We start from the raw sequence: 72089 nt of genomic DNA on the forward strand, positions 1-72089 counted from the left end.
TACAATGACATGATCTTCGTGGAAGCCATTTCTATTTTATGTCTCACTACTTACCTTAACTGATTAGTTAATTATAATTGGGTTACCAAATAGTACTTACACAATGATCCCTTAATTATATATATAGACAAATGAAATTCAACATTTTCCCCCCCATTAATTAGTGCCTAACATGTTTCCAACTTGTATTCCCTAACTACAGCGAGAGGCATACATGTTGTGTTGTATAAAATATTTATATATTGTTGATTTGGAGGAAATGAAATCAATTATATCAATTACATGATAAAATATATAGAGTAAATCATACTGTGTCAGCATATTAATGAATTATATATAGTTAGCTCATACTGTCGATGACTCATCATGCGTTATAATTGTAATAATTAACAACTTTTAACTGTAAAAGAGTGTTTGATTTGATGAAAAAACAATGAAAATTATTTGTAACTTGGTGCAGTAACTTTTAATTAGACACTCAACGTTGTACCTCAAAACATACGAATTTTTTAAGCTTATCTGTGACTCACCTGATTAGTGCTAACAAAACTGTACGTAAAACAAAGAAATTTACATGTATGCAGCTCCCTTTTCTTCTCAAATTCTAATTTTCAGAAGAGAGAATAACTACATATAAAGCAATGAATTAATAATGCTAAGTAATCAAATTTATAATGGAGTGTTACAGGATGTATAGTCGATGATACTGGGACAGGACAAGGTTAGTCTCATTTACCAGACCGGTATTGCCAGGAAATCAAAGGAGCTACTGTTAATTTCGTATTTGCTAATATAGCGGGAATGATGCAATCAAATCTTGAAAGAACGTACAAAGTACAACAATGATCTCATAACAGAGGTGCACACACAGTGGAGATCAGGCTCAAAGAACAAACAATGAATTGGGAGAAATATATCTGATAGATTGGGCATGTAATTTTACAAAGTCATCCTTCTATTTTTGTTTTTCTGGTTTTTCCTTTATTTATATTCTTTTTTGGCTTTCTTTTCTACTTTTAAGAAAAAAAAAAAACACTGGGATTCTACTCAGAAACTGAGAAACTCTGTAACCGATTATGGTTAATGAAAAAGGAGTGCCAGACCCTCTTACTGGTAAAGACAAGTGTAATTGGGTGGATTCATTTCATATAATTGGTAAGAACCGTTTGTGCATGCTTTGTAGGTGAAGTAGTGTACCAGTTGCCGCAATTGCCAACACATATATCAAAAAGTTTATTAATTATCAAATTTTGAAAAAATTACTCCATTTAAGAAATCATAATTCATATACTAATTTGAAAATTTTTTGAAGTAGTGTACCAGTTGCTGCAAGTGCCACTGATACACTACTTTCATTGAATAGCTATAGCTATAGCAACTGGTAAATACACTACTGGTAAATAACTACTTCACCACCACCAACAGTATCATGAAATTTGACGGCCATACCGGCAACCTTTTTCGCTTCCTCAATTTGACTTTTTTCTTTTGCTGCTTCAGCAACGACACCAAATTCACTGCCGTTAACGGCTAAGCTGAGAAGAATCAAAGACATAGAAGGACATCTTGATGGAAGCCATTTTTCTGCTAGCCATCTCGTCACAAAATGGTGGAAACATAAAAAAGCACAACGTGCAGTAACTGATGGGAAGGTATTTTATAATTTGGTTATAAAACAGCGCACATTGATCCCTCCTTGTATAGACAAATGGAAATCAACGTTTTTCCCCACTAGTAAGCGCCTAACATGCATGTTTCCAACTAATTGCATTATCCTCCTATACGGCGAGAGGCACATGTAATTGTATTCTTTAACTACTGCGAGAGGCGCATGTTGCATAAAATATTTATATATTGTTCATTTGGAGGAAAAATAAAATCAATTATATTACATATGATGAGATATATATATAGATATATAGTGAATCATTGAGTGTCAACCTAGCTATTCAATGAAATATATATAGTACACCCATACTGTTTACTTAATATATATCATCCACATCTTGTGTCATAATTGTAATAGAAAAACATTTAGATGTAGAATCATAAGTACATCTTGTATCATAAGTGTAATATCATCCACATCTTGGATCAAATTATTGCTTATTGTTTGAAATTTAAAATTCATATTTTAATTATTAATTACTATTAAAGTGACATTTGGAGCAATGTAGAACTAATCATATAAGCTCATCATAGCAACAAGTACTAAATCATTGCAGTGAATCCATTAAAGTAAACATTAACACTCTGATCGGAATGCCAATTCTCCAACTAAAACGCAAAATAGAATTAACGTCGTCTCTAATTTTCTAATCGGAGCACAATCAAAAATGATTTGGAGGGAAAATTTCGCCTCAAAATTTTCTCGTGAAAAATGATGATATTCGACGAGAATTTATTCTGTCAAAAGTGGTGCTCATTCTTTTTCCTTTCGCTTCTTACCGTCTGAGTATTCTTCTTCGACCAGTTTCCAATAACAACAAAGGAGGAAAAGGGGCAATATCCTACGAGCTTGGCCAGTGCGAGACACTTCTAAAGTTCAGCTTCCCGTCAACTCCGAGCTTCTTCTCAAGGTAATTAATCTCTCTAATTCATTTGTGTGTGAAGTATTTGGAGTCATTGGCCTGTTAGTCCAAGTTAATTATAGACAAAGTAGACATACTAACAGAAAACTGCGTAGGAAGCAATTGGGACTCGAAATGTGACCCATTTCACTCAAGTTCTTCAACCCCTCAGTGCCCAAAACGTTGAAGGTTTGAGATCCGGTACAACCGGAAGGACGCTGACAGGTCCTCCCCTATCTTGCTTCTGCAATTCTTATTATAGTCATTTCTTGTCCGTTTTGTGTCCGATTTGACCCGTTTTCAAGTCGTACCGGTCCATTCTCTATATGTAGAATATCAGTATACACTCCATTACTCGAAAATATATACCATTTTCACATATATAGTTATATTAATCCAACACATTAGATATTAAAAAGTTCAATTAAAATATAGTCTTACAGGGTCTTATAGTATGAAAATACGCAGATGTAATCTAATATGAGATACATGGATACTAAATTTTAATTATTTACAATTATCATTATGTATACAATTTTGTAACAGAGAATTGAATTATAGATGACTCTTCAGACATGACATCGATCATAACTAAACTGTATGTGAATAATAACAAAACAATCTAAAATTAAATACAAAATAGATGTCAATCAATTTTCTGTAGTTGCATCGTCAGTTGGCCAAACGATAGTCTCGATCAGACGCTCACGCATGAGCTCCAAATTCTCATCTGATATTTTCTGGTACATCCTCCCATGGTCACATTTCTGAAACCCAAAAAAAAAAAGTAAGTTAAGTACTGATCTACATCTTTAGCATCACAAAAACAGAAAAATAAAAAACTATATAAATTTATTAACCTTGATCCATTGGCCATATAAGTGAAGGCGTGTTACCATAATTCTCTCTGCAAGGTCCTGCCTTTCCTGTTTTTTTTTTTCAATATTAAAAGTAAAGAAATTAATGTGAAGATATATAATAGACTGAGGCCATGGTACTATGCATAGCACAAATTGGTCTGTATTATTGATTAATATCTTCGATTTCATAATTCAAATAGTCAATATGAACCGTTCAACATGATCTCTATATGAAAATGAACTTGCAAACTAATTTTTACATTTTTTAGAATTTTCTACCTATCTAAAAACATGTAAATTTTGATCGACAAGTAAATTTTCATATTGAGATCCATGTTGAACGGTTCAGATTAATTGTTTGAACTTTAATATTTAATATATTAATTCATAGTATGAACCAATATACGCTATGTATAGTACCATAGCATCACTCAAAATAAAGATATAGATCAAAGAATCACCTTGGCAAGAGTACGTAGAAAGAGTGTACCATCACTTGACTGATTAGTGCCAACAAAACTGAACAACAACAACAACAAAAAAGACATCTTGTTATTTACATGTAAACTTCTAATTTTCAGAAGGGAGAATAATTATGTTTAAAGCAATGAATTAATAATACAAAGTAATCACTGATTATGAACTATATGTGCTTACTTGTAAAGCCAAGTGTAATTGGGCGGATTCATTTCGTATAATTGGTAAAGAACCGTTCGTACCGCTTTGTAGGTGAAGTAGTGTACCAGTTGCTGCAATTTCCAACAAATTTTTTGATTAATTCCTATCTCATATATCAAAAGTTTATAACATAAATTCATAACTAATTAATTTGTTATATGGTATTGTCACCCATACGCCACAGAGTGAGGCTATGGTAAGATATCCGTACTATAAATTTTTATTTTTATTTTTAAAGTTTAAACAGTGGATCCGATTTGTTAAATATAAAGTCCATATGAAAATGTATCTGAAGAGCAAATTTTACTTTTTCATTTTTTTTTTCTTAATAGGTAGATAATCATTGTTTTTGGATGGTTCATAATTTTTAAATCGTGTGATTTTATATCTATCTAATAAAATAGTAAAAAATCTAACAAAAATGTAAAATTTAGTCGACAAAGACATTTTCATATGAATATCAAGTTGAACGATTCAGATTGACTATTTGGACTTTAAAAATAGAGATATTATTGACATTAATTGATACCTTATCGACGTCTTCAAATGCATCTTCATATTGGCCGGCTAATTCATTGACCACCACAAGGCATGAACTCCTCCTCCCCCTTCGCTTCCTTAGACAACGAAACGAACGATGGAGATCTTGTTGTGTGTCAACAAACGAGCTACCCATGAAAAGCGTTCTACTCAATGACCATCTTTTGTTTACACCCGAAATGTTAAGTGCCCCCGATCCGATCACCATCGACCGAGCATACGCCATCAAATTCTCTCTCTCTATTTCCCTCTGTAGATGTTCTGGTTTGTAGAGAAGAGAAGAGGAGAGAAAGAACCGGAAGCAGAGTGTCTTTTGGCTTTGAATTGCTCTTGGTCTAATTTCCTCTAGTAGTTGACAACTCGAGATATTCTGTGGCACTAATGCTGTGACCTACCTTTTGTGTTACTCATCACATCATATTTCGTTATAATCTAATCCCAAGAATACGTGGTATGTTTCTCATTAAAGAAAAGATTAAAAAAAAAAAAAAAAGAGAGGGAAGGAACCGGCTCATTACAAATTAATCGCCAAGTTTTTGTTCAGTTTTTCAGCATAATGCACATCTGCTTCCCTTCTCTTCTCTTTGCTCACCTCCAAACTTTACAATTTTTTAGCAAGTAATTGGTTCATGTTTGATCCGGACACGTCTCAAATCATCTTCGCTCCCTTCCCTTCACTCGAATTCGTATCACCTAAGGTACCAGAATATATATTTATGTTTAGATGTGAACCGTTCGATCATAATCTGCACGAATATTAAAGGAACATGTACTTTCTCAGACGGTCCGGATATAAACGTAAATATTTTATAATCTCAGAGGATATGGACTCTCCTTCCCTCCACGGACCTCCTTCTAGAACACACCCTGAGGAGTTAATTTTATATGACATTGAAGAAGGCCACACAGGCCACCACATAGTTCAGTGCCGCAGCGAACTTGTGCTCTTCTGGACCCGTCTACGACCAGCAATCTTTAATTTCTTTTTTTGTGGGCTTAGTGTTTTGTAAAAGAATTGCTTCCTTTCTTTGAGTCTTTCAGAAAAAAAAAAAAAAAAAAAAACAGGAACCAAGAAATTTTGTGGCCCAAAATGAAATGTTGGTTCAAACTTCAAAGGATGAATTATTTTTCTTTTGTTTTTTCCTGTGTTTGTTATTCTATTATTTATTCTTAATTTTGATAGCAACTCATCCACTAGGTGAGATGTACTTGATGAGGTGGCAGATTAAAGGCCCTTTGTGACAAGTGCCAAGTCATCAGACAGTGAGTGTGATAGTGAGTGTTGAGCAATCGGTTTAGCAAAGTCTTTTTCTTTATTTTTCAATGTATGTAGTATTTTACTTGTAGGAACGAAAATTTTAGTAATACCAAGTACGATTGAAAAAAAAAAAAAAACCAAGGATGTAAGAATTTTAGTAATACACATACAATCAATGTAAGAATTTTAGTAATACTAAGTACGATTGAATTGCAAGTTTATATATATATATGTAAAAAAAAAAAAAAAAAAAAAGTACGCATATATATTTGCAGCAGTAGTATTCACATTGATTGAACCATTGTTCATACTTGCAGGAATGTTCACACTAGCAAGACGACGCCGGAAGCTGTGAAGTCACTGAATAGAAAAATAAAATGGAGCAGAAAATTTAACATAGAATATAATTGTATAATTATTTTAAACACAGACATATTTTTATTATTTCTTTAATAAACATGATAAAATAGATATCTATATATATATATATATTTTAAAATTGAACTAGAGATAGATAATTGCTCTCTCTTAGAGCTCATGTGGCTCAGCCAACTATCTTATGTCCACTTGTCATGAAATTAACTTAGTATACTTTCCTACACAAAAGTTACAGGGTTGTCGGCCACATAAGATTACAGTTTTCTGCATATAAAAAATTACAGTCTGCTATCCAAAAGTTACAGTCTTCTACGTACAAAACTAACCTATAGTTACATAGTTTTCGTTAAATAATTAATATCCATAGGAATAAATCAAAAGATATAAAGAAAAGAAAAGAAAAAAGTTGGGAAAACCTGAAAAGATATCTTAGCCCTTAATTAAAGCGATCTAGCTTGAAATAAGGGGTTGACTAAAAGTGTTTAACAATTAACATGGACTGAGTTTTATTTAGTCGTTTTATTTGATACTATGTGTTATGACTCATGAGTTATGACCCCTTCAATTAATGAATTTACATTTTATCTATGCGTCTTAATTTCAATTATGTCAAAATAATCTTTAATATTCTTTTGATGAAAATGACTAAATTTAGAGTTTATATATATTACAAGAGAGTTATGTACTGAGAGCAGCATGCGTTCACAAAAAACAATGAGAGAATCAGTTCAGTTTTCCTGGTTAGTTCGCTACACTCTTACACTGTGTAACCAACTTTATAGCGAGCTCCTGTGCATCCAACCCAATAGAACTCTTCCATTCATCTATAATTAAATATAAATTAGGGGTGTCAATTGTACTTTATTATTCATTTATCCTATTCGTATTGTATCCGTTTAGTTTATCAGATACGGTGGTAAAGTTTATTTTCAATAACTTAACGAGTGAGAATACAGGTAAAGAAGATTTTGTACTGTTACTCTATACATTATATAGATATATATTTGTAAAGAGATGAAAATATGGATCGAATTGGATATTTATTTAAAAAAATATTATATTATCCATATTGTTTTCTTCGAATACAGATTGAATATGGATATTATATTATCCATAATGAAAAATTTTCAGTAGATATTTATCTGTTTATTCAACCTATATTATATTTGATAAGACGGTTACAAATAATATTTTCTTTTTGTGAGCTTATCGGGTACGGATACGAAAATATTTTCACAGATTCACCATAAGCCCCCACTGTGATACAGGGGAATTGCCGCAATAAATCAGAGTCATTTATTAAGAGTTGAACATTTATGGAGATCTGGGACCAGAACAAGCTGTCCGCTTTATGTAATAGTCTTATTTTTTTAATTTGTGTTCAACCGACGATTGTGGTATTATTGCGCCGAGATTGGAAATATAATATTTTTTTAGGATAGCGTGCTTGACCTGACTATCATTTAATTTTTGTATTTTTATATTTTCTGTGACAATTACTGTGTAGCACTCTGTGTGGTTTAAATAGTGTCAAAGAAATTTCTGAAAATATCGTTCATGAATTGAGTTTTAATGTCTCTCGTTTATAACATATTATTAACATATTTATGTTTTTTTTTATTTCTCATTTATGCTGCACAGAGGACTTGTATTTCTCTCTTCTTCTTTAAAAAAATATATATTTGTTTGATGGGAATAAAGTATAATGAAACTCGTAAATCATTATTTTGTATTTTTCAAATAAAAACTTTCATGTGAATATATTGCTATTTTACATGTTTAAGTATTTCGAAAAATATATTTATTTAAGTTTAAAATTTACTGAATGTAAGATCTTTTTTATTAAAAATTGTGTTATTTTAAAAATCCTTTTTTTTAGTATTTTTTTTTCTCGTTTTGTAGCTATATCCGGAAAACAACACTAATTGTTGATAAAGATTGGTTTATACTTTATTATCGATTGTATTTTTGTTTGTCAAAAGAAAATAGTTAATAGTATCCGATACATATTGTTGAACATTTGTGGAACCAAAGTAATGTTAGTTTGTAATAATCTAGAAGTCAATAATACGATAATTTATCATAAAGCTTTGTTCATGAATTGGATGATTAATATCATTTTGTTGCCTTGAGTATTATTGAATTTATGGATCATTTCGAGTTCATGACTGAAATTGTGAAACTCCATAATATAGATGATATATACTCTTAATCTTAAAAGGTCACTAACCAAGGTAATTAGCAGGAACACTAATTACCGCTATAAGGTTAATATGTGGATTAAAAGATGGTTAAGTTTTACAAACCATTTGACACGAGATGTCATTTTAATCACATAGATACATGTTCTAGGAACATGGTATTTGACAGACCTCGAATGAGACATTAAATAGAATTGTGTTCGTGTCATTAATGTTTCTCATTCAGTGTCACGTTCTAAAGTATGAGGTATTTATCGTTCCCACTAAGAAATATATATGTGTGAGTGTTATCTAACACTGTCCGTAAAAAGCAGTCATAACGGTAGCATTTCGATATATATAGCTTAGCTGAGGAAGTGATAGTCTGCCAAGAATACTACTTGTCCCTCGTATCTCTATACGAGTTATAGCATCACTGGGCCCCTTGATAGAGTAAGATTATCAGCGCGCGGTATAATTACAAGAGTAATTATATTTGATAATCTGCTCAAGATCAAGAAAAGATTCAGTTAGCAAGGATGACACACATCTACCTTGAAACTGATCTGATAGCTATGAGACAGAAGAACAGACACAAGTAAATTGTTTACTGGATCGTGATATTGTACAGTACAGCATCATCTGTGTAATTGGATGGTCATGATGTGTTGCCAGACGCCACCCATGATTATAGAAGTTAAAACAGTTTTAACTCTATTTACCAACATAACACAGATCCTATTGGGTCACACCATATAGGAGTTAATCGGAGAATCTTATTTTGATTGATTATAAATTGGTTATGATCAATGATAAGATGATTATAATTAATTATACGTGTTATAATTAAATTATAAATGTTATGTAAAAATAACAAGCAAAAACATTGGTTAATTTATAAACGTGTATGACACGTTGTATAAAAGTTAACCGGATAATTTATAAATGTGCAGGACACATTGTATAAATTATCGAAACAACAACCGCAAGAAAAATATATATAATTATTCAGAATAATTATACGAATATTATTTGTGTTCGGGCCGAGGGCATTCGAGTCTTTTCAGATTCGTCCTTATCCGCATGACATGTCATCGATCCTATCCAGATGACACGTCATCGATACCGAAACAAATAACCGAAAGAAAAATATATATATAATTGTTCAGAATAATTATACGAATATTATTTGTGTTCGGGCCGAGGGCATTCGGGTCTTTTCAGATTCGAGCTTATCCGCATGACACGTCATTGATCCTATCCAGATGACATGTCATCAATCCTATCCACAAGGGCAAAATGGTCATTTCACACCTATGCCACCTTGCATGTGTAGAAGCATGGAGAAGGATGTGGAAGGGTGTGGAAGGGGTATTTTGGTCATTTCACATATAAAAGGATGAGGTGTCAATGGCATATCTTGTAAATAGGCCGAACTTGGAGGGCATTTTGGTCTTTTGCAACCGAATCTAAACACTATAAATAGGGGTGGAGGGGTAGAGAGAGAAAGATATATTCACATATATACATATGCACATTCACATGTATCTTTTCGTGCAGAAACGAATCGGTATTTTCTCTCTTTCCCGGTTTCTCTCTCAAATAGTGTTTCGGTTGAGAAAAGAAAGTTATACGTAGTTGACGTATAATCTTGTGGGTTGTTGTGGAGAATATTTACGGGATTGATGAATAGTGTTTTACCGAATTTCGCGGTATGTCAGTTTTGCATATTGATGAAACTGAGCAACCGAAAATTCGTGATTACGGGTTTTCGTCTTATTCCCGTGAATAGTGTTTTTGCATAATTCCGCGGTTTACGGTATTTCTGGCAGAAGAAATAAACCGCTCTCCGGTTAGTCCTGGTGGATTACCGATAGAGGTATCACACGTGTGATACTCCGAGTCGACTCCTTCCCTGGTGAGGCTCTACTCGCTCGGTCTGCATTCCAACTGTGATTTGGAAACAAGGTATAAATATGTTATATTAATCTATTTAATTTGTAAGTAGATTAAAGTTTTAGAAATCAATCATGGAGTAGATCTGTAAAAAGGATTAAACGGGTCCTTGCAATGAAAGACTTCAGAAGGAACTCTGCTTTGGTCTTTCCGGCATATCCCTTTTAATTCACGGCTTGAGTTAGAAGTAAAAATTTTTGTTTTACGTTCTTTCCGCAGCTTAAGCCTAAAAGGGTTTTGGTTACCGCAAAACCCCAAAAGTGGTATCCGAAAACCCAGCAAGTAAAAGTGTCTTATTTTTTTCCTCCCTTTATGAATTTTTTTTTTTTTTTAACAGCATTACACATTTTGTAATTTATAACATTTTTCTTGAATTATAGCTTAAAGATGGTCACCATTAGCCCTTGTCATCCATCTTTTTTTATGTTTCTTGTTGCGTCCTTTTTTTTTTCCTTATTTTCTAGAATTTAAGTTATTTATTTGCATTTTTGAATTTCATTTTAATTCTCCTGACTCTTTCGTTCGTTCTCGTTCATATTGCTCAGTACTACAACTAGTGGTAGAATCTTAGGTTCATAGTAAAAATATCATGTTGTTTTTAAGGAGCAAGATCCTATAAGTAGAGAAAAAAATATAATTATATATATTAATCTTCATCGAATCAATAATTTTGTTGGATTGAGGTGTGATATATGGAACCTCCCTCCTAAGGAATTCGTATCCTCTGCATTAACTCAAAAAAGAATCTTTTGAGTTAATGTATCTGGAACGTCCGATTCACTTTAAGATCCATGCAAATTACAATCACACAAATATTAAAGAGCTCTTGAATTATAGATTGTAGTCGGATTAATTCTGTTTAAAATATTAACAAAGAAACATATATATCAAAGAAACATTTCTATATTAACAAGGAATGTTAACAAATCACTTTATCGCAAAAAGGCTAACAAGATCCACTTCATTGATTTTTGAAGTAATTAAGAGAAGAGATTAAATGATGAATTGAAAATTATATTATTCAGTTCTGATTGGTTTTTTGTTACAAAAAAGTGCTTTTGTACATATTATTCAAACGGTCTCCTACTTAGTCTCTATTGTTGTCGGACGGTAATATTGTCTAAATTAAAAAAAAAAAAAAAAGAATGAGTAATTCCCTCTAATTTCCTTAATCTAAGCAATGAATAAACCCTAATGGGTCTGAGGCTAATGACCCCTAATGTTCATTATTCTCAACACACTCCAAGTCAAAAGTCACACAAAAATAAAGAAAAATAAATTAATTCCGCACTTTATTTTTGTAGTATATATAACAACACGACAGAGGAAAATGAGCGTAAAAAAGGAGTCAAAAAAGAGAAAAAAAAATACTTATTATAGATTTTCAATATTTTTTTTAGTTAATATAAAAGAGAAAGTAATCATAATAGGAGAAAAAAGTTGGGCTCCCTCTAAAACCAAGATATTTTCCTTCTTCTTTTTTTCTTTCTGCCTAACATTTCTTCTATAAAAAAAAAAAAAAAAAAAATTATTAACTCGCTACACAAAGAAAAACACCATAGGTTTTTAAGTGTGATACTTAGAACTCACACTCTACTAACCTCTTAATAACCATACACATTTTTTAATGAAAGAACCTCCAACATTTTTTAATTCCTAACCCACATGATAAAATATCATTTCAGACTAGAGAATACGTGGTGCATATTTATGACAGTGCAATCTTGTCTAGTCTAAAATTATTGATATGACTTTCTGATATAATTAAATAATGTTCATTGATTGCATATCATGTGCTGCTAAATTTGAATTCAGATCTTGGAACTTTGTAATTAATTATGTTGTTGTGTTTATCAAGTCAATAATAAGCTTGGCTAATTTCATTGCAAATATATGTTGAATCCGTATACTTTATTTTTCTTTATTTTTTCTTAATAATTTTTTTTTCTGTTGTGTAGGAGACAAGTACATATAATAGTAATAAACAAGTTTTTATTGATATGACTTTCTTGACATAATTTTGCTTTTGTGTAGGAGACAAGTACACATATATAATAGTAAATAATAGTTTGTGTAAGTTTTTTCATTGAATGTTTCATTAAATCAAACATAAGTATCAAATTTCAAATAGTCAAACCAAATTAATAAATTCAAAACTTATCAATATATGAAGACATAATAATAAAGTAAATGAGTAATATGTGCACATATTGCTTTGCTTAGTTACCCAAGTAAAATATGATCGGAGGCGGTCTGATGGACATCAAACCAATTTTGTTGTGATGTATAATTGGAGTTGTTCGATTCACTTCAAAATTTGTACAGACAATTTGAATTAAAATGAAAATTCAACCTGATATATAATCATACTTGTTCAATTACTTTAAGATCCTGTGAATCTAAATAAACTGCACAAGTTTTGAAACGTATCGAACGGCTCCAATCGGACATGAGATCGATTTTCACATCGATGTTCATGCCCCCTTTCTCAAGTAAAGCACCCTACAAAATTTAAAATATAAAGAAACAATTCCAAGGTTATATGTGTAAAAAAACCTATTGGATCTCATTGCCAGATGGTGCTTCCTAGCTAGAGAAAAAAAAGGGTTAGGTGAAATGGTCTTTTTTAAATTAAACAAAAAAGAAGAAGATGTAGGCCCGTCGGCAATGGGAAACTATTAAGAGTCTTTAATAAGAGCACAAGTGCTCATTACCTTGTTAATTACTTTTGATTAGATCCTGTAAATGCATCACTGACAGGTGGGCCATAGGTCGGTCAATGGCAAATTGGGGGGCACTTAGATGGAGACGCGCATCTAAATTTTTTATTAAAAAAAATACATAACATGACAACCTTTTCTTTTAACGATTCCCAAAATGGTATAAAGATGAGTTATTATATATATGCATGAGGTGTGTGGCTTGACTTGATGGCAAGAGATGAATAAACAAAAAAATAATATTAAAATTTTTAAAGGATGGAATCAGGAATCCTACACGGCTCCCCCACTTGTTTTGTACTTTCTTTAATTTAATATATATATATATATATATATGTATTTTGGGATTATTTGAATTTAGTCAATTGTCAATTATTTAAGCATCATTATTTTGGTAATAGGCTCCCACCAAGCCACTTGGACATTGTAAACATTTTATGAAATATTAAATTTAAATAGCCTATTTTATTAATTTGAACGGTGCATAATTATTAATTAACAAGCGACCAAGAAAGTTAGTAAATATTAACTTTTCAAGGGTGCCATTGAAGTTGGAGAGGGATGTAGATATTAATAGCTCATTTTTTTACATTGTTTGGATCATATTGTCTTTACTTACAAAAGAAGTTAATAAGACATTTATTTTGAATCATTTATTTTGTTCTTTTCCTTGTGCAGCTAGATGTCTATGTCAGTTCTTTTCTGAGGCAGACTCTCCTTAATGGGTTTATAGGTGGAGCACTGTATTTAGACGGGGACGAATTTAAGTTTTTTCTGAGATAAGAAAATAATGAATCGAATTTAAATAGCTAATAAGATTATAACTCATTAATTAATTGGTAACTAGATAAAACATAATACTCAACTTATAATTTTCAATGTTTTAAATTTTAATTCTAATTACCAATTACGATCAATATTTAAGTAATTTATTCTAAAGGAGGGTGCTATACTAAGAGCATCTTTTGTGATTTTAAGAACTAAGAGAATTTTTTTCTTTAAATACTGATTTTATCCTTTCACTTTTTTCTCTCACTCATTTAATGAAATAACTCCAAAGAAAAATGAAACAAATATGTACCCTCCTCCCTCTCTCGGCTTAGATTTGCGGCAATTTTTGCATTATTTAATTTTACACAAAGATATGCATATTTTTAACTTTATATGACTATCTGTCAAAATATTGTTTGATATTTATCACTATGGGCTAATTTTAAAGAAGAATAAATGCTTTACTTTGTTTTACTTCTTTCATGTCGGAGAAATTGGATCTATTCTTTCAATGATGTATGCTTAGATTTCGTCAAAATCAACCATGAATATCTATACAAATAAAGAAAATGAACAACAACAACACAAATAAATAGAGTAAGAGTGTAAGACTTAATCAAGCATAAGTGTGCATGTGCATTATAGATGCATACAAACAAAGAGAGAAAATAAGAAAAAGAAAAAAGAAAAAATGCAATCAGAGTAGGGTTTCATGCATCTCATATATGATAGATGTACATCTGATTCTTAAGTAGATCTATTTAATTAGCCTTGAATCCTACAATACCCTTTTTCAAGAAATGACATGAAAAGAGAAAACTGACATGAAGAATGTGCAAAGTTACAAATCAATCCTTGCAAATATGTGTATTCATTTATCAAAAGTCTAAATCCTTGATTATATTGTTTTCATATTACTCCTTATAATGTTTATGTCGAATATATGTGTATTAATGTAAAAATGGAAAGAAATTGAATTCATAAAAAATAAAACTGTACTACAAATCAGATGCTTGTATGCTTATGCATATTCATTTTATCTATTAGACTCATTATTTTAATTTTACAGCATGATTAATAACATCTTAGTATAGTTAAGAATGCAATCAGATGCAAAAGAAAGAAAGAGGAGAAAATTATAGAGTGCTTAAAGGATATGGTTTCTATTCATTTCGATGTATGAAATATCAAAGCACTCATTTCAAGTTTTTTTTTCAAATAAAATCCTTAAAACACCGAGCATATATTAAACAATAAGATCTGTCAAATACCTTTAAGATATAGACGTGAAGTAAAACATTTGTTTTACTTCGTGAAGTACCGTAGCCCAACTCTCTCTCTCTATATATATGTGTGTGTGTGTGTGTGTTGGTTACTCTACTTCCATAAGCATATGAGGGCATATGCTTATAAGTCATTTTTACATTTTTAATGTCCAAATGATTGTTCTGAAGCACTCAACATGTTCTCCATACTAGAATGTACTTAGAGATCAAATTTTATATTTTTTAAAATTTTTTTTGCTATTTTTTCAGAAATTTTCAAAACAGTCATCCTGTTTTGAAAATTTAAAAAAAAAAATGTAAATTTTGGTCTCCAAACACATAATAATACGAAGAACATGTTGTGAAGTTTGGATTGACTATTTGAAATTTGGTCTATAAGCACATTAATACGATTTAGTTCCACGGGACCTCATATTTCTAGTTTCAAAGTTCAAATAGTCAATCTGAACTTTTCAACATGTTCTTCATATTGAAATGTGCTTGGAGACCAAATTATACATTTTTTTTGAAATTTTTTACTTTTTTTTTTAGAATTTTTCAAAATTAAGTAAATGTAAAATTTATGAATTTTGGAAAATCAGTGTTTTTTGAAATTTTTTTATTTAATGAAAAACACTCATTTTGAAAATTTCTCAACAAAATAGTAAAAAATTTTTTCAAAAAAATGTAAAATATGATCTCTAAATACATTTCAATATGAAGAACATGTTGAGAAGTTAAGATTGACTATTTGAACTTTCAAAGTAGAGATGTGAACACAAATTAAAACACCAACTTTAATTTGCAAAGTATGGCAGCCTATCTCTGTATCTATATCTACATATATTTATAGGAGGAGGGATCCACTTACAACATTTGTAAGTTACAATATCTTATATAAATTTAGTTTTATGATTTTCAAAGTCCAAACAGTCGATCCAAATCGTTCAACATTATCTCTATATTAAAATATGCTTGGAGATCAAATTTTACATTTTTTTTTTAATTTTACTATTTATTAAGTATTTTACAAAATTGTTGTTTTTAGACAATTTTGAATCACTGAAAAACAACAATTTATATACATAATAAATGTAAAAAAAATTTAAAAAAATGTAAAATTTGATCTCAAAGCATATTTTAATATAGAGGTAATGTTGGATCACTGAAAAACAACAATTTTGTATACTTAATAAATAGTAAAAGAATACAAAATTATAAAATTTGATCTCCAAGCATATTTTAATATAAAGGTAATGTTGAATGATTTGAATTGACTATTTGAACTTTAAAAATCGTAAAACTAAATTGTTGTAAATTATTGTAACTTAATCTCTCCTATATATACACACCCACGAGGGATGAGGTTATTTAAAATTAAACCAGTTGAAAATTTCGATCATATTGGAATTTACGAAACATTTTAAGAAAGAACAGATAGTTTTGAATTCTTATAATTTTATTATAAATTAGAATGAATGATTCCGATTTAACCTCAACCTCATATGGGAAGCACTCGCCGGGGTTGTAGGAGACAACGGGCCCATGACATTTTTCCAAGAACATGGTGCATGTACATATCATGAACCGACATTAAGTCAAACAATAAGACAAATTTTCTCAGCTACTTTGCAAAAAATATAATTAAAGCATAATTGCATGTTACTCAGGGAATTTTCCTTTAATTGAAAAATATTTTTTATAAAGTATCTCCAACTATTACACTATTTATAATTTAATTTGATGTTATATAATATAAAATAAAGGGGCCATGATTTCGTATAGGATCAATCTTCTATAATTTTAATAAAATGCTCCAATCAATTAGTCCTATATATAAATCTAACTTTGCTGTTGGCATTAGATGACACAATAGATAACAAATGACTAATTCTATCTTAAACAAATATTAACTTTGAATTGGTAAAAATAAAAATTGAAAATATTATTATCAAAAGTCCAGCAATGGTATTTTACTATGTATCCAAAAATTCATTATTATTTTCTTGGTCCTCTTCGTAGACCCCACACATAATATATTAGGATGCAAAATGTTAATTTCAACTTCCCTTATTAATATTTCTTGTGCACATTTTTCTATTCAACCCTCCTATTCTAAAAAATTAAATCACAAATTTGGTTTTTCTTTTATATATCTTTCCAATGGCTTACCTTTAATTGTGCCTACAATTATTTAATAATTTGATTATTAAATTATACATAAGATCCATCCATAAAAAAAAATTTCATTGACATTAATTTGTAGTAGTTCAACCTTTAATTTTGAAGTTGTATCTATCTCTATTTTTAGGTAATTTATTTTATTGTTTAAGTTAAGGTTAGCTGAGATCACTAAGTCTTCTTTAATAATATCCAACAAACTAAGTTATTTCTCTAAATTAATAATTTAATATATTCTTTCCGTTTTATAAATAATATAGGTGACAATATATCTCTTAATTAATAAAAAAAATATGTACTAGTTATAACAAACATTGCCTATTCTATCTATTTGGTTCGGTCTAACAGGTTTTAAACCGAATCAAGCAATAAATATTATGCTGGTTTGGTTCAAACAAGAGCGTGATTTAAAAATTTTGATCAGTTCGGTCTAATCAGTTTTACAAATTTCTAAACTAAGCTAAAACAAATCGAACTATAAAACCAATATTAAAAAATGAACCGAACCAATCCATTTAACCAAAAAGATCAAACCGTAAGAGTTTAGTTTAAAACCGATTAAATCGAACCCAATGAATACCTCTGCTTAACATTACTTAGAAAATAAACTTATCTCATACACCATGATAACAATGAGAACGGAGTAGGTCTGATATCCGTTGGACCTACTTTTGGGTCGAATGAGCTCCATAACCGTCCGATTCACCTTAAGATATGTGTACACAAAAATCAAAACAAATACACACGAAAGTTAAAGCTAATCGGATGGTGATTGAACTCATCGAAAAAAGTAGATCTGATGGGAATCAGACCTACTCTTAGGTCGATAGCAATATGCACCTCATCATGAAAACTAATGGGAAATTGTCCCACTTCTCTAAATTTTCAAATAAAATACCGCTCCTCTTAAATAATTAACAAAATACCCTTGTGGAGTCCCCATTTCTCCCTTCTTCTCCCTCTCTCCCCCTCCCTCTTATTTACTCTCATAAAATTTTAGCACTTCCTCTCTTATTAGACTTTAATGAGCGCATATTAAGCAACAAATATTTTGTAGACATACAACAAATTTTCAATTAGATAATTAATATATATTATCAAATATATGTTTGTCAATTACACAACAACCAATACCAATCAAGATGAAATATATAAATTGCAAATTATAAATTTAACAGTTTCTGTAACCTTCTGTCCAATATTGTATAAGCTTTCAAAATTTCTGCAATAAAACAAATATATAAAAAGTAATAAAATAAAGTGAACAACTTTAAATTAGAAAAAAATAACCAAGTAGCAGTTAATAAACTTTAAACTCAAACAATTTGATATTAGATTAAGGATAGTGTTAAACATACTTTAATTTTGAACAGAAGATGATATCTCAAGTTGTGACACCTACATATCATATAATTTTGGTTAGAAAATATAATTAATATTTGATATACATACAATGGCAAATTATATGTTACCTCTAGTTTTGCAAAGCTGTGGACATCTTTTTTTATAATGGCTAAGCTCGTTACAATGCAAGCATTTACGCTTTACACCAGTATTTTCTCTCACATCCATTAAATTTCGTATGCGAGTTGACTTGCGATGACCTTTTTCTTATTCCTAAGTGAAGGAGGGAGCACAGTTGGTCCTTTGATGCTCGACCAAAATCTCTTATTTGGTACATGATGAAGCTGGACCGAGTATGCATTTTGGTACATTTCAATAAAATACCAATCATGACAAAGTGTATGAAAATTTGTTTTGTGTCATTGATCTACACAACAAGCCAACATATGACTACAAGGAAAGCGGGTAAGTCGAAATGCTTGACATACACATTCTGATGACCTTCCATTTATTTTCACATGATATTTTGAGATTCCAGTATTAACCTCATACACCGTGATAACAATGAAACTTAACTCATACACCGTGATAACAATGAGAATGGAGTAGGTTCGATGTCCGTCGGACCTACTTTTGGGTCCAATGAGCTCCATAACCGTTTGATTCGTCTTAAGATATGTGCACACAAAAATCAAAACAAATACGCACGAAACTTAAAGCTAATCGGACGGTGATTGAACTCATAAAAAAAAAGTAGATCCAATGCCCATCAAACTTACTCTCAACTTGATAACAATACGCACCTCATCACGAAAACTAATCTTACATGGGCGAATACATGAAAACCATCCGAGGTGCAGTTACTCAATAAACGCAACTTGTAAGGACTAAATTCCAAAATCAATTTTATTTTAATCAGTAAAAAAATGTGTATTCCGGTTCAGGGCTTGAGTGCTTGACCTTTCTCTAAACATCCATCCGACGCAAGGTGTCTAAAATCACATTCTCAGTTTCTCAGCTCACCACTCTCAGAAAGAGTTTCTCATTTCCCATTTCGCCCCTGGAAATTCTAATAATTTCAACCCAATCCCACCATGGTGTCGCCGGCCCAGGCGCCGGGAACCGACCTCGAACCGGTGATCAAGGAAATGACACGTGGCTACGATCTAACGGTCCAACTTCACTGTATACTCCTTGCCTCAAAATCAGAAACTAGATCTATGACATTAGATCTAGTAGAGAAGATATTACGAGCATTCAAGGCTTCTATAGATGCTCTCAAGCCTCAAAATCAAAATAGGAGCACTAATGTTGGTAGAGTTGATCAAGTTAAGGAAAATCCACAACCAAAACCTAGTAAAAATGTCGCTGTTTCTCCTTCTGACAACAATGGCGAAGATGGCGGCGGAGAGAATAGTAGAAAGTAAGCTTCTTGTTGTATTTTTGCTCATTGGGTTAACTTTTTTGTGAAATTTATTGTCAGCTCCCTTTTCATTCTATCAATTTGAAAAAAAAAGTGTTCTTTTATTGTAATTTTGCTAATTGGGTCAACTTTCTTTTTGTGAAATTTATTGTCAGCTCCCTTTTTTATCTTTTGAAGTTGAACTGAAATTAGTATGGTTGAAACAAAATTAGTTTATTGTAAACTTGCTAGTCTCTACCAAGCATTTCAAAAAAAAAAAAAAGAAAAAGAAAAAGAAAATAGTTCAAAGTAAGTTTCTTGTATTGTATTTACTACTTGGGTTAATTTTTTGTTTTGTTGAAATTCATTGTAAGCACCCTTTTTGATCCTTTCAAGTTAAAAAAAAAAGTATGGTTGAAGAAAAAAAATAGTATGGTTGATAAAAAAAATATTATGGTTGAAAAAAATTAGTGTGGCTGAAAAAAAATTAGTATGGCTGAAAAAAGAATAGCATGGTTGAAAGAAAAAATTAGTAAGTTATTTGTATTGTATTTACTAATTGGGTTAATTATTTATTTATTTTTTGCGAAATTTGTTGTAAGGTCCTTTTTGATCCTCAATTCGTCTGAGTTGATTGGTGAAGGCAAGTTTCACTTGGACCCCTCTAGAAATTATCTTTATAAAAGTATGGTTAAAAGAAGAAACAAAAGTTATTTTGCAAATTTACTTGCATGGTGTACATAGGAGTGCCAAATGTGCAACATAGATGATTTTTTTTTTTTTTTTCATATATTGCTTTCTGTATGTGTAAAATAAATGCCTCAATTGGACTGAGTTGATTGGTGAAGGCAATTATCACTTGGGCCGCTCTAGTGAGATTTATTGTGACGGGTGTATGGTTAAAAAAGAGAAAAAAAATGAGTTTTGCAAATTTTACATGCAAGGTTTGCATAGGAGTGCATTTATTTTTCAATATATTGTTTGCTGTATGTGTAAAATTAAGTCTCTCTGTTTCACATCAAATGTTGCTTATTTTACAAACAGAAGCAGCAATATTATATATTTTTTGTATTATTTTGGTGGTGGAGAAGACGATATTTCTAAAAGTTATTAACTTGTTGTAGTTGTATTTATTCTTTGGAAAGGAGGAAAGGAAAGGATGATTCATGGAAAACAGTGACATCAACCCCTCATCATGACGGCTATCAGTGGCGAAAATATGGCGAAAAGAAAATTCGAGGAACTGTATTTCCCAGGTTCAATTTTTGTACTATTATTCAATAATTTCTACAATTGATTATCTCTTTATTCAATTTTTCAATTTTACTATATAAAACAATCACTCAGTTGTGCCATCTTGCAACACACACAAAAGGGGGAAAAATTAGAAAAACACTCAGTTCTGGTACTGGTACCAGAACTACTTACAAAAGTCTAGGACAGTGCATTTATTATAATCTAGATTTTTTTGGTTTCTGTATAGTCTGTATGAAAATGCGAGTTTAATAGAACTACTTGCTAGTCATGATAATCCTCATATCTTGGTATTATTTCACATTTATACAACCCTTTTATACTACTGGTGCATTTATTAGAAGCCATTGAACTTATTTGACCAATACTATTCCATTAGCAAAGACTGTAAAACTTCACATTTATACAACCCTTTTACTAATTTTTCATGCTTATTGTACAAAATCTGAACCGTGTAGCATGATTCTTAAAGCAATCCATTTTATATTAATACTGCCGCATGCATCTAAATAAGCACCGAAAAATACTTTTTGGCCCGTTTTGACATCAATTGAAAAAGTTGTGATAACTCTTAGAGTATACAGACCCATTGCAAACTACATTTTACTAACTTTTCATGCTTATTGAACAAAATCTGAACTGTTCAGCACGCCTTTAAAGCAAACCATTTTGACATCAACTGAAAAGTTGAGATAACTACCTTTTACTAACTTTTCATGCGTATTTTACAATGTTACATCCTTGATTAGGTGTTATTACCGGTGCACTTATTTGCATGATCAGAACTGTCAGGCAACAAAGCAAGTGCAACAACTGAACAGCGAGGACCCGCCTATGTTTGATGTGACTTACAACAGGAAGCACACGTGTTACAATGTCTCCAGTTTGAATAAAAATGGAGAGGGTGGTGCTCCTCCGAGCAAGGACGGATTTACTACTTGTATTAATTTCGGTGCTGTTGACATGGACGATGACGATGATGAGGTCACTATTGTTTCTTCCTCCAGTACCAACTCCAGAGGTCTCTCTCTCTCTCTCTTTCTTGCCCCCTGTTTTTGGGTAAAGATTTTAACAGAGTAGTTTTGACTTCATGCAATGCATGGACCGTAGAATCAAAACAGCCTTGAATATGGTTCGTGTGCTGCATGAAACAAATCCGCTCTGTTAAAAATATTTACCCCTATTTTTTTATTGAAAGGAGTTGCCCCCTTATTTTTGGGTAAAATTTTGAACAGAACAGTATTGACTTCATGCAGTGCACGCACTATAGAATCAAAACAGCACTGAATATGGTTCGTGTGCTGCTTTAAGCCAAAATGCTCTGTTAAAATATTTACCCCTATTTTTTTATTGGAAGGAGTCTCTATCATTGCACCTCTCTCTTGCCCCCAATTTTTGGGTAAAGATTTTAACAGAGCAGGTTTGACTTCGTGCAGTGCACGGACTACAGAATCAGAACAGCACTGAATATGGTTCATGCGCTGTATGAAGCCAAAACTGCTCTGTTAAAATATTTACCTCTATTTTTTATTGAAATCAGTCTCTCTTTTATGAAAAATTTGGTAGAAGCTACCAAGCACTCTCTCTCTCTCTCTCTATCTATTATGTTGCTGTTGCTTACTATTTTAGTGTATTTATAGAGATGGATCCGGCTGTGTTGAGGCAACTGAATCAAGATGCAACAAAGAGGCAAAGAATAAACCCAACTGTAGGGACCACTCAACAGCTGGTCCGGCCCAATATACCACCTGTAGGGCCCAGTCCCAGCCCATCGGGAGTTACTACAATGAGATCAGCATCACCACCCGTACAGCCTGTCCCTACTGTCAGAGAAGATACCAGTGAGTCTAATCCTCTAGACAAGTTCATTTCAAAATATAAAAAAGGAAGAATGAGACTTTGGTACTATGTATGCACAGATTGGTCCATACTATGGATCAATATCTTTGTTTTCAAAGTCCAAACAGTCGATCTAAACCGTTAAAAATGATCTCCATATGAAAATGTACTTGCAGACTAAATTTTATGTTTATTTTTTTACTATTTTTTAGATAGGTAGAAAATCACTCTATCATAGTGATTTTCTACCTATCTAAAAAAAGTAAAAAAGTTCTAAAAGTTGTAAAAAATTGATCTACAAGTAAAATTTCATGTTGAACGGTTCAGATCAATTGTTCAGACTTTAAAATGAAAATAGAGTAATTTTGCTGAAGAAAATTTAATGACTATTTAGTATAAGCAATAACTTGGCTGTTTCGATATATGTAGACATGGAATCGGCATTACTGAGGCATCTAAATCAAGAGGCAACTGAGATGCTTAGAAGAACCAGTTCAGTAATGGCGCCAACTCCACTGTCAGTAGCAGGACCCACGCCTCTGTCAGCTGTGGGGCCCACTGCATATTCATCAGCAACCCCAACATCTGTGGGGCCAAGCTCGTCAGTGAGAGCCACTGTCAGGTCGCAAATGCCACCTGTCCTCTCCTTCACTGCTAACAGACAGGATATGGGTAAGTTAAATTTTTTATTTTGATGATCATTAGATTGTTTGTTACAAGTTGGATAAAACAAAATAAAAATGAAAATAAAAGAAAAAGAAAAATAATTTTTTGTTTTGTTTATTACAGCCTTGGATCCATCTCTGATGAGGCACATGTCTCAAGAAGCTATTAAGAGAACGAGAACTGGGTCAAATTTCGGGGTAATTCCACCAGCGGTTGTGGGGCCTGCGCCTAGACCTCATCATAGCACATCTTTCCCTCCATTTCTATTCTCTAACCCTAGATTTGATAGGAGCATGTCTCAAAATGGAAGTAGCATAGAGAGCTTGTTTACTCTGCCGTCTGAGAATCCGAATGGGAGTAGAGTAAAGAGGAGTTTGTCAGATAATAGAATTCAAATGGAGAGTTCATCTCGTGGGTCCCTAACTCAGAGGTTACCTAATTCAAATGAAATGGAGGGCGTGTATACTCTGTCATCAATGGATATGTTACCCGTTACAAACATGTCAAAACCTAATTCTAGTAGGTCGGATAAACCCCCCCCAACTGATATAAATTTGGCAAACCCTAATTCTCCAAACCCTAATTCTTCAAACCCTTACAGTAGATTTAGGAGTTTGTTGCGGAGTCGATCTCAAATGGAGGGTGCATTGAATATGTCACCAATGGATAAGAGACTATTTCTCGAGACCGCTTTGGCAAATGCTCCTAATGCAAATGCTTCTAATGCAAATGCAAATGCTCCTAATGCAAATGCAAATGCTTCTAATGCAAAGGCCAATGAAATTGATAATAATAAAAATGAAGCAATTCCGAGTGTTTCATCAATGGAGAAATTGACTGATGTATGCACGGTAAATCCTGATACTAATGAAAATGTGGAAAATAGGACCTTATTGGAAAATCCGAGTCAAAAAGAGAACCCTAATTCAAATGAAAATGAAATGGAGGCGGTTCTTAGTTTGTCATCAAATAGATCATCTGATAAGAACCCTAATTCAAATGAAAATGAAATGGAGGCGGTTCTTAGTTTGTCATCAAATAGGTCATCAGATAAGAACCCTAATTCAATCGGTATGGAATTAAGCTTGTCATCAGTTGAAAGGTCCCACACTACAAAGGGAGTAGTAAATAAGAGTTTGCCTCAAAGTCGTGGCGAAATGGAGGGAGTCTTGAGTCTATCTTCAATGGAGAGATCAGCAGATGCTTCTAACGCAACAAAACCTGATTTGCGTGGTGAAATGGCGAGCATTTTGACTCTCGCATCAGTTGAGGATTCAACCCCTAGGAACTCAGAAAACCCTAACACAATTAGAGGAGAAAAAAGTTTAGCAACAGAGAAGAACTCGATCGAAAATCACGGCCAAATGGAGGGTGTTTCAAATCAGGGTCAAAGGGAGAGGTCGTCTGAGTCAAACTTGAGAGAATCAAACCCGAGTCAAATGCAATACAGAAGTGTGTCATCAATAAAGAGGTTGCCTAATGCAAATTCTCTGAGACACCGTCAAATCCTTTTGGTACATGTTTCCTCTTATAGTTTTCTAATTGTTTTTATTTTTTGATAATAGTGGGAATAACTCACCAATTTCTTATTAGAAAATAAGAAAATGTTTTGGTACCAAAACTCTGGTACCAGTTACACAATAGTAAAATAACACAAGTCATAATTGTTAGGATGCCCTTGTCATTTTCACTTCAGTTAGTGTGTTATCTGTTTTTATTTCTTTGTTTTTTTTAACTGAAAGGGGTGTAATTCCATCCTTTTTTTCGTTTGTTATTTTGTTTTAGTACCATTGTTATCAACTCTTAATAAACAGGCTTATTTTTTTTTACAAAATTACCTTCATACCTTCTAGGTTACATCTGCAATTCTTAACTATCTAATGGCAGGAACTCAATCTTCCTCCAAGATCTCCTATGCTTCCTACTGAGCAACCACCGCCGCCCCTTTCACCACCACCACCACCCCTTTCACCACCGCCACCACCACCGCCACCACCTCTTTCACCACCCCCACCCCCACCACTACCCCCTTCAATGCCAGAAACGAGATCAAATGAAGAAATTGCACAATTGGAAGCCACTGTGGCCGAGTTAAGAAGCAAACTCGAGCATTCTAAAGTAGAGGCGGTGTCAACCAAAGAAAAGGTGACAACTTTAGAAGCTCAAATGTTAGCAATAAAAAGCGCCACTGAAGCATGGCAAAAAATAATGGCCGAGGAGGCGAGTAAGCGGGTGGCAGAGGCCGTAAGTCGGTTTACCTCCACATTAACTGCGGGCCCCAGTGAAGCTTCTAGAAGGACCGAGATTCTTTTTCCTGGTGCCGAGGATGATGATGATGATGATTGTAGGGTTGTTGAGGCACCCTCTTTGCTTAGTCAACTAGAGAAGAAAAAATAGTGGGGCCCATCTGTCAGTGATTTTGCCGAATTTTCTTCATTCTAACTACTAAGTACTGGTACGGCATTACACTGGTATGGTGGAACAGGACAGGAGGTTGGTAATGCTGTAAATATTTAGTTTTATATGCTAATTAGGTGATTCCTAGGTTACTGCTTAAGATTCTTGTATAATTTTTTTTTTCTTAAATTTATTTCTTCATGTTGTAATGATAAACAATTCACCTTTAGGCACCTCATTTTGCTACACTACTAACTTCAATAATAAAATTTAGAGAAATTTTATATTTGCTCATTATAATAACTTAATCATTTAGATATTTTCCCATCAAAATTTTAAAATGAGTTATTTATCCATCTAAACTCATTTTATTAATATCCCTTTTTTTTATTATTTTGTCAATTTAAAATACATATTAATAACAAATAAAAATGCATTTTTGTCCTTATACTGTATTGATACTTTGATTTATTAATATTATTTAGGAGAGAGTTGGAACTCCATGACTAAAATCTTAAAAAATTATAAGATTAAGAATATTTAATTAACTTTATTGATACTTTTTTTTGAAGGTCATGAATCAGTGTTTTAAATAGCGCGCTATAGCGGCGCTATAGCGTTTTCCGACCAAAAAAGCTATGGCGCTATGCCCAAATAGCGCCGCTATAGCGCGCTATTCCACGCTATAGCGCCGCTATTTGAGCATAGCGCGATTTTTTTAACCCGTACGCTATTTCGCGATAAACGCTATTTAAACCATTGGTCATGATAGTATACGGGCTGATGTTAATTTATATAATCCAGCAAATTAAGGGCACCGAATAATAAAAAGAAATAATGATGTAACCGGGTAAGCATTAAAATTGGTATTTTTATAAACTACAATGATAACTGATTCGTTGAATTCATGTATGTATTATGTTATTTCAAATAATTTGATTAAAAAGTTTGAAATATATGTCGTATTTGAATGAGGGTGGGTTCAACTCACAAGAAATAACAAATATATAATTGATTAAAAATTAGTGAGACAAAAAAAAAAGAGTATCAAAGCTTGGTATCAGTTATCACATGTTCAACAATTTTTTTAAATTTTTTTTGCGGAGATTTAATCATGGAACCAATTTTTTTTTTGGTTAATTATTTGACAGAATTGGTACAGGGTATAAAACACGAGCATCATATTCATATTTTACAATGAAACATCACGTGTCATCGATATTTTTGTATTATTTTCATATTTTAAATGACCATATTTTTTGGTAGAAAACTCTGATTTGAGCGTTTGAATACAATTTAGAAAACTTGCAAAGAGATGGAGGGCAACGTGATCAAATTTGCACCAAAAAATACGTTGTTTAAGACCTTAAAACTTTAGTTGAGGTTTCTGATTTTACAATTTGTTATTAATTTATCAGGAAATTTTATTTTACAATAATCAACATTCTAAAATTGAGTATCAATATTTACAAAAAAATATAAAGTCAAGAAAAAAATTAACTATGGATGCTTCAATCATATTTTTAATTTTGTTTGAAAAGTTAAAAAATGAAAATCCGGAATTGCCGGCGGTAGAGATATATAATCTGATATTTTGAAAATCTGATGTTATGTTTGAATTTTTGAATTTTTTTAATGTTATGGATACAAATTTCGCCTTTTTTTTGCGGGCAGTAATTGCGTGTCTTTGTTAACGCCTTCCGCAGTGTGTTGCTCGAGATATCTCCATTGGATCATTTGCCCAAAAAAAAAAAAAAATTGTTTAGTGCATGTTGCTGTTAAGCAATTGTACTTAAAAAATAATCACGATTCCAAGCACTCAACAATTCGTAAATATGCTTTCACAAAGTTTTTAGTTTGTCTTATATAAAGTTTATGCACAATCATCCATTAAAAGAATATTGAACTCCTTAAAACAATTATAGATAAATTTGATAAATAATTTCTTAAAACAATTATATGTAAATCTGATAAATAATTCAGAACAATTGGAGAGATTATCAAATGATGAGTTCCAACAACATTTTAAGGAAATATATGCACATCTTAATGATCATATATCATTAACTAAGAATTAAGACATTGTAGTTGATACATTTTAATACCAAATTATATCCAAAAGAAAAACAACCCACAAAATATTTAACACTAAAAAAAATTACTCCCTTGTACATATAAATGGAAGTTTGAAGTTAGTGTTTTTAATATGAACTGACATAGCATTAAAAGTACTAAATAAATCAATTATATCTAGAAAATCTGGTAATTTTTTTTTTAATTTCTTATTAACTACATTCTCAACATTTTGTAACTTTTAGTAAGTTCCACATAAAAGTAATTAAAGAGAAATAGGAAATGAGACTCAGAAAATCATCACGGACTCATTTAATTAGTAAGGAACTCTGCTAGCTGTTAGGTGATATTTAGTATCTACCATGATCTCTGTAATTAGAGAAAATCTAGCAACATGTATTTTAGGAAGTTAGCCAACGGCTAGTAAGAAATCAGGCTATATAAGCCCATGTATAGCGCACATGTAAATCAGAAAATAAATATACAATCTTCACAAATTCTCTCATCTATTTACATAAAAATATCATGGTATCAGAGCAAAACTGAAAGCCTCAGAAATTCAAAAATTGTCAACCAAAACAAGGTTGCAATAGTAGCGTGACACCAGTAATGGCGGAAGTCTTCAGCGGGCACCATTCTCACACTGGAGAGATGCAACAAACGCCGAGACTCACGAACACGCTGCTCAACAGCTCGAATTATCCATCATGGGCCAGATCCGTATATCTCACCCTCCACAGCAAAGGTAAACTGAGCCATGTCACTGGTAACACTGAAAAATTAACAGAAACAAAAACCAGCACAGAGACAACAGATCCAAATGCTAGTTTATCGGCTCCAAAAATCAGTACTGATCAAACAAGCCTCGAATGGCAACAAAATGACACCACTGTCATGACATGGCTACTAAACTCAATGGAACCCCAAATAGCAAGATTATTCATGTATATGGACTCAGCCAAAGAAATTTGGGATGAAACGAAAGAGATGTACGGTCAAGACCATAATTTCTCATACATTTTCCACTTGAAACAAGAAATTGCTCAATTAACACAAGGAACCAAAACAGTAACCGAGTATTTCGGTGATTTAAAAGCCAAGTGGAACGAATTAGCACTCTATACTCAAACAATTGACCTGAAAGCCTTAGAACTAGACCAAATCTTTCAATTTCTCTCTGGTCTTGACCCAAGCTATGAACCGGCTAGAGCCCAAATTCTGCTATCAAAGGAACTGCCAACCCTTAGGAGTGTAGTAGCCATGATACAGCGAGAAGAATCTCGTAGAGTATGTATGAACCCTCAAACCACCTATGGATCGGAAAGTCAAGCCTTCTCAGTACACAACCGGAACCTTAACCCAAGCAGGAGACGCGGGCAGCAACCACAGCAACCAAATGCGATAACTGTAAAAAGGAGTCACGACCAAGATAGTTGCTGGTTCCTCTACCCTCACCTTCGGCCAAAGAGAAAAGGGGAAAAAGGGGGCGGAGGAAGAGGAAAAGAAAGAGGTAGATCGAGAGAAGGTGAAAGAGGAGAAAGAAAGGGTTTGTCGGCTGTGACTTTTGGATCCGGGTCCGACTCTCCTCTCATCCTAGCACCAGGATCCGAACCAGAATCAGATCCGAACCACGGAGCAGCCCAGACCGGCCTTCTGAGTCAAGCCCAACTCAATCAGCTGCTAGCCCAAATCAACTCTGCCTTGGGACAGAAAGGTAAATACACAGGTATTATGTCTAATTATTATTTAAATTCATATAAAAATAAAAATTGGATTATAGACTCCGGTGCAACAGATCATATGACTGGAAATTTGGATACATTAGAAATTAAAATTAAGCCAGAAAATTAAGTCCTGTTACACTAGCAAATGGTTCCAAAGTACTTATTGATCAAATAGGAACAACTACCATATTATCAAATAAAATTTCCAATGTGTTATATTTACCAACTTTTGCATCTAACTTAATATCCGTAAGTAAGAAAACAAATGAATTAAACTGTAATGTGATTTTCTCACCTGAAAATGTGATTTTTCAGGACAGAATAACGAAGAAGATGATTGGTGAAGGAAAATTAGAAAATGGGCTTTATATTTTAGATATGTCAAATAAAGCAATGCTTGCTAATAAATTAGAGCAAAATAAATTGTGGCATTGGAGAGTTGGACATGCTTCTGATAATGTTTTAAATAAATTAGTTTCTGTGAGAAATTTAAATAATAGCAATTGTGATATTTGTCGTTTTTCAAAGCAAACTAGATTACCATTTTCTTTATCAAGTAGTAAAACTACTAGAATTTTTGAGCTTGTGCACTCTGATATTTGGGGGCCTGCGCCTATAGATTCATATAATAATTTTAGAAATTATGTTACTTTTATTGATGATTTTTCACGCAGTACTTGGATTTATCTTCTCAAAACAAAAAATGAAGTATTTTTCAAGTTTCAAGAATTTACAAATTTTGTTGAAAATTAATATAATACCAGAATCAAAACACTTAGGTCCGATAATGGTACTGAATATGTTAATAAAATATTTTCTGATTTCTTAAAACAAAAGGGAATTTTGCATCAAACTACATGCATCAAACAAGTAAGGAAAGAAGAAATCATGATAAAACCGAAGAAGAAAGTAGATCTGTGAAGAACATCAAATCTTCATTTCTCAGCTCTCTTTCTTGATCCACACTTCAGGAAGCAAGGTAGTTGGAATCTCCAGAATCTGCTAAATGAATTGGTTAGTGGCAGAGAGTGGCCTTTTATAGCCTTCCCAAACGACCCTTGCACTTTGGGCCTTCATTGGGCCTCGCGTTGGTTGACGATGCCATCAGGGTTTGTTTGATGTGCCTCGCGTTGGTTGACGATGCGACCTGTCTGATGCGCCTCGCGACTTTGGTAACGTCAGGGTGTGATGTGATTCGCGTTGGCAATGATGCGGGTCGCGTGCAGAGTCTCAGAATGTTAGTAACTTCCCTGATTTCGTCAGTTTTATGCAAAATAAGAATGAAAGCGCAGCAGTACCACATTCTATAGATATTCAATGTAATAGACACTATTTGATGGTTTAAAATGCAGATTTTGGTACTTGAATTGGTCAGAACAATAGATCAAATATGGTGATATCAATACCAGTACAGTGGTTCTGGCCAAACCGTATGCGATTTCGATTGGAGTAGAAATCAGACTTTGTATGGTTTACCCAGGCATGTGCGGATGATGACAGAGCTGCATGTTATTGAGTAACTTTAGAACTGAAATGTATTAGCAGTGGCATGCGGTTGGTGATAGACCGTGTGCAATTGTTATGATTACCAGAATCTAGATTAAACAAGTTTGAATGATAGAATGTCTTATTCCTTAGAAGCCCATCTTCTAAATACTAAATCTACTACTACTCTGTTGTAATACAACATTACAACCGAGCAACCAATAATCAATCAACCAAAACACAATCAACTAACCTCAAGGAACTGATAACCTAGGGCATGTTCGGTGAGGTAGGAATAGTCAAGGAATTATAGAGGAATTGTGGAATTGAGAATTAATCACTCTTCCTCTCTATTCCAAATGTGTTTGGCACTTTCAACAATTAGAATAGTAACACTTCTTTTTATTAAAATATAATAATTATAAGAAATGACTCTTATAACCTTTATTAAATTTTGGTACTGCGCCATAGATTAAATAAATACTGTGCCATAGATCAATATTTAATTTAACTGCGCCATAGATCAATAAATTTCTCAAAATAAAAATACAATGTCGTCATCATTTAAAGGTAATATTAGCATTAAACATTAAACAATGATAAATTTAATCCAAATAAGCATTCAACAGTAAACTAAAATAGTATGATAAAAAATAGCAATAAAAAATAAATTTACAAAAAGCGATTACAAATTTAATTTCTATGGCTTCTTCGATTTTGCATATCTTCCCACAATGCATTTTTTATAGTTGTTCGAAGCACATATCTAAAATGATTACTTAATGACTTTTTCAATCCATAACAAAAATTCAACAAATTAAGTAAAAATAGTATCAGCTATTCTTCAAGAATATGTACATGGTTGGTACAGTACAGTACCAGTTCCTCTAAACTATATGTTCATTCAGTATTTGCTGATTGTAATAAATAAATATCCATTTGATTGAACTGTAAAAGAGCATCTTACTAATTGCTCAGAAATACTGAGAAAGAGAATATTTGATCATCTTTCTTCATTGAACTTATATTAAACAAGCTAGAGAGCATGACACAGATAATGCTATTATACATCTTTCTTATCAATACATTAGTTAATTTAATTGTAAGAGTCACGACAGGTACGACTCAGTGTGCCGGTAAGAATTCTAGACTATCGGTCACCAAATTTGTGCCCAAATGCTTTATCGTTTTGCATTTCTCTAATCAGGTCACCAATTTGTGCCCGAACAATTAATGCCAGAAAAAATAATTCGTGCATGTTACCTTTTGATTTTTTTGTTTTTGAGCAAAACAAAAGGTAAACTCGCAAAACAAATTTGAACGAACACTTTAATAGTTAAAATAACAAATTTCTTGATAAGGAAAAAATATTTTCGAAACGAGAGGACAAAGATGAAGAAGAAAAGAGATTCATTGTAATTTTCTCAAGATGATGGATCTCATCTGACAGATAAGATCAAATACATTACTCTCCTAACCTTTAATCTGCTATTTTTGTGAAGAATTGCCGGAGAAGAGGTTGAAAAGAGATGTAGAATGAACTTATTTCTTCCTATGTAACTGTGCAAGGAAGAGGTTGAAAAGAGATGTAGAATGAACTTATTTCCACCCTATCAAGCTTTTTGGCTCCATTGCCGGGGATGGTGTAAAATTTTTTCTCATGAATTTTTACATTGTAATTAAGGTTTTTAAGTTACCAAACTAAATCTAGGTCTTTTAGTTATTTTCTTAATCTCTTTTCTTTAATCTCTCCTTAATATATCTTATTTCTTCTTGTAGGTGCATATACTGGCTTGATACACGAGATCCAGTCTAGCTCTCAATTCAAACAAGAAGTTAACTCCTCATCTCTCAACTTCAGCCAAGAGGAAGTACGTAAGGAAGTAAGACTCCTCCAAGGAAATTCTGCCCAAGCCTTTCGAGATGTCTTCCCATGGTGAATATCCACCGAACCCGCCACTACAACATAACAACCGAGTTCCACCCAACCGAGTAGAAGTCAATGAAGAAGAGACTAGGCCTATCAAGAATTATTTCATGCCAACCGGGGAGCACAACAGAAGCAGTATCAGGATACTCACCGCCAATGCTCAAACCGAACTCAAGACTTCATACATACATGAAGTGCAAAGGAACCGATTCGAAGGTCGGTCGGGAGACAACACCCAGATCCACATCTCAGACTTCCTCACCATCAGTGATTCCATCCGACAATAAGGAGTAGAGTAAGACCATATGCGTCTCTGCCTATTTCCCTTCTCACTTGGGCCAAGACCGAAAGCGGCTAGACTCTCTAGATCCCGAGTCAATCACAACCTGGGATGAGCTTGCCACCACCTTCCTTGCCAAGTGTTTTCCACCAAAGATGACCGCTAACTATTGATCGAGAATCACTAGTTTTCAACAACAAGATGGAGAATCTCTGAATGATGCATGGGAGCGCCACAAGGACCTCTTACGAGAGTGTCCCCACCATGGACTTAGTAAATTGCTAGCTTTACAATCCTTCTATGACAGTCTCTTCTCTCTTCTGAAGCAAATACTAGACTTGTTCGCTGGAGGAGCTTTCATTAGTCAAAGTCAAGGATGCCAATCGAATCATAAATGACTTGTGTCAAAGTCAAAACTACCCAACTTCGGTTTGTTCTCCAAAAAGGGCCGCCACTTCGGGCAAGCACAATGTCAATGACTTCACCCTCCTCACTGCTAAGGTGGACGCATTAACCAGAGTTGTATCCAAGTTAACAACCCAAAAGGAAATAGTGGCAAATGTTGTGGCATGCGGGGATTGTGAAGAGCCTCATAATCCTGAAAACCCTTGTCCTCTCATGACCGAGACCAAGGCAAAACAAATTGCTATAGTAGGAAATCCTCAATCTAACAACTACAATTCTAACAATTATAATGCAGGAATGAGGAACAATCAAAACTCTACCTTCAACAATCAAAGAGGTATGTGCCAACTGAACTATCAAAACAGACTGGCACAACCACAACCACCCCGCAAGCCCTACTTGGAGTGGAGGATGGAAAAATTCATCAGATCTCAAAAGAAGGCAAGCGATGACATGGCTGTAAGCATTGCTACACTAACTGACAGAACAAAGATTGTCGAAAATCAAGTTGCTCGCTTAGCAAACGATTTTGCCAATTTCTCAAGAGGGAAATCTAACCTACTGGGTTAGCCGGAGGAAAATCTAACCATCGAAAAGAATGCGGATATGAAGGACCTCCAATTGGTGAAGGAGGAGCCTTCTTGCCACCACCCAACCACTAGAAATAGATGCAGCATGGTCGAGTTTTATACCATAAACAAGCGCTGCTTGAGAGCAACACTTACTTTACCTTTTACTTTTTGCTTTTAACATTTTTTTAATTTGTTTATCATAATTAAGTCTAAGTCATGGTTATAACTTGCACACTTAAGAGGGATAACCTTATCACTTAAAGCTTAACAGAGTTACAACTAATGAGCACAATAAGTACTTAACCAAGATCATTCTGTGGAAAAACTAGACAAATACAAGTATCTGAAAACTTCTTCGCCCATTCGTGCGTTTCGAAGCTAAACAACATGCAACTGAGAAAAGCCCCAAATCTATCTTCCTACCATGAAAACAACGGTCTCATTAGCACATGGTTCAAGTTAGAACCGCACACGGAAGGTGCTCCAGCAGAAACAACTATGGTTAGGTGTTTGGAGCACTCCAGTAGTATCTCTCTACGGCAAGATAATAGAGTATTTACAACCCTCATACAACTCTACAATTGAAGGTGGTTGGAGCACTCTAGTAGTGTCTCCAGATAGCAAGACAATAGAGCATTTATAACCCAAATACAACACTCCAATTGATGGTGTTCGGAGCACTCTAGTAGTAATAGTGTCCCAATGTGGCAAGATAATAGAGCATTTACAACCCAAATACAACACTCCTATTGATGATGTTTGGAGCACGCTAGTAGTGTTTCTATATGGCAAGATAATAGGGCATCTACAACCCTAATACAACACTCCAATTGAAGGTGTTTCGAGCATTCTAGTAGTGCCTCCAGATTGCAAGATAATAGGGCATTTACAACCCTAATACAACACTCCAATTGAAGGTGTTTGGAGCACTCCAGTAGTGTCTCTATATGACAAGATAATAGAGTATTTCAACCCAAATACAACAAAATAATTGAACGTGTTTGGTGCACTCTAGTAGTGTCTTTAGATTGCAAGATAATACGGCATTTTCAACTCTAATACAACACTCCAATTGAAGGTGTTTGGAGCACTCCAGTAATGTCTCTATATGGCAAGATAATAGGGTATTTACAACCCTAATAAAACACTCCAATTGAAGGTGTGTGGATCACTCCAATAGTGTCTCTATATGGGAAGATAATTGGGTGTTTACAACCCTGATACAATACTCCAATTGATTGTGTATAGAGCACTCTAGTAGTGTCTCCAGATGGCAAGATAATAGGGCATTTACAATGTTAATACAACACTCCAATTGAAGGTGTTCGGAACACTCTAGTAGTGTCACTATGTGGCAAGATAATATGGCACTTACAACCCAAATACAACACTCCAATTGAAGGTACATGGAGAACTCTAGTAGTGTCCCTATAAGGCAGGATAATAGGGCAATTACAATCCCAATACAACACTCCTATTGAAGAAGTTTGGAGCACACTAGTAGTGTCTCTATATGGCAAGATAATAGAGCATTTGCAACCTTAATACAACACTCCAATTGAAGGTGTTTGGAGCATTCTAAAGTATCTCAATATTGCAACATAATAGGGCAATTGCAACCCTAATACAATACTCCAATTGATGGTGTTCAGAGCACTATATTCGTGTCTCTATATGGGAAGATAGTTAGGTGTTTACAACTCCAATACAACACACCAATTGAAGGTGTGTGGAGCACCCTAGTAGTGTCCTCATTTTGCAAGATAATAGGGAATTTTCAACCCTAATACAAAACTCCAATTGAAGGTGTTCAGAGCACTCTAGTAGTGTCTTTATATGACAAGATAATAGGTTATTGACAACCCTAATACAACACTCAAATTGGTGGTGTTCATGGCACAATGATACTGACTCTAGTAGTGCATTTACAATGTTAATACAACACTCCAATTGAAGGTGTTCGGAGCACTCTAGGAGTGTCTCTATATGACAAGATAATAGGGCATCTACAACCCTAATACAACACTCCAATTGAAGGTGTTTGGAGCACTCCAGTAATGTCTCTATATGGCAAGATAATAGGGTACTTACAACCCTAATACAACACTCCAATTGTAGGTGTGTGGATCACTCCAATAGTGTCTCTATATGGGAAGATAATTGGGCGTTTACAACCCTGATACAATACTCCAATTGATTGTGTCTGGAGCACTCTAGTAGTGTCTCCAGATGGGAAGATAATAGGGCGTCTACAACGTTAATACAACACTCCAATTGATGGTGGTTGGAGCACTCTAGTAGTGTCACTATTTGGCAAGATAATAAGGCATTTACAACCCAAATACAACACTCCAATTGAAGGTACTTGGAGCACTCTAGTAGTGTCCCTATAAGGCAGGATAATAGAGCAATTACAATCCCAATACAACACTCCTATTGAAGAAGTTTGGAGCACACTAGTAGTGTCTCTATATGACAAGATAATAGACATTTGCAACCTTAATACAACACTCCAATTGAAGGTGTTTGGAGCATTCTAGAAGTATCTCAATATTGCAACATAATAGGGCAATTGCAACCCTAATACAACACTCCAATTGATGGTGTTCAGAGCACTATATTCGTGTCTCTATATGGGAAGATAGTTAGGCATTTTCAACCCCAATACAAAACTCCAATTGAAGGTGTTCGGAGCACTCCGGTAGTGTCTTTATATGACAAGATAATAAGGTATTGACAACCCTAATACAACACTCCAATTGATGGTGTTCGTGGCACAATGATAGTGACTCTATATAGGAAGATAATAGGGCATTTACAACCCTAATACAACACTCCAATTGAAGGTGTCTGGAGGACTCTAGCAGTGTCTCTAGATGGCAAGATAATAGGGCATTTACAACGTTAATACAACACTCCAATTGAAGGTGTTCGGAGCACTCTAATAGTGTAACTATGTGGCAACATAATAAGGCATTTACAACCCAAATAGAACACTCAAATTGAAGGTACTTGGAGCAATCTAGTAGTGTCCCTATACAGCAGGACAATAGGGCAAGAACAACTCCAATACAACACTCCTATTGAAGAAGTTTGGAGCACACCTGTAGTGTCTCTATATGGCAAGATAATAGGGCATTTACAAAGTTAATACAACTCTCAAATTGAACGTGTTTGGAGCACTCTAGTAGTGTCCTAATGTGGCAAGATAATAGAGCATTTACAACCCAAATACAACACTCCTATTGATGATGTTTGGAGCACTCCAGTAGTGTCTCTATATGGCAAGATAATAGGGCATCTACAACCCTAATACAACAGTCCAATTGAAGGTGTTTGGAGCACTCCAGTAATGCCTCTATATGGCAAGATAATAGGGCATTTACAACCATAATACAACACTCCAATTGAAGGTGTTTGGAGCACTCTAGTGGTTTCTCTATATGCCAAGATAATACGGCATTTTCAACTCTAATACAACACTCCAATTGAAGGTATTTGGAGCACTCTAGTAATGTCTCTATATGGCAAGATAATAGGGTATTTACAACCCTAATACAACACTCCAATTGAAGGTCTGTGGATCACTCCAATAGTGTCCCTATATGGGAAGATAATTGGGCGTTTACAACCCTGATATACTCCAATTGATGGTGTCTAGAGCACTCTAGTAGTGTTTCCAGATGGGAAGATAATAGGGCATTTACAACGTTAATACAACACTCCAATTGAAGGTGGTTGGATCACTCTAGTAGTGTCACTATGTGGCAAGATAATAAGACATTTACAACCCAAATACAACACTCTAATTGAAGGTGAGCACTCTAGTAGTGTCCCTATAAGGCAGGATAATAGGGCAATTACAATCCCAATACAACATTCCTATTGAAGAAGTTTGGAGCAATCTAGTAGTGTCTCTATATGGCAAGATAATAGGGCATTTGCAACATTAATACAACACTCCAATTGAAGGTGTTTGGAGCATTCTAGAAGTATCTCAATATTCCAACATAATAGGGCAATTGCAACCCTAATAGAACACTCCAATTGATGGTGTTTAGAGCACTATATTCGTGTCTCTATATGGGAAGATAGTTAGGTGTTTACAACTCCAATACAACACACCAACTGAAGGTGTGTGGGGCACCCTAGTAGTGTCCTCATTTTGCAAGATAATATGACATTTTCAACCCTAATACAAAACTCCAATTGAAGGTGTTCAGAGCACTCCAGTAGTGTCTTTATATGACAAGAAAATAGGGTATTGACAACCCTAATAGAACACTCAAATTGGTGGTGTTCATGGCACAATGATAGTGACTCTATATAGGAAGATAATAGGGCATTTACAACCATAATACATCAATCCAATTGAAGGTGTCTGGAGCACTCTAGTAGTGTCTCCAGATGGCAAGATAATAGGGCATTTACAATGTTAATACAACACTCCAATTGAAGGTGTTCGGAGCACTCTAGTAGTGTCACTATGTGGCAAGATAATATGACACTTACAACCCAAATACAACACTCCAATTGAAGGTACATGGAGAACTCTAGTAGTGTCCCTATAAGGCAGGATAATAGGGCAATTACAATCCCAATACAACACTCCTATTGGAGAAGTTTAGAGCACACTAGTAGTGTCTCTATATGGCAAGATAATAGGGCATTTGCAACCTTAATACAACACTCAAATTGAAGGTGTTTGGAGCATTCTAGAAGTATCTCAATATTGCAACATAATAGGGCAATTGCAACCCTAATACAACACTCCAATTGATGGTGTTCAGAGCACTATATTCGTGTCTCTATATGGGAAGATAGTTAAGTGTTTACAACTTGAAGGTGTGTCGAGCACCCTAGTAGTGTCCTCATTTTGCAAGATAATAGGGAATTTTCAACCCTAATACAAAACTCCAATTGAAGGTGTTCAGAGCACTCTAGTAGTGTCTTGATATGACAAGATAATAGGGTATTGACAACCCTAATACAACACTCAAATTGGTGGTGTTCATGGCACAATGATACTGACTCTATATAGGAAGATAATAGGGTATTTACAACCCTAATACAACACTCCAATTGAAGGTGTCTGGAGCACTCTAGTATTGTCTCCAGATGGCAAGATAATAGGGCATTGACAACGTTAATACAACACTCCAATTGAAGGTGTTCGGAGCACTCTAGTAGTGTCCCTATACAGCAGGACAATAGGGCAATAACAACCCCAATACAACACTCCTATTGAAGAAGTTTGGAGCACACTAGTAGTGTCTCTATATGGCAAGATAATAGGGCATTTACAAAGTTAATACAACTCTCAAATTGAACGTGTTTGGAGCATTCTAGAAGTATCTCCATATTGCAACATAATAGGGTAATTGCAACCATAATACAACACTCCAATTGATGTTGTTCAGAGCACTATATTCGTGTCTCTATATGGGAAGATAGTTAGGTGTTTACAACTCCAATAGAACACACCAATTGAAGGTGTGTGGAGCACCCTAGTAGTATCCTCATTTTGCAAGATAATAGGGCATTTTCAACCCTAATACAAAACTCCAATTGAAGGTGTTCGGAGCACTCCAGTAGTGTCTTTATATGACAAGATAATAGGGTATTGACAACCCTAATACAACACTCAAATTGATGGTGTTCATGGCACAATGATAGTGACTCTATATAGGAAGATAATAGGACATTTACAATCCTAATACAATAATCCAATTGAAGGTGTCTGGAGCACTCTAGTAGTGTCTCTAGATGGCAAGATAATAGGGCATTTACAATGTTAATACAACACTCCAATTGAAGGTGTTCAGCGCACTCTAGTAGTGTCACTATTTGGCAAGATAATAGGACAGTTACAACCCAAATACAACACTCCAATTGAAGGTACTTGGAGCACTCTAGTAGTGTCCCTATACAGCAGGACAATAGGGCAATAACAACCCCAATACAACACTCCTATTGAAGAAGTTTGGAGCACACCAGTAGTGTCTCTATATGGCAAGATAATAGGGAATTTACAAAGTTAATACAACTCTCAAATTGAACGTGTTTGGATCACTATAGTAGTGTCCCAATGTGGCAAGATAATAGAGCATTTACAACCCAAAGACAACACTCCTATTGATGATGTTTGGAGCACTCTAGTAGTGCCTTTATATGGCAAGATAATAGGGCATTTACAACCCTAATACGACACTCCAATTGAAGGTGTTTGGAGCACTTTAGAAGTGCCTTCAGATTGGAAAATAATAGGGAATTTACAACCCAAATACAACTCTCCAAATGATGGTGTGTGGATCTCTCCAATAGTGTTTCTATATGGGAAGATAATTGAGCGTTTACAACTCTAATACATCACTCAAACTGGTTGTGTTTGGAGCACTCTAGTAGTATATTATATTGAAAGATAATAGGCCATTTCTAACCCTAATACAACACTCCAATTGATAGTGTTTGGAGCACTAGAATAGTGTCTCTATATGGGAAGATAATTTTGCATTTACAACTCTAATACAACATTCCAATTGAAGGTGTGTCGAGCACTCTAGTAGTGTTTTCAGATTGCAAGATAATATAGCATTTTCAACCCTAATACAAAACTCCAATTGATGGTGTTTGGAGCACTCTAGTAGTGTCTTTATATGGCAAGATAATAGAGCATTTACAACCCTAATACAACACTCAAATTGATAGTGTTCGGGGCACAACAGTAGTGACTCTATATGGGAAGATAATTCGGCGTTTACAACCCTGATACAATACTCCAATTGATGGTGAGCTCTCTAGTAGTGTCTCCAGATAGGAAGATAATAGGGCATTTGAAATGTTAATACAACACTCCAATTTAAGGTGGTTGGAGCACTCTAGTAGTGTCACTATGTGGCAAGATAATAAGACATTTACAACCCAAATACAACACTCCAATTGAAGGCACATGGAGCACTCTAGTAGTCTCCCTATACAGCAGGATAATAGGGCATTTACAACGTTAATACAACACTCCAATTGAAGGTGCTTGGAGCACTCTAGTAGTGTCCCTATAAGGCAAGATAATAGGGCATTTACAACCCCAACACAACACTCCTATTGAAGGTGTGTGGAGCACTCCAGTAGTGTATCTATATGGCATGATAATGGGGCATTTACAACTCTAATACAACACTCTAATTGAAGGTGTGTCGAGCACTCTAGTAGTGCAACACTCCAATTGAAGGTGTGTCGAGCACTCTAGTAGTGCAACACTCCAATTGAAGGTGTGTCGAGCACTCTAGTAGTGTCTTCAGATTACAAGATAATATGACATTTTCAACCCTAATGCAACACTCCAATTGAAGGTGTTTGGAGCACTCCAGTAGTGTCTTTATATGGCAGGATAATTGGGCATTTACCACCCTAACACAACACTCCAATTTATGGTGTTCGGAGCACAATAGTAGTTACTCTATATGGGAAGATAATAAGACATTTACAACCTTAATACAATACTTCAATGGACGGTGTCTGGAGCACTCTAGTAGTCCCTATGTGGCAAGATAATAGTGCATTTACAACCCAAATACATCACTCCAATTGATGGCATTTGGAGCACTCTAGTAGTGTCCCTATATAGCAGGATAATAGGGGGATGTACAACACCAATACAACACTCCTACTGAAGATGTTTGGAGCACTTTATTGGTGTCTCTACATAGCAATATAATAGGGCATTTACAACCCTAATACAACACTCTTATTTAAGATGTTTGTAGCACTCTAGAAGTGCCTGCAGATTGGAAAATAATAGGGCATTTACAACCCTAATACAAACACTCTAATTCAAGGTGTGTGGATCACTCCAATAGTGTCTCTATTTGGCAAGAAAATGGGGGCATTTACAACCCTAAAAGAACAAACCATTTGAAAGTGTTGGTTGCACTCTAGTAGTGTCCCCAGATTGCAAGATAATAGGGTATTTCTAACCCTAATAGAACACTCCAATTGATGGTGTTCGGAACACTATAATAGTGTATATTGGAAGATAATTGGACGTTTACAACTCTAATACAACACTCCAATTGAAGGTGTGCCGGGGACTCTAGTAGTGTCTTCAGATTGCAAAATAATAGGCTTTTTCAAACCTAATACGAAACTCGAATTGATGGTGTTGGGAGAACTCCAGTAGTGTCTTTATATGGCAAGATAATAGGGCGTTTACAACCCTAATACAACTCTCAAATTGATGGTGTTCGGGGCACAATGGTAGCACTCTAGTAGTGTCCCTATAAGGCAAGATAATAAGGCATTTACCCCAACACAACACTCCTATTGAAGGTGTGTGGAGCACTCCAGTAGTGTCTCTATATGGCATGATAATGGGGCATTTACAACCCTAATACAACACTCCAATTGCTGGTGTTTGGAGCATTCTAGTAGTGTCTCCAGATTGCTACATTTGCAACCCCAACTCAACACTCCAAATGCTGGTGTTCGGAGCACTATAATAGTGTCTATATTGCATGATAATGGGGCATTTACAACTCTAATACAACACTCCAATTCAAGGTGTGTCGAGCACTCTAGTACTGTCTTTAGATTGCAAGATAATAGGGCATTGTCAACCCTAATGCAACACTCCAATTGAAGGTGTTTGGAGCACTCTAGTAGTGTCTTTATATGGCAGGATAATTGGGCATTTACAACCCAAATACATCACTCCAATTGATGGTATTTGGAGCACTCTAGTAGTGTCCCTATATAGCAGGATAATAGGGCATGTACAACCCCAATACAACACTCCTACTGAAGATGTTTGGAGCACTCCAGTAGTGTCTCTACATAGCAATATAATAGGGCATTTATAACCCTAATACAACACTCCTATTGAAGATGTTTGGAGCACTCTAAAAGAGCCTGCATATTGGAAAATAATAGGGCATTTACGACCATAATACAACACTCCAATTCAAGGTGAGTGGATCAATCCAATAGTGTCTTTATATGGCAAGAAAATAGGACATTTATAACCCTAATAGAACACACCAATTGAAATTGTTGGGTGTACTCTAGTTGTGTCTCCAGAATGCAAGATAATTTGCAACTCAAATACAACTCTCCAAATGAAGGTATGTGGAGCACTCCAGTAGTGTCCCTATAAGGCAGGATAATAGGGCATTTACAACCCAAATACAACAGTCCTATTGAAGATGTTTGGAGTACTCCAATAGTGTATCTATATGGAAATATAATAAGGCATTTACAACACTAATACAACACTTCAATTGAAGGTGTTTGGAGCACTCTAGAAGTGCCTATAGATTGGAAAATAATAGGGCATTTACAACTCAAATACAACTCTCCAAATGAAGGCGTGTGGAGCACTCCAATAGTGTCTCTATATGGGAAGATAATTGGGCGTTTACAACTCAATACAACACTCCAATTGAAGGTGTTTGGAGCACTCTAGTAGTGTCTCTATATTGAAAGATAATAGGGCATTTGCAACCCTAATACAACACTCCAATTGATGGTGCTCGGAACACTATAATAGTGTCTCTATATGGGAAGATAATTGGGCGTTTACAACTCTAATACAGGACCGCAATTGAAGGTGTGTGGATCACTCTAGTAGTATCTTCAGATTGCAAGATAATAGGGCATTTTCAGCCATAATACAACACTCCAATTGAAGGTGTTTGGAGGACTCCAGTAGTGTCTTTATATGGCATGATAATTGGGCATTTACAACCCTAACATAACACTTCAATTAATGGTGTTTGGAGCACAATAGTAGTGACTCTATATGGAAAGATAATAAGTCGATTACAACCCTAATACAACATTTCAATTGATGGTGTCTGGAACACTCTAGTAGTGTCCCTATGTGGTAAGATAATAGGGCATTTACAACCCAAAATACATCACTCCAATTGAAAGAATTTGGAGCACTCTTGTAGTGTCCTTATATAGCAGGATAATAGGGCATGTACAACCCCAATACAACACTACTATTGAAGATGTGTGGAGCACTCCAGTAGTGTTTCTATATGGCACGATAATAGGGCACTTACAATCCTAATACAACACTCCTACTGAAGATGTTTGGAGCACCCTAGTAGTGTCTCTAGATTGGAAAAAAGTAGGGCATTTACGACCCTAATACAACACTCCCATTCAAGGATTGTGGATCACTCCAATAGGGTCTCGATATAGCAATAAAATAGGATATTTACAACCTTAATAGAACACTCCAATTAAAAATGTTGGGTGCACTCTAGTAGTGTCTCCATAATGGAAAATAATATGGCATTTGCAACGATAATAGAACACTCAAATTGATGGTGTCTCTATATGGGAAGATAATAGGGTATTTACAACCCCAATACAACAGTCCAATTGAAGGTGTTTGTAGCACTCTAGTAGTGTGTTCAGATTGGCAGATAATGGGGTATTTTCAACCCTAATACAACGCTCCAATTGAAGGTGTTTGGAGCACAACAGTAGTGTCTTTATATGGCAAGCTAATAGGGTATTTACAATCCTAATACCATAGTCCAATTGACGGTGTTGGGGGAACATTAGTAGTGACTCAATATGGAAAGATAATAGGGTGTTTACAACCCCAATACAAAACTCCAAATGAAGGTGTCTGGAGCACTCTAGTACTGTCTCCATATGGCAAGACAATACATTTACAAAGTTAATACAATTCTCAAATTGAACGTGTTTGGAGCACTCTAGTAGTGCCCCAATGTGGCAATATAATAGGGTATTTACAACCCAAATACATCACCCCTGTTGAAAATATTTGGAGCACTCTAGTAGTGTCTATATATGGCAAGATAATAGGGCTTTTACAACCCTAATACAACTCTCCAATTGAAGGTGTTTAGAGCACTCTAGAAGTACCTACAGATTGGAAAATAATAGGGCATTTATAACCCAAATAAAACTCTCCAAATGAAGGCGTGTGGAGCACTCCAGTAGTGTCTCTATATGGAAAGATAATTGGGCATTTACAACTCTAATATAGCACTCCAATTGAAGGTGTTTCGAGCACCCTAGTAGTGAAAGATAATAGGGAATTTGCAACCCTATTACAACACTCCAATTGATGGTGTTCCGAACACTATAATAGTGTTTCTATATGGGAGGATAGTTGGGCATTTACAACTCTAATACAGCACCGCAATTGAAGGTGTGTGGAGCACTCTAGTAGTATCTTCAGATTGCAACATAATAGGGCATTTTCAGCCATAATACAACACTCGAATTGAAGGTGTTTGGAGCACTCCAGTAGTGTCTTTATATGGCAGCATAATATGGCATTTGCAACGATAATAGAACACTCCAATTGATGGCATTTGGATCACAATAGTAGTGACTCTATATGGGATGATAATAGGGCATTTAGAACCCCAATACAACAGTCCTGTTGAAGGTGTTTGGATCACACTAGTAGTGTTTTCAGATTGGCAAAGAATAGGGTATTTTCAACCCTATTACAACGCTCCAATTGAAGGTGTTTGGAGTACAATAGTAGTGTCTTTATATTGCAAGATAATAGGGCATTTACAATACAACTCTCAAATTGAACGTGTTTTGAGCACTCTAGTGGTGTCCCAATGTGGCAATATAATAGGGCATTTACAACCCAAATACAACACCCCTGTTGAAGATGTTTGGAGGACACCAGTAGTGTCTCTATATTGCAAGATAATATGGCATTTACAACTCTAATACAACACTCCAATTGAAGGTGTTTATTGCACTCTAGAAGTGCCTGCAGATTGGAAAATAATAGAGCATTTACAACCCAAATACAACTCTCCAGATGAAGGCGTGTGGAACTCTCCAGTAGTGTCTCTATATGGGAAGATAATTGGGCGTTTACAACTCTAATACAGCACTCCAATTGAAGGTGTTTCGAGCACCCTAGTAGTGTCTCTATATTGAAAGATAATAGGGATTTGGAATTCTATTACAACACTCCAATTGATGGTGTTCAGAATACTATAATAGTGTCTCTATATAGGAGGATAATTGGGCGTTTACAACTCTAATACAGCACCGCAATTGAAGGTGAGTGGAGCACTCTAGTAGTATCTTCAGATTGCTAGATAATAGGGCATTTTCAACCATAATATAACACTCCAATTGAAGGTGTTTGGAGCACTCCAGTATAATTGGACATTTACAACCTTAACACAACACTTCAATTAATGGTGTTCGGAGCAGAATAGTAGTGACTCTATATGGGAAGATAATAAGGCGTTTACAACCCTAATACAACACTTCAATTGACGTTGTCTGGAGCACTCTAGTAGTGTCCCTATGTGGCAAGATAATAGGGCATTTACAACCCAAAATACATCACTCCAATTGAAGGAATTTGGAGCATTCTTCTAGTGTCCCTATATAGCAGGATAATAAGGCATGTACAACCCCAATACAACACTACTATTGAAGATGTTTGGAGCACTCCTGTAGTGTCTCTATATGGCACGATCATAGGGCATTTACAATCCTAATACAACACTCATATTGAAGATGTTTGGAACACTTTAGTAGTGTCTCTAGATTGGGAAAAAAAATAGGGCATTTACGACCCTAATACAACACTCCAATTCAAGGAATGTGGATCACTCCAATAGTGTCTTGATATAGCAATAAAATAGGGTATTTACAACCCTAATAGAACACTCCAATTGAAAGTGTTGGGTGCACTCTAGTAGTGTCTCCATAATGCAAGATAATAAGGCATTTGCAATGATAATAGAACACTCCAATTGATGGTGTTCGGAGCACAATAGTAGTGTCTCTCTATGGGAAGATAATAAGGTATTTAAACCCTAATACAACTGTCCAATTGATGGTGTTTGGAGCATTGTAGTAGTATTTTCAGATTGCTAGATAATAGAGTATTTTCAACTCTAATACAACGCTCCAATTGAAGGTGTTCGGAGCACTCCAGTAGTGTCTTTATATGGCAAGATAATAGGGCATTTACAACCCAAATACAACACTCCAATTGATGGTGTTTGGGGCACAATAGTAGTGACTCAATATGGGAAGATAATAGGGTGTTTACAACCCTAATACAAAACTCCAATTGAAGGTGTCTGGAGCACTCAAGTACTGTGTCCATATATAGCAACATAATAGGGCATATAAAAAGTTAATACAACTCTCAAATTGAACATGTTTGGAGCACTCCACTAGTGTCCCAATGTGGCAAGATAATAGGGCATTTATAACCCAAATACAACACTCCAATTGAAGGTATTTGGAGCACTCTAGTAGTGTCCATATAAGACAGGATAATAGGGCATTTACAACCCTAATACAACACTCCAATTAAAGGTTATTAGAGCACTCTAGAAGTGTCTACAGATTGAAAAATAATAGGGCTTTTACAACCCAAATACAACTCTCCAAATGATGGTGTGGATCTCTCCAATAGTGTCTCTATATTGCAAGATAATATGACATTTTCAACCCTAATACAACACTTCAATTGAAGGTGTTTCGAGTACTCCAGTAGTGTCTTTATATGGTAGGATAATTGGGCATTTACAACCCTAACACAACACTCCAATTAATGGTGTTCAGAGCACAATAGTAGTGACTCTATATGGGAACATAATAGGGCGTTTACAACCCTAATACAACTCTCCAATTGATGGTGTTTGGAGCATTCTAGTTGTATCTCCAGATTGCAAGATAATTGGACATTTACAACCCTAATACAACACTCCAATTGAAAGTGTTTGGATCACTCCAGTAGTGTCTTTATATGGCAGGATAATTGGGCATTTACAACCCTAATACAATACTCCAATTAATAGTGTTCGGAGCACAATAGTGGTGACTCTATATGGGAAGATAATAGGGTGTTTACAACCCTAATACAAAACTCTAATTGAAGGTGTCTAGAGCACTCTAGTACTGTCTCCATTTGGCAAGATTATAGGACATTTACTACATTAATACAACTCTCAAATTGAACGTGTTTGGAGCACTCTAGTAGTGTCCCAATGTGGCAAGATAATTGGGCATTTACAACCCAAATACAACACTCCTATTGATGATCTTTGGAGCACTCCAGTAGTGTCTCATAGGGCATTTACAATCCTAATACACACACTCCAATTGAAGGTGTTTGGAGTACTCTAGAAGTGCCTGCAGATTGGAAAATAATAGGGCATTTACAACCTAAATACAACTCTCCAAATGAAGGTGCGTGGTTCTCTCCAATAGTGTCTCCGGATTACAAGATAATAGGGCATTTACAACCCTAATACAACACTCCAATTGATGGTATTCGGAGCACAATAGTAGTGTCTCTATATGGGAAGACAATTGGACATTTGCAACTCTAATACAACACTCCAATTGAAGGTATTTAGAGCACTCTAGTAGTGTCTCTATATTGAAAGATAGGGCATTTGAAACCCTAATACAACGCTCCAATTGATGGTGTTCAGAGCACTATAATAATGTCTCTATATAGGAAGATAATTGGGTGTTTGCAAGTCTAATAAAGTACTCCAATTGAAGGTGTGTGGAGCACTCTACTTGTGCCTTCAGATTGCGAGATAATATGGCATTTTCAACCCTAATACAACACTCCAATTGAAGGGTGCTTGGAGCACTCCAGCAGTGTCTTTATATGGCAGGATAATTGGGCATTTACAACTCTAACACAACACTCCAATTAATGGTGTTCGGAGCACAATAGTAGTGACTCTATATGGAAAGATAATAGGGCGTTTACAACCCTAATACAACTCTCCAATTGAATTGTTTGGAGCATGCTAGTAGTGTTTCCAAATTGATAATAGGACATTTACAACCCTAATACAATACTCCAATTGAAGATGTTTGGAGCACTACAGTAGTGTCTTTATATGGAAAGATAATAGGGTATTTACAACCCTAATACAACACTCCAATTGATGGTGTTCGGGGCACAATAGTAGTGACTCTATGCAAGATAATAGGGCATTTACAACCCAAATATAACTCTCCAAATGAAGGTGTGTGGATCTCTCCAATAGTGTCATATATGGCAAGATAATAGGGCATTTGCAACCCTAATGCAACACTCCAATTAAAGATATTTGGTGCATTCTAGTAGTGTCTGTAGATAGCAAGATAATAGGGGATTTGTGACCCTAATACAACATTCCAATTGAAGGAGCTTAGAGTACTCTAGGTGTGTCTCCAGATGGGAAGATAATAGGACATTTACAACCCTAATACAACACTCGAATTGAAGGTGTTTGGAGCACTCCAATATTGTCTATATATGGCAAGATAATAGGGCTTTTACAATCCAAATACATTACTCCAATTGAAGGTATTTGGAGCACTCTAGTAGTGTCTCCATATTGCAAGATAAGATGGCATTTACAACTCTAATACAACACTCCAATAGAGGACGTTTAGAGCACTCTAGTAGTGTCTTTATACGGTAAGATAATCATATGAGCGCGTGGATATGTGGCATGTACAATTTGGACTTACGGTTCAAAAGTTATGATCATTTAAGTGAAGAGGTAAGAAAGTTGATGAAGTCAAAGACAGGTCAAACATTGGTAAAACACGTTTTAGACCAATGGCGAGGTGTCATGTGGTTGACTGGTCAACCATATGAGAGGAATGAGGTTGCTTTCTAGTGGAGCACTCGATGAATATATTCTTAAATTGACCAATGGCCAAATAGACCATTAATTATGAAAATTACCAAATGAGCCTTCTTGATTTAACATGATGTTAGATATTTACAATGACATTTGTGTAATTCATGAATTCTATTTAAGGAGGGCATCCCTCCATTCTACAAACACACAATTCATTTAGCAAGATCAATCTAGAAACTTCTCCTTTCTTATCTTTCTCTTCCATTGATCAGGACGATCTAAGGAGCAAGCGAACAAAGGAGTGACCCTAGTCGTGGTCGCCACCCCTTCCTCTCTTCCTAGCTGTGTGCCGCCACAAGGGGACTAGCCGGCCACCTTCACCCGCCATCAGATCGGCCTTGGAGGCCGATCGGCTTGAAGCTGCGCTACCGGATCTGCCTACTCGAGGTTGCCTCGCGCCATCGAGCTGAGGCCCACGCCTCCGCCACTCGCCGTGCACTGCCTAGGCCGAGCCGAGCCGAGCTTGGGCTGCCACTAGTTGGGCATGCCGCCGGTCGCTGTCACATTCTCTCTCCTCTTCTTGTGTAGAGGATCGAGCAATCTCTCTCGCCTCCTTCTTACATAAGATTGATTTAGATATTGATCTCTCCTTACCTCCTCAATTCGAGTTGAGATTTGAATCATCAAGAAGCATGCAAGTTTGAGTTGATGCACTACGTGAATACTATTCAAAGTGCTTTGAAGTAGTGTGCTAGCATTCAAATTGGCAAAGATATGATGATTCGATTGACTAGCATTGATCTCCTCCTATTCTAGACAACGCCTTGGTATGTGAAGCTTGAGGTTTCCTATTTTAGAAATTTCATCAAGGGAGACTAAGGTGGAGGCAACCGTTTCACGCTCCACTTGTTTAGAGAGGTATGATTCATAACACTCTGCTAGATCATGCATGTGACATAATAAATAAATTGCGTGTGATTGATTGCTTGTATATAATAAGATCTGGTCTAGATCACTATGAAAATTTTGAAATATACCTGACAATCTAAACCGTAACCCAACACAAACATGATTACAAAAAAAATAAAATAATATATCATGTAGCCATTTATAATAAATAATAACCAATAGGTACTTAATAATATTAAACTAGCGAACAATCTAATATGAATAGACAATATAGACAGAAACATCTAATTGTATCATATAATTAATGTTAAGATATGGATCTCGAGTCCCTCATTGCTTGTAATATGTGGACATTCATGGTAAGCCATGATTTGAGACCTTACGTCTTCATAACTCAGATTTTGCCCAACAAGGTATTGAAAAATGTCGTCCTCTTCGGCTTATTTCTAGAGTGTGGTCAGATCTGTTATTGTTGACCAGTAGGATTGAAACTCATTAAATGGTAGGGGATCCCTTCAGATTCAAATTTAAGTCTGATTGGCATTTTATACTTTTAATAAATGGTAAAATGGGTATTTTATAAATTCAAAATGAGTTCTCATATTAACAGATCGATCAACCTATGGTTGATTTCCCTCTTCTTCGTCTGATGGTGTTAATCGAGATCTATAGCTCATTATAGTTTCACACGAGGAGGAAATGAAGATGAGGGAATTCTCAACCTACCACTATCAGAGGGAAGAAAGAGGAAAAGAAAAATAATTAGCAAAATTAATGATCTCGCCGTTCTCACATTTAATATTGAAAACACAAATGGAGTAAGTATGAAGAGGTGGTTGAGGGTTGATCTCTATAAGAATTATTTATTAACATAGATTTTGATTTAGTTACGCGAATGAATCGTACACAGGTTCCACTAAAAAATAGTGTTTGGAAACTGAGCAAAAGCATGTACAGTTTTTTTTTAGGAAAAACTATGTATGAAGTCGTACAACTGTACACGGTTTATTTATAAAAAAAAGCCTTGTACATATATAGATACATTTAGTACATTGTTGCATTGCAAATGATCATGTGTGTATGATTGAGCTTATTTTCGCACAAGTACCTCCTTTCATTACACACTATTTATTTGGAATTTTCTCGCATCCATTTATGATATGCTTTGTATGCTTAATGTTTTTTTTAGCAGTGATGAAACAAGTATTTTTCCATTCAAATTTTCTATAACGTTTGAACTAAATTTAGTTTTTAGATGAATTTTCTGATTGCAAATACTCTCTGGCATATCTCCATTCTTATATTATGCATGTAGTTGTCCTGATCCACTAACAGCTGAGATTAAAAGATGAATTTTCTAATAGAATATCAACTCTCCAATCACATAATTTGTCTTCTTTTGATTAAATACATCTATTTTATGTATAAAAATCTAAATTTAGTTAAAAATATACTCACCACACTGACTGCTACATGACTTATTACATTAAATTTGAATAAATCCCTAGCAATCTGTTTCCTTATTTATCTTTACAACTATCTTTAATTCTTGCAATTAAATTATTTCCTTATTTCTTTAAGTAATCCGTTTCCTTATTTCTCCTTACAACTACAATTCTTGCAATTAAATTATTTGCTTATTTCTCCATTTCCTTCATTTCATTTCTCCTCTTCTTTTATAGTTTCGATAATGAAAATGAAAACAATCATATATCTTTCTAGATTTTTTTAGGGCTATTGTATCTTTGTGAATAGATGAATAACAGATCTTGTGCAGATAAAAATAATCATATCTTTCTGAATTATAGAAAATTAAAGAAAAAATCATGTTATATTTGATCCCTTTTTTTCATTTGTTTTTTATTTTTATTTAAATATATATATATATCTCCGTTCCATTATTAAGCAAGTTGGGTGTCCGATCTGTCAACAGCTACGATTGAAAGTTAAAATTTCGAATTTAATCTCAACCCTCCAATCACATAATCTGTCTTCTTTTGATTAAATATATCTGAATAATGTGTAGAAGTCTAAATTTAACTAAAAATATACTCACAACACATACTGCCACACAAATAATTATATCGCTAATTTATTTTAATACACTATTTCCTTATTTATTTCTTTCTCAATTTCTCTCTCTAATTTTACGACTCCACATGTAAAATTTTTGTTTCTTTGTTTCCATTTCTTTCTTTCTTTCTTTCTTTCTTTCTTTCTTTCTTTCTCTCTCTCCAATTAAAACACTTTCTGATGGCAATAAAAATCAAGATTTTATCACTTCCTTATTTATATTTTTTTTGTTTCTATAGATACTACCATGAGAAATCTAGAATATATCAGTAAAAGGAGAAATCCTAAAAAAAAATTTGAAGTTTGGGTGCCTGGATTCAATTTTAACACTATTTGAAGTATGTTTGAGCTTTTGATTTGGATTGGATTGACCTGACGTGTAAAAAACATACTCATAATTGTGCTATGGCTTTTTGATCATCCCTTTCTGATGAGTTCTCACGTTTTATTACATGTCATGATACTTATTTGTAACAATCTAGAAAAATTGAGTTATTAATCTTAGAATTTTTTTTATAATATTGAAAATACTAAATATGTCTTTGGAAAAATAGAATTTATTAACTATATGATTTTAAAGAAAAAGAAGGGAAATGAAAAAGTGGAATTATCATTTTCGTTTTATTCTCTAAATCAGGAATTTAATCAACTTTACTTTTAGTTTTACTTTATTCCTGAAATTATAGATGTTACATCTTTATTTCTACTTTTATGTAACAGCTGACGCTTTTCATTAATTTTTAATTACGAAATAAAATTGGCCCATTTTGTTTCTATGTTTCCTTAATTTCTAAATCTAATTTCTTATCATAAATATAACCGCATATATTTCCATTTGAAAATTTGATTAATAAAAAAAGGAAACCAATCGGCGCTAATAACGCACCCCTGTATGCTCTTTAATGCACCCATTCATTTCAGAATCAAATAGAGAGATTTTTTTTAATCACACGGATAATGTGCTGCATTAAACCAATTTCTAAATAACCGATCTTCTATCTAAATCCCTTTAAAAGGGCCTTCCTACTCTTTGCCTGCTCAGAAAGAAATAAAAAAAATGAAAATAAATTGAGTTTTGATATCAATTACGAAAAAAAAAAGAACAAAATTGAGAGAAAAATAAAAGACATATTTTGTATGAGTTTTGATATCATATGTCTGATTTGAATTCCGACTATGGGACATTTCTTCTTAACTGTTGGTGCAAATCGATTTGAAATTTCGAATGTCTCACTATTAGGTAAGGATGTGTTTCAAATGGCAACTCTAGTTTATATCATTTCATTTGAAAGTAATATTTTTGTTCCATCTTATTCTGACAACATGACATGTGCTGTTACAATACAATGGTTTGAAGATAAGAAGAGGATGAAGAAATGATATACTTTTTTTTATTAATGTTTCATAGTGTTGTCATTTAAAGTCAGGATTTAGAAGGAGAAGGAGAAGTTGAATATCCGAGCAGCTGATACAAGATTCAACGCTGAGGTGATTTATTTCTTATCTCTTGATACACTTTTCCGAAGATGAAACATTAAGGGCAGTTAGGCACTGTCGAAATTAAATATTGATGGGGAATGGATAATTTTTTATTGTTTGAAGGAATTTTTATCATTTTATTTTTATTTAAAAAAAAAACGCAATGCTAAAACTTTCCAATGTATGTACATGAGAAGTTGTGTAAGCACTTGGAGATGCAAGCCTTACAGCAGGAGCAAGTATGGTTTATTTTTTAAAATCCAAAATGTGGAGAATTTGTATGGTTTACCTATTGGCTTTGTTTATATTATAGAAAGTTGTATTTAATTATTTATTTGATTTTTGAAATTTAGGAAAAATGAAGTTAAATTAGCACCTTGTTTCATTGGACTTTTAATTTAACTTCATTATTGAATAATTATTCTATTTTTTTGGTCTATTTTTGTATGAGAATATATTTTGTTATATTGTAAAATGCCCCGTTGCAACGCACGGGTACGATACTAGTATATATATATACATATACATATATATATACATATACATATGTATATGCATATGGCATATGCATATGCATATGCATATATATATACATATACATGTACATGTGCATATGCATATATGTATATACATGTGCATATGCATATATATATATACATGTGCATGTACATATATATATATACATATACATGTACATATACATATGTATATACATATACATGTACATATAGATGTACATATACATATGTATATACATATACATGTACATATAGATGTACATATACATATGTATATACATATACATGTACATGTACATATAGATGTACATATACATGTACATATACATGTACATATACATGTACATATACATGTACATATACATGTACATATACATGTACATATACATATACATGTACCTATACATATGTATATACATATACATGTACCTATACATATGTATATACATATATGTATATGTAGATACGTATATACGTATATACGTATACATATACATATGTATATGTATATACGTATATACGTATATACATATACATATATATATATAGAGATGGGCTATGGTGCATTGCAATGCATGGAGGGGTTTGTGCATTGGACCATAAATCTAAAATTCAAAATCCAAATGGCCGATCCAAACCATTCATCTTGTTCTCCATATTAATATGTGCTTGGAGACCAAATTTTACATTTTTCTGAATTATTTTACTATTTATTAAGTAGTTTACAAAATTGTTGATCCAACGGTGGCTGCTGATTTTACTGTTTTGTTAAGCCACCGTTGGATCAACAATTTTGTAAAATACTTAATAAATAGTAAAAAAATTCAGAAAAATGTAAAATTTGGTCTCCAAACACATATTAATATAGAGAACAATGTGAACGGTTTGGATCAGTCATTTGGATTTTAAATTTTAGATTTATGGTCCAATGCACAAATCCCTCAATGCATTGCAATGCACCATAGCCCATCTCTCTCTCTTTCTCTATATATATATATATTTTGTGTGAAGGTCAAACAAAAAAGTGTCATTGTATTCTATTCAATCTTATAATATATCCCATTATAACGCACGGACACAATACTAGTATCACATGAAAGATGTAAAATTCATTGAAATTATAACCTAGGAAGTAACTTCTGAGACAAGACAACTGAGATAGTAATATGTGCGTGTGTGGTATTTTTGAATAAAATAAAAGCTACGATAATAAAAAAAACCTAAGATAATAATAAAAACTATTAGTACCTTTTCAGGAGCATTGACAATTAATAAAATAAGATCAACTAGTTAACTTATTAAGGACGGTGCCCAAAGCGCGTGATATGTTTACTAACAGGATTATCATCCAATTAGAGCAGGAGGATGGTTGTGATAGAGTACAGCGATGAAATAAATCTCTATCATTTGATATTTTTTAGTGTGTCGACCTGAACGAGTTAAACCTTCCCTGATTAAGAGATACCAAAAACAATAATTAATGTTCTTTTGATTTACGTGTTTTTTGACATAAAATAGAGCAATATATATGTACATACAGCAGCCGCGCAGGATCCGCTCCAGTGCTCAATGCCAAGCAGGTTCTCCACGACTAACAGGAATCTTTTTTTGAGAGAAAAGAGGGATCTAGTCCCTTTTCCATTGATCATAAGTTCTCATAACTGAGAAGTACGGTAGAATATAAAAAAACATATTAAGCTCAATAGAATTGAGCTTGAGTCCAAAATACGTAAATTGGAAGAAAGGAAGGGAAAAAAAAAAATCAGATAACGATACTTCTCTATAATATGTATTTTCAATTTGTTTGATTGAATTTGATGATTGCATTAGGTATTGAATTATGATGCACATTTAATGGGATAGCGGTCTGAGGTTCGAATTTCATTTGTGAAATAAAATGATATGGATATTGTGTGACTTATTTTACTGATAATTCAGACTCAGGTGCTATCGCTAGTTAAATATGATGCAAATTTGTGTGGATGAATCCAGCTTATTTGAATGATTGTTTAATTAAGCCAATTATAGAGAAGTGCATTGTTAAATAACCGGTTAATGATCTTAATTTGTAGCTAACTCCGTATTATTTTTTTATATTTTATATTTGTGATATAAATTGACAGGACAAAGGATAGATGTGAGGGTGCCTCTCTTGTCACAATCTCCGGTCCAACAACAAAATCGTGATAATTTTAATATCATAACATTTAGTCCTCAGACTGTGTTTGAGTCCTTGATCCATGCGTATAGGTGCGTGTTTGTATCTCTCCAGAGATACAAATCACACCTGTACATGACGTGCCTCATGCGTGCGTGTATTGATTTTCTGGGAAGAATCAACACACGCATACGGGCGTGTTTCTTCCTTCCAGGAAGAAATCACGCATATGCGTATACGTGTAGGTATCTCTGGAAGAGATACCCGTATGCGCGTACGTGTATACACGTACGCATTGCAAGCGAGTTGTATATAAAAAATTAGCTGTATCGCGAGATAAAGCATCTTGATGACCTTAGATAGCTAAACGTCAATCAACTAGTCTTAAAACGAAGAATTCTCTAAAAAACAATCGCAAACCAAATCAATATATAAAACATTCCCCAATCCCAGTTTATCAAAAACGCAATCAACAAAAACCACAAAGCTACCCTGAAGCTACCTTGGCATGCATCTATATATATCCGATCTAAATTTGATAACAAACGTTATCTATATCCAAACACAGTCCGAGGAAATGATCAAGGACCCAAACGTATTCATTTCTCATGAGTAATATATTTCCTGTCCTGACCAGTTATTGTGCGCACTGGAGGATAATTCAAGTGCAAACTGACCCAATCGTAGTCAAATTTTTGCATGACATAATCAGTGATGCAGCCGGTTATATATATAATTTTTAAGAGTCTTGCTGAGGATTTCTCCATGACTAATTAAGATATCCTTAATTAGATGATGTAATCAACATTCCATGTTATAATCAGAAAAACATTTTGCGGAAAATATGTTTTTTCTCTTACGTCCTACATTTGAACTTTGGTACATAAAGTGATTATTTTAAACTCGAAGACTACTATGATATAATCTAATTAATTGATTCTGTTAGTCAAAATTTGAATATTTCATATAATGAATAATAACTAAATGGAAAGTGCCATCCTAATTGAGATGTATTTTACAAAGAAATCAAGCCTTCCAACTATAAATATTTACAAGAGACCCTCTAACCGGATTAACATGCCATTTTCTACATGAAATGCTTGGCTCCAAAATTTATAATTCTTGATTATTCCTTCAATTGGAAACTATTTAAGCCCAATAAATGCGGCCAGTGATTTCATTATACCATTTGGTCACTAGTATTATATGATCTTGAAATTACGTGATGCTTTGCTCTTGTGAACGTTATGCAATTTGACAAAATTCTAAAGTTGTAATATAAAAAAGATTTTGAGCTCGAGTACTATCTTTAAATTATCTATATGCAAAAAATATTTGTCTTTTTTTGGATCGATCTGATTATTTAATTTCAACAAGTTAAAGAAGATCAGGGAATAGCTAGAGAGACAATTTGAAATATGATAGCAATGGAACCTTTTATTAGTTTTGAACACGAAAATATATTGGAGTACACTCATTCTCAAAAAATAAAAATAATTATTTGAGTATCCTCACTCCAATATCTTCAAAATTTCCGCATTCCATTTAGAGAAATTATATATTATAGTCCCCACTAATTATTATTCTAATAATTACTGTAACACTCTTCCTGTAAGGTCTTCACTAATTATATGACCCTCCTTTCCTAGTCCCTGCTCTCGTTTTGTATCAACCTTCATAGATACAAGTCCTCCAATTGTCCAATTGAAAAATAATATATTAATACTTTGATACGTAACTTATTATGATCATTCATTTTTCAATCTTTCAATTGTCTCTGCATCAATATTCCATTAACAAAAATAGTTGACAACATAGGTATAAATACTTTTTATAACAATGAGTTCGAAAGTACATCACCATGGACCCCACTTGAAAGAGAAAATTGCATACAAAACGTACGTGGTTTTAGATTCGCAAAATATATCATATATCATCAAAAATATGGACAAGATTGAAAGGAGCACCTCTTCAAATGTGTACCTATTTATGGTACAAGTATGTTTGGAAGATTTGGTTGGAGAGAATTATTTACGTAAAATTCTTCATTTCATAGGTATAAATATTTTTGTACATAATACTTCTTTGCATAGGTATTAATACTTAGAATAAATTTAGTACTAGAGTTTTGTGATCCCATATAATTATGATAGTTGTGATATGGTACTGTAATGCGTATACTGTTATCGACTCTCATAAATAAAAGCAATAAGAAATGAGATTATTAGATGAATCATCACTAGAACCCACAAGCAACCAGACAACGCATATACACGAAACTTGCCTGTGAAGTTTGACAATTTCTATAAAAAAATGAATATCTTATTCTTCCATGAAAACATCTCATTGTTATCCACAAAGCTAATCTCATTGTTATGTACAAGTTATGATGGGTACATATATAATTTTCATATCGTAACTTCTGTATAGCTTTGAGAAGTGGAACTCCAAAACTCTTTCCACTACTAAAAAAAACCTTTCCCATCAGTTGAAATCGCACTTTACCATGTGTTTTTGATGTCATCGGTTGAAAACTGATAGCATTGGTAGTTTTCCTATCGGTTGAAGGTTTTTCAACCGATGGTGTTAGTATTTTTCCCATGGTTTCCCATGGTTTTCAGTACCATTTTACCATCTGTTTTTGACAATGAACCGATGGTGTTTGATTTTTTTTTTCTATTTTTTATATATTTTTAGAATGCTTATTTTTTAATATTTCCCTCAAAGATGTTTCTAGCCTCCAATTTTGCTAGAAAATAATATTCAATAATCACAAATAACATTCAACAATCATGATTCCAACAATTAATCAAATTATATCAACCATGTCACTAAACAACAATATAATAACAATGAATTATTAAAATATCACAATTACATGGAATCATCGAATTTTTCCCATGGTTTCCCATGGTTTTCAGTACCATTTTACCATCTGTTTTTGACAATGAATCGATGGTGTTTGATTTTTTTTTTCTATTTTTTATATATTTTTAGAATGCTTATTTTTTAATATTTCCCTCAAAGATGTTTCTAGCCTCCAATTTTGCTAGAAAATAATATTCAATAATCACAAATAACATTCAACAATCATGATTCCAACAATTAATCAAATTATATCAACCATGTCACTAAACAACAATATAATAACAATGAATTATTAAAATATCACAATTACATGGAATCATCGAATTTTTCCCATGGTTTCCCATGGTTTTCAGTACCATTTTACCATCTGTTTTTGACAATGAATCGATGGTGTTTGATTTTTTTTTTCTATTTTTTATATATTTTTAGAATGCTTATTTTTTAATATTTCCCTCAAAGATGTTTCTAGCCTCCAATTTTGCTAGAAAATAATATTCAATAATCACAAATAACATTCAACAATCATGATTCCAACAATTAATCAAATTATATCAACCATGTCACTAAACAACAATATAATAACAATGAATTATTAAAATATCACAATTACATGGAATCATCGAACTAGCATTTGTACACTAATTTACAACTGTATCAAACATTTCATAAAGAAATAGTTTAGAACAAATCTCAAAAAGCCAAAAGTGCCTGAACTAAAGCTTCTTTACTTAAATGAAAATTTTTGAATCATTAAACCTTTTTAAGGCTTGGTCCAAATTTCCTCATGAGATTATCAGCTCTTGATAGATCACACTACAAAGAACCAAAATAAAAGAGAACTAATAAGTAATTATACACTACTATTGTTATATATATAAGAGGAGGGATCCAATTACCACAATTTTTAGTTACCTCAAAGTTACCACAATTATTTTTTACATTTTCAAATTGTAAATCGTCGATCCAAACCATTCAACATGATCTCCATAATAAAATGTGCTTCCAGATCAAATTTTACATTTTTTTGAATTTTTTTACTATTTATTAAGATAGGTACAAAAACTAGTCAAATTCGTATCACATATAAGGCTTCACCGACTATTTTTATTTTTTTATTTTTGGCAACCGAAAATTATATATGGTTACAAGGCTAGACCTTTTTTTTTTTTTTTTTTACTTTTGGCAACCAAAAATTATATACAATTACAATTGGAGATTTAAAATTTTTTTTTTACTTTTTGGCAACCGAAAATTATATATGGTTACAATTGGAGATTTAAACATATTAATTTCTTGTCAAGATTAATGACATATACTCATCTGTTTTTGTATGCAACTAATTGATTCTAGCTACTCAAATTTATCAAAATTTAACCATTTTTTTCCTAAAATATTATAAGGATCGTAACCGAAAATTATATCCGGTTACCCAATTGAGGTTAAGGTTTTAGATTAAGTTTCATAAATAAATAAAAATAGATTATTTAATAAATTATATTCGGATCCCTCCTCATATTAGAAAGGAATTTATATCAATTATTACTTCCATATATTTTTCAAAAATAGGAGACACTGCTATATTAAGTTGCGAACTTACGTTGAAACTGTGAAGTCATTAGTAGATGTGACAATCTTTCCAACATCTGATATACACCTGGAATATACATACAATTAAAGCTATGGGTTATTGAGATGAAGTAATAACAAACAATTCCTATAATTTAGCTGAAAAGGGGAAGATTATGCACATATCACTAACCAATAAGCATTGCCTGGAGCCACCTTGCATTACTATTACTGAATCAGCTATAGTTGGACACCCACCTGAGCAAAAACCTAGTGATAAAGAATGTAAATAAAATTAAAAACATCAACCTTATCTTTTTTTAGTTAATGTTTGATAATCAAAATTGAAATCAATTTTTTAACCCATAGTTGATAAAAAAAATCATATTGTGTCATTTAAACAAGAAGTAGTCTTTGTTAGATCAGTAACATTTTAAACAAATTAGGGGAAGAAAATAATTTTGCCAGTACATAATAGGTAAATAATTTAACCAGTATAGAAAATAATTTTAACCAGTACAAAAATCAGTCCATATTACACTGGTTCAATAATTTTACGAGGACAGAATAGATAAAAATTTTGCTCTCAAATTTTCAGCAATTAAAAAATCACCAGTTTGCAACAAAATATGTAAAAAAAAAACTCAGATTTTGTACCTCCTTGCGAGGAAGAAAGAGAAAGATAAGGGTAAATGGTGAAGAAAAAACAAGTTTAGAGTATGTACCTCCCTGCAAAGTAGAAGACAATAAGGCAAATCGTGAATCCTGAATAAAATTCGACCAAGAATAGGTCATAAAACGAACCCTTTGTGGCCAATCGAGGCAAAAACCTCAACACCAAAACCCTAGCAATGGCGGTAGAGGAGAGATTTGAGGTCGAGTGACCACTTGGAAAAATAGAGGATTCAGCAGTGTTGACCTAGAAATTTAGAGCGATAGATTGAGTGAGAGAGGGAAAAGCGGCAAGTAGAGTGAGAGAGAGGAGATCTGAAAAATTTGGGGCGGCAGAGGGAGAGGGCAGTGGAGAGAGGGAGCGAGGCAAATAAAAAGTCGGGACTTAGATTAAAATTCAAAATTTTTTGAAATTTAGAACATCACCATCTGTTAAAAAGTTCAAAGTAATTACAACATTGCCACTCATAACATACACCATCTGTGCAGAAGCACATCCGATGGCAAATGAGCGATTTGTAGTAGTGTTTAGCAATGAGCTAAATTGTACTAACATTTAGGGTTCCTCGATCCAGTCTAATTCTCTCGGCAAGATCGATTGATACCAATCTTACCTTCAACTGAGGAGACAATTAGTGAGGCAAATGAATTGCATGTTATATTAAGATATTCATATAAATTGTTCTATTAAGTCCCATCCTTTTTCATAAAGAAGGAACCTCTAGGTTTTAAATTAAGGGAGAATTTCCAGTGTACTCATGCAAACTTTATAATATTCAATTTACCAATGAAAACACCATAATATGAAATATCCCCACTAAAACATTTTATCTAATATTTAATTTATTTTAAGTATTTAACAGTTAAATTGAATAAATATACCTATAATTTCAAACTCTCCTCTATTATTTGATATATTTAGCAGAAGCACATAAGCAATCCTACATTTCTATATTTTTTTTTATCGGTATAATGTTAATTAATTAGCACTTAAATTTAATTTGTAACTCTTCTATTTATTCATATTTGATTACATACTTTTAATTAATAAATTAATATAGAGGTAAATAATATATATCTCTGTGTTTGGCCCCGTTCAAATTTACCATAATAAATTGATTAGAATATTATTGAACAACGAAGTAGCTGTGATCATCAACAGCTTAACAACTTCCATGCGAAGAACAATTTTATAAAAGAACGAATAATTGTTTCTTTCTTCTTCCAAAGAAAAAACATATAAACTAAAATATTGAATGGACAGTTATGTGAAAGCTATGTTACCTTGATACTCCTGGGAGGGCTCTGTACCCATATCCGATACCAACATGTCTCTGATACATATTAGATACACATTTCCAAGCATATTTTAATAAATGGTCTTCGAAACACATTTCCAAGCATATTCCAAGCATATATATATATATATGTATGTATGTATATGTATATGTATATGAATGTGTGTATCTGATACATAGTTTAATAAATGTGTATATATATATGTATGTGTGTATATATATTTATATGTATATGTATATGTCAATCCAAATCGTTAGATGTGATCTCCACAATAAAATGTGCTTCCAGATCAAATTTTACATTTTTTGGAATTTTTTTACTATTTATTAAGATGGGTACAAAATTCAATAGTCTGAATTTGACTAGTTTTTGTACCCATCTTAATAAATAGTAAAAAAATTCCATAAAATATAAAATTTGGTCTCCAAGCACATTAGTCACTCTCTCTCTCTATATATATGAACAGTTTGGATCGTCTATTTGGATTTTAAAATCGCAAAAATGACTTATAAAAATATAGTGTCAAGATGTGCCACCATAAAATGGTGTAATTGGATCCCCCCCTCATATATATATAGGAGGGTTCAATTTCAAATGCACCCAAATTTTTGTGCACCCAAATGCACCCTATCATTTTTCTCCGTTTTCAAAGTCCAAATAGTAAATCGGAACCGTTAGATGCGATCTATATATTAAGATGTGCTTGGAGACCAAATTTTATATTTTTTGCAATTTTTTTACTATTTATTAAGCCACTTTGAAAATCGCTGATCCAATGGTCCAAAAAATGTAAAATCAGCGATTTTCAAAGTGGCTTAGTAAATAGTAAAAAAATTCCAAAAAATGTAAAATTTGGTCTCCAAGCATATCTTAATATATAGATCGCATCTAACGGTTCGGATTGACTATTCGGACTTTGAAAACAGAGAAAAATGATTTGAAAGATAGGGTGCATTTTGGTGCACACAAATTTGGGTGCATTTGAACCCTCCTCATATATATATATATATATATAGATGGGCTATGGTGCATTGCAATGCATAGAGGGGTTGGTGCATTGGACCAATATTTGACTTTTCAAAATTCAAATGGTCGATCCGAACCGTTCACATTGTTCTCTATATTAATATGTGTTTGGAGACCAAATTTTACATTTTTCTGAATTTTTTTACTATTTATTAAGTATTTTACAAAATTGTTGATCCAACGGTGGCTTAACAAAACAGTAAAATCAGCAGCCACCGTTGGATCAACAATTTTGTAAAATACTTAATAAATAGTAAAATAATTCAGAAAAATGTAAAATTTGGTCTCCAAGCACATATTAATATGGAGAACAAGATGAATGGTTTGGATCGGCCATTTGGATTTTGAATTTTAGATTTATGGTCCAATGCACAAACCCCTCCATGCATTGCAATGCACCATAGCCCATCTCTATATATATATATGGGCTACGATGAGTTGTGAAGTAAAACATGTTTTTACTTCACACAATATCTTCATTTTCAAAGTGTAAAACGTTGATCCGAATCGTTAGATGTAATCTCCATATTGAAATATGCTTGAAAACTAAATTTTATATTTTTTGAAATTTTTTTACTATTTATTAAGCCACTTTGAAAATATGGTGAACAGTAAAACAGTAAAAATTTCTAGACCACCGGATCGGCAATTTTCGAAGTGGCTTAATAAATAGTAAACAAATTAAAAAAATGTAAAATTTGGTCTCCAAGCACATTTCAATATGGAGAATAAGATGAACAGTTCGGATCAACGTTTTGAACTTTAAAATCGCAAAATATGAGTGTGAAGTAAAATAGTCGCTTTAGTTCGCAACTCACCGTAGCTCACATATATATATATATCTCTCTCTCTCTCTCTCTCTCTATATATATATATATAAAGAGTATGGATAATATAACATCAGTGTCATTTCAGTCTATATAACACCAACTCTAAAACCTATCAAATCGAGTTCAAATGGTGAATTCAAACCGATCTACTTCATTAGTTGTGCATTTACATGTAAAATTTATAAGTTTTTGGATTTATTTGGTATCAAGTAAAGCGGTCAAATGTGTGAGTTTTTAAGTTAATTTTAATACATTCATTTTTCAATTTTTTTTGCCGCTTGATTTGATACTAAAATAACTCAAAAATATAAAAAGTTTGCATGTAAATCCATCACTCATAAAGTAAATTAATTTGAACGGATTGGATTCACAATTTGAACTCGATTTAATAGGTTTTGTAGTTGGTGTTATATAGACTGATATGACACTAATATTATATTAGCCATACTCATATATATATATATATATATAGAGAGAGAGAGAGAGAGAGAGATAGGCTAATGTGCTTTCGGTAGCATATGGGCCGAAATGCTTCCGGTGGAAATTTGAAATTTTAAAATTCAAAAAGTCGATCTGAACCGTTCATCTCCTTCTCCATATTAATATCTGCTTGGAGACCAAATTTTACATTTTTCTGAAATTTTTTACTATTTATTAAGCCACTTTGAAAATCGCTGATCCAACGGTAGCTTCTGATTTTTACTGTTTGGTAAGCCACCGTTGGATCAGCAATTTTCAAAGTGGCTTAATAAATAGTAAAAAATTTCAGAAAAATGTAAAATTTGGTCTCCAAGTAGATATTAATATGGAGAAGGAGATGAACGGTTCAGATCGACTTTTTGAATTTTGAAATTTCAAATTTCCACCGGAAGCATTTCGGCCCATATGCTACCGGAAGCACATTAGCCTATCTCTCTCTCTCTCTCTCTATATATATATATGAGTATGGCTACCGTGCTTTGTAAATTAAAGTGAGTATTTTAATTTGTGCTCGTATCTGTAGTTTCAAAGTTCAAATAGTCCATCCAAACTTCTCAACATACACTACAGCAACAAAGACTTTCAGAGACCGGTTTTCCGGTCTCTGATAGTCACGTCGCCGGTCGCTGATAGTCATTCCGGTCTCAGAAAGTCAATTCCGGTCGCTGATACCCCGGTCGCTGAAAGCCTTGTCGCAGATACTCTTCTGCTGACGTCACCGGTCGCTGAATGACGTCGGCCGGTCGCTGAATGACGTCGGCCGGTCGCTGATACTTTTTCTGCGACCAATTGTTTTATGTCGCTGTTAATTTTTGCTGACGTCAGAAAAACATATCTACGACGAAATAAACGGTCGCTGATAGTCAAAAACCGGTTGCTGATAACCTTCTGTCAATTTTTTTGGGTTTTTTTTTGTTATTCACTTTCCCCCATTTAATTGGTACCACACATACCAAACATTCACATCGATCAAACATAAATAACAACATCTAAACATACAAAATATAAACAACATTCAAATCAAACAAAATCGATCAAAGCAAGAGTATATTACATCATGCTAAATCAAACATAATATCACATTTTGACAATACTAATTACATGAGCTAATCCACAAACACTAAAATCTTCTTGTGACCTAGAATTAATTGATAACCTGGTCATGAAGGTTCTTGTTGACAAGCTGTAGGTGGTCTGTCTGAAAAAAGATGCAATTATATCTGTTACATCATGCTAAATTTTGTATAATATGTTGTTTTCATATTTTTGAAAAGTCTTAACTTTGAAAATGGTTAGAAAATAGCAGAAAAATCCAAATGGAGAAAACTTTGGCTCTAAACCACTTGTTTTTCTGTCCTCTATCTAACTGTGTAAGTGGATTTTGGATTTAGACTTTTGATCAGCCTGCACTGGCTGATCTGTCACAGGAGGTCAAGAAAAGATCGTAGCCAACTTTAGAAATTCATTCCAAGAGTTTTACTAAGCCAAATTTAATGTTCTTTATATGAAAATTCTCAAGACATGGTGTTATATATGCTGGTAATTTTTCATAAATTTTGGGGCTCCCTAACTATACCAAACAGTAGCCTAAACACAGGGGTAAACTGGGAACAGTGCTGTCATTTTTGCTGTTTTTTCCCATTTCAAAGGCTGAACTTCAAAAATTCATTAAAAATAGCAAAAAAATCCAAATTGATCAAAATTAAAGCCTAAACTGCATGAAATTAAATCCTCTATCTATCTGTCCTATTTATTTTACCAGAATCAGAGTTTATGTTCTCTATCTATCTGTCCTATTTATTTTACAATTTAATAATAAAGGAAGCTCACCTTGTTAAGCATGATTGCTACCTCAGATGAGAAGGTGCCATTTGTCATCTCCTTGAGCACGGCTGATACCACACTGTGATACATTAAAAAGAAAACTCATGACCTTTTGTTTTGTTTCTTTTATTTTTTCCTTGAACTAATAAGCATTGCAATATTAATAATGTTAGTACTGATAATAATAAATTGGTAGAATCAGAGAGAGGAGCTAGAACTCACACATCGACTTCTATTGTTCGCTTCTGGTTCAACTGAGGCTGATTTTGGTGTGCATCCAATCCAAGCTCCTCCATCATTTCCATCTAGAGAGAGAATAAGGGAGAGTTACCTGTATCAATGCATTGAGAATCTTGACTGTCTCCTTCTTCCATGACTACAATTGATGAGATTTGCCAAGTTCTAGATCAGAGGGAAGAGAAGAAGAGAAGAGTTACCTGGTCAAGTCGGAAGTGAACCCGCATGCGAAAACGGCTCGGTCTTGGCTGGTCCGGCGAGAGAGCAAGAGAAAGATGGTGCGTCGAGAGAGGCGAGAGAGCGAGAGAGAGATGCTGAGGGCCATTGGTCTGAGGCGAGAGAGAGGCGATCAATTTTGAAAAAGGGTTTGGGGTTTCGATCAAAATTTGAAGGGTTTCGATTGGGTTCTGGCGCGCGGAGGAGAAGGTTCTGGCGCCCACGCGATTTACTCCCAAAATTTCAGCGAAAAAAAAAAAAAAAAAAAAAAAAAAAACTTTCAGAGACCGGTACTGGCGCCGGTCGCTGATACCGGTCGCTGATACAGTTGTCGCCGAAATTTGAGTGGAAATTTTTATATTTGATGAAAAATTGAACATCAGCGACCGGCGTCACTACTGGTCGCTGATACCGGTCGCTGAAGCTCCGTTTTGCTGTAGTGATATTATTCATATTGAAATGTGCTTGGAGACCAAATTTTATATTTTTTGGAAAATTTTATTATTTTTTTAGAATTTTTGAAAATCAGTGTTTTTCATTAAATAAATTATTTTTAGAATTTTGCTATATTGATTTTTCTCGACATGACTCGAAGTATTCTTCTTGCAAACTGTAAAAGCTTCCGCACGAAGATAAGAAAATTAAACATGTTGGAAACATAGGAAACATCTTGTAACTTGCTATCTTGAATTCTTATTTTTCTCTACATAACTAAAAGGATTATTATTGCTTACTGTTGCAATGACGTACATGTCCAATCAACAAAGTGTTCTATTTTAAAACATATATACAAACTGAATAACCAGCAGAAATATCTAGTCAAAATCAAAGGTTATTTTACCAGTAATATCATGTAGTTTATTTTGGACGATCTTTCCTCGGTTCCATATAGGTCTTCGAAAGGGTCTAGGACAACTCACCAAATGGAAGTTTCTCTTTCTTTGCGTTTGTAAATGGAAAGAACATTACATTACATTTCTTTTTTTATTTAAGGGGCTGGGCTAGTGTTGTGTTTGTAAACCCAACCAAGGAAAAGGGACTAACAATGGATACACTCTTTACCAGACTAGAAGAGGCCTCTCATGCTGGAGATGTCAATGTATTAAAAGAGCTTCTCCAGGAAGATAAGAACTTGCTCGAGAAAGTGAATGGTAGAACATCAGTGGGAGATAATCCCTTGCATATTGCTGCAATGCTTGGACATGCTGATTTTGTTTCCGAAGTTATCTATTGCAAACCTGAGCTTGCGAAGGAGCTCAATGGCCAGGGCTTGTCACCTCTGCATTTGGCTGCCGCCCACGGTCATGTCACTGTAGTGAAGGAGTTATTGAAGGTAATATAGATCAGTTGTATGTTTTTTTCTGATAATAACTAAAACAAACAAATATTAAATTAAACCAAAGCTCCTCCCTCCTACTAACCCAACTAATCCTTAAATTAACCTATACAATCATGAAGAATAATAACACTAAAATTTATAAGTTCGATTCTGCAACCACATATATCATACAAATTTGCAAATTAAGCATATCTTTCTCATGTCTTTGTTCAAATTTTGTACATATGTACCCTGACAATAATCCTTGCTGAACTTAACGACGACAACTTTTCATGGGAAATTAATGTTTTTGGGACGACCGGCAGATTAAAATATATGGCCATTGATGGACAGTACTTTGCTTACAAAATATAAGTATTCAAAATAATAAGTAAACAAGAAACAGATGAGAACGCCACTATTACATATATATTATGTACCATTAACTTGTAAAAATTTGGTTGTCAACAAACCTTCAAGATCTTACTGTTGACAAAATATGCATGTAAAAATTTTCATATTTTTCTGCAGGATGGCTCCGACCTTTGTTTAATAAGTGAGGAACAGGAAGGGTTACTGCCGCTTCATATTGCTGTTAAAAAAAGAAGGACAGTAATAGTGAAAGAGTTAGTTGAAGCCTGTGAGGAGGCGGTCCATAAGCTTACCAATTGTGGAGAAAGTATTCTTCATTTGGCTGTCAAATATAATTCTTTTGACACAGTTGAGTTCTTGATCGATCAGGTGCAGGACATTAATGCAAAGGATGACAGAGGAAATACAATTTTGCATCATGCCGTAGCAACCAAGCAATTATCGGTATTACCTTTCTTCCTAATAAAATAAGTGGTTGAATATATTCATCCTTGATACCCTAAGTTTTCTAAGTGTATATACTTAACAAATTACACCTTTACATCTCAGGTAATCAAATTTCTGTTGAATAAAGTAGCCATCGATGTGAACGCTAGGAACTTGATGTCCTTAACTCCACTCGATGTTCTTCTGGAATCACGACCACAGAATGGAGATCTCATCATTGGCGAGATGATACGGGCAGCTGGGGGGAAGACTGCAGTTGAATTAGGACCTGTCATCAGGGATTCTGTTTCAAGAATGTTACCGTGGCAACCCCATTGTATTGTCACCACAAATGAGAGAAAGGAGAAAAAGGAAAAGAAGTATGATCCACAAATTCTGTTGTTGGTAGCGACGTTGGTGACTACTGTCACCTTCCAAGCGGCATTAAATCCTCCAGGAGGATTTAAACCTGATGATAAGGATCATGAAATGACTAAAGGTCAACCTGTCTTTGGCCATTTTCTAAATTACTTCATGTTTTATGACGTGTCTGCCCTTTTTTTATCTGTTAGTGTTATGATGCTTTTGTTATGTGTGGTCCCTCGGAAGAAAAACATTGTGATGAAGTTCTTAGTATGGGTGATCTGGTTTGCTGCCTCCTCAATGGCTCTGGCATTCACTTGTGGCATATCTGTGCTCTACAGTAATGATGAATACTCTAATGATAATAATAATCCTAATCATGATAAGTGGTACATGTCGGCTCCAGAATTACTCAGTCTATGGAACTTGCTCTTCACGATTGGTATCTCCTGGGTATGTGTTCGGATTATTATTTTCTTGCTGAAGAAATGCGGGATATGGGAGCCAGTTCTACGGCATTTTGCTTCGCTAAAGAGAGGATGCTTCTTGATGTGGCAACAATTTAGTAATATAACAAAAATTAAAATTAATGGGTCAAATTGTTGTCAGTTGTTCAAAAAGGTAATTTGCATTGTATTGATCCTTGCTGTTTTGGCGGCCATTAGCTATCGATGGGTCATAATTTTTCGGTCTCCTTAAATGCTTTGATAGAAGGAAAAAGAACTTTTGTATTCGTACTATATGTATATGTAATAGTGGTGTTCATGTGCATTGTTGCGGGTGATCCATTATATTAAGAAATATATATTTTTATTGAATAAAGTTTAGAGGTCAAGTCACACAACCATTTAATATCACAATGATTTTTTCATTCGGTTTTGGAATGAAAGAACCTCTCTGATGAAGAATGGTCTTAGATTAGATTTCATCATATAGATCAAGGACATCTATATAAAAGTGCAATAGGCCTCTTAGAAAATAATATCCGACGGTCCACTGTACCAAAAGTAGAAAACAATAAATGAGCGCGCCACCGGCTATGTGCTTTGTAATATAAATAGGATCTTAGAATTGCAAGAAAAATCATATCAA

At 33.9% G+C, this 72089-nt stretch overlaps 3 protein-coding genes and 1 non-coding gene across 6 annotated transcripts; 2 read left to right on the forward strand and 2 right to left on the reverse strand.

Moving 5' to 3' along the window:
* Positions 1–3060: 3060 nt before the first annotated feature.
* Positions 3061–5031, reverse strand: LOC144545204 (chaperonin-like RbcX protein 2, chloroplastic). The gene is made up of 5 exons (XM_078293794.1): positions 4638–5031; positions 4088–4179; positions 3892–3949; positions 3431–3496; positions 3061–3337 (listed from the first exon to the last, which is right to left on the reverse strand). The coding sequence occupies exons 1-5, from the start codon at positions 4872–4874 to the stop codon at positions 3221–3223; spliced, it is 570 nt and encodes a 189-aa protein (XP_078149920.1). The 5' UTR covers positions 4875–5031; the 3' UTR covers positions 3061–3220.
* Positions 5032–19703: 14672 nt separating this feature from the next.
* Positions 19704–26543, forward strand: LOC144545099 (uncharacterized). 3 transcript variants are annotated; one of them, XM_078293675.1, is made up of 8 exons: positions 19704–20124; positions 21228–21359; positions 22107–22378; positions 22998–23198; positions 23626–23868; positions 23986–24809; positions 24879–25376; positions 25750–26543. In XM_078293675.1, the coding sequence occupies exons 1-8, from the start codon at positions 19796–19798 to the stop codon at positions 26257–26259; spliced, it is 3009 nt and encodes a 1002-aa protein (XP_078149801.1). In that variant the 5' UTR covers positions 19704–19795; the 3' UTR covers positions 26260–26543. The 3 variants fall into 3 exon arrangements, with proteins under 3 accessions (XP_078149801.1, XP_078149799.1, XP_078149800.1); XM_078293673.1 differs by having other exon boundaries at positions 23986–25376; XM_078293674.1 differs by having other exon boundaries at positions 21249–21359; positions 23986–25376.
* Positions 26544–33916: 7373 nt separating this feature from the next.
* On the reverse strand, positions 33917–34022 carry LOC144545388 (small nucleolar RNA R71). The gene has a single exon (XR_013508490.1). It is a non-coding gene; the product is annotated as a small nucleolar RNA R71 (small nucleolar RNA).
* A 35528-nt stretch (positions 34023–69550) lies between these two features.
* LOC144545024 (uncharacterized) lies at positions 69551–71914 on the forward strand. The gene is made up of 4 exons (XM_078293577.1): positions 69551–69851; positions 70368–70652; positions 70758–71450; positions 71888–71914. Exons 1-4 carry the CDS (start codon positions 69564–69566, stop codon positions 71912–71914), a joined length of 1293 nt encoding a protein of 430 aa, XP_078149703.1. The 5' UTR covers positions 69551–69563.
* Positions 71915–72089: the final 175 nt, after the last annotated feature.

Source organism: Carex rostrata, chromosome 27 (genome assembly GCF_964058835.1).
Source record: "Carex rostrata chromosome 27, lpCarRost1.2, whole genome shotgun sequence".
NCBI lineage: Eukaryota > Viridiplantae > Streptophyta > Magnoliopsida > Poales > Cyperaceae > Carex > Carex rostrata.

Coding starts and splice junctions, on each gene's coding strand:
- LOC144545024 (XM_078293577.1), top strand. CDS start 69,564: ATGGATACACTCTTTACCAGACTAGAAGAGGCCTCTCATGCTGGAGAT. Junction 70,653..70,757: donor TAGCAACCAAGCAATTATCG/GTATTACCTTTC, acceptor TTTACATCTCAG/GTAATCAAATTTCTGTTGAA. Junction 71,451..71,887: donor TCACGATTGGTATCTCCTGG/GTATGTGTTCGG, acceptor TTGGAATGAAAG/AACCTCTCTGATGAAGAATG.
- LOC144545204 (XM_078293794.1), bottom strand. CDS start 4,874: ATGGCGTATGCTCGGTCGATGGTGATCGGATCGGGGGCACTTAACATT. Junction 3,497..3,891: donor TTCTACGTACTCTTGCCAAG/GTGATTCTTTGA, acceptor AAAAAAAAACAG/GAAAGGCAGGACCTTGCAGA. Junction 3,338..3,430: donor TATATGGCCAATGGATCAAG/GTTAATAAATTT, acceptor TTTGGGTTTCAG/AAATGTGACCATGGGAGGAT.
- LOC144545099 (XM_078293673.1), top strand. CDS start 19,796: ATGGTGTCGCCGGCCCAGGCGCCGGGAACCGACCTCGAACCGGTGATC. Junction 23,199..23,625: donor TACTGTCAGAGAAGATACCA/GTGAGTCTAATC, acceptor CGATATATGTAG/ACATGGAATCGGCATTACTG. Junction 23,869..23,985: donor TGCTAACAGACAGGATATGG/GTAAGTTAAATT, acceptor TGTTTATTACAG/CCTTGGATCCATCTCTGATG.